This window comes from Scyliorhinus canicula, chromosome 19 (genome assembly GCF_902713615.1).
Source record: "Scyliorhinus canicula chromosome 19, sScyCan1.1, whole genome shotgun sequence".
Lineage (NCBI taxonomy): Eukaryota > Metazoa > Chordata > Chondrichthyes > Carcharhiniformes > Scyliorhinidae > Scyliorhinus > Scyliorhinus canicula.
The window spans coordinates 21,052,525-21,121,315 of NC_052164.1; the positions used below are offsets into that span (position 1 = coordinate 21,052,525).

At 47.5% G+C, this 68,791-nt stretch overlaps 1 protein-coding gene across 1 annotated transcript; it reads right to left on the minus strand.

Annotated features, from left to right (window-relative positions):
- Window positions 1-12,504: 12,504 nt before the first annotated feature.
- Window positions 12,505-60,477, minus strand: dusp3a (dual specificity phosphatase 3a). Its single transcript, XM_038779675.1, has 3 exons — window positions 59,992-60,477; window positions 39,362-39,588; window positions 12,505-13,815 (listed from the first exon to the last, which is right to left on the minus strand). Exons 1-3 carry the CDS (start codon window positions 60,111-60,113, stop codon window positions 13,610-13,612), a joined length of 555 nt encoding a protein of 184 aa, XP_038635603.1. The 5' UTR covers window positions 60,114-60,477; the 3' UTR covers window positions 12,505-13,609.
- Between the last annotated feature and the right edge of the window lie 8,314 nt (window positions 60,478-68,791).

Here is a 68,791-nt window from a genome sequence, read left to right on the forward strand (position 1 = left end):
ATATTAAAACTTCTCCCCACCCACTCTGGCCCTAAATTACTCTGATTCAGAAGCTGGATTTATTTCAGCCAGGCCTTACTTGAAACCTTTTAGTTTTGTCATTAAGTAACGTGAGCCTGCACTCACCAAGAACCTTGCTACTTCACCAAACTTCCTACTGAACCATTTGTTTGGCTCTGCAAATTCAGTGGTTTGCACCCAGACTCAAACTTAATGGTCCATGATTAGATTGTAAATGTCGATCAAGATTCATCATACCTCATGCATTCAACAAAATACAAGTAAAGCCAGCCATGTACACTCCCCTTGTCACAATTGATTCTTATATCAGACAGGAAAGATTCCAGTTTGAAAGAGTGTCTCCTCCAGAATAGAAGATCTGGATATGGATATAACAATACATAATTGTGCATTCCTTTTCCAATATCTTGTCAAGAGTGATATTTTGTTTGCAGAATGCATACACTTCAGACTTATCCAATATAACATGGGGCGGCACAGTGGTTAGCACTGCTGCTTCACGGCGCCAAGGACCCGGGTTCGATCTCGGCCCCGGGTCACTGTCTGTGTGGAGTTTGCACAGTCTCCCGTGTCTGCATGGGTCTCACCCTCGCAACCTAATGATGTGCAGGATAAGTGGATTGGCCACATTAAATCGCTCCTTCATGGGAATTTTAAAGAACAGCAATATAACATGCTGGGATTACACTGAGTATTGTTATAAACTATTTGGGAAGCAGAGGAGTCTTTTTGTCTTCAAATTTCAAAGAAAAATCACAATTGAGGGCCAATGTACCATGGCAAATCCATCTACCCTGCACATCTTTGGGTTGCGGAGGTGAGACCCACGCAGACACGGTGAGAATGTGCAAACTCCACACGGACAGTGACTAGAGACCGGGGTCGAACCCAGGTCTTCAGCACCATGAGGCAGCAGTGGGCACCACTGCGCCACCGTGCTGCCCCAATTTGCTTATATCCTAACCTTTTGCCCGACCTGCAAAGTAAAACAAGCCCTGTTTTCTGGAAGTTCACATGGATTTTATTCACACATATCTAGAAGATAATAATTCAGCAAACAATCTTTGAAAGTGGCCTCCAAAGGGGTCTGCAGCCAAACTGAAGCCAAGTGGAAATCTGTGAGGCGGTAGTTGTGGTTGTCACCTGAAAAATAAGACTGAAAGAGGTGAAGATTAAGATCAATTCCCTTCCACAAAATCCTGAAAGAGTGCTGGACAGACTTCAATCCTGCACAGCCCCAAGAACTAAATGGCAGAGAAAATGATTTTCTGTCTGTCGAGTGTGACTGTGTGGAAAATTTAGATCCGAATCAGCAGGCTGGTTCTGGGAATTGCACTCAAGGTTTGGTTCAACAAGACATCTGGCCAATTCTTGGATTTTCTCCCAGTTACAACTCAGAAGGTTATTCGGTGAAAGACAGGATTTGTTCTTCAATCATATCAATGTAAAGTGAGGTGTTATGGAAGACAGCTGAAAAGGACATACATTCCTTGTATGTCTGAAGAATAATGGCAGCAAAACTACACATGGACAAAATAACATGCACTCGGTCCAAAACAATTGTAACACCTTTATTAAAACAATGTTTCGAGTCTGAGGGAGAGGAGAAAGAGTATGAGGGATACAGCCAAATGGGAGGTGGGGCTTGCTCCTCGATTTTATCACTCAAGTGTCAAAAGAACAAGGGCAGTACGGTGGCGCAGTGGTTACCATTGCTGCCTCATGGCGCTGAGGTCCCAGGTTTGATCCCGGCTCTGAGTCACTGTCCGTGTGAAGTTTGCACATTCTCCCTGTGTCTGCGTGGGTTTCACCCCCATAACCCAAGATGTGCAGGGTAGGTGGATTGGCCACGCTAAATTGCCCCTTAATTGGAGAAAATGAATTGGATAATCTAAATTTATGTTTTAAAAAAGTGTCAAAAGAAGTGCCTCATATTTGACCTCAGAATTCAAACCATTGATTCACTCCGTAATGGGCAGCTTCCCAAAGTAAGGATCAAACGCAAAGTGCTTCAGTGTTTTCAAAAGGGGAGTTACGTCTATTCTGGAAATATGCCCGGGATGCTGCAGAGATAGATTGGTTCTGCAGCAGTTTATTTTCTGTTGACCAAATACATTGACATTTTATTGCTCTTTTCAAATAAAAATGAAACATTGCCACAAGTGCATTTGGTGCCATCACTGCACAGTTGGAGCAGCACGGTGGCGCAGTGGTTAGCATTGCTGCCTACTGCGCTGAGGACCCGGGTTCGAATCCCGGCCCTGGGTCACTGTCTGCGTGGGTTTCACCCCCACAACCCAAAGGTGTGCAGGATAGGTAGGTTGGCCACTCTAAATTGCCCCTTAATTGGAAAAAATAATTGGGTACTCTAAATTTTTTTTTTTAAATCACTGCACAGTTGATGATGCTGACAGAGTTAAGGGTCTTCAGAGATATTTGAAAGTCAGCATTACCCCCCAAAGGAGTTCAATTTGCAAACTGATAAGCTGAAGTTACCTCAAGGCTGTCGGGCAGCACCTTGGAAGGAAATGCTCCCCCCCTCGCTCTTGCAGAATTCAACTCATATCGGCACTGTCATCTTCATCGCCATCATCTCATCCAGCTCTGACCGAAGCCATTGTTGAGGAATTTCTCTGCTTTACAAGATGTATTCATAACTCTCTGAAAGCATCGACTTCAAAACTGCCAGTGGTAACACTGATGCCAGTACATCTTATCTATGGCCATGTGCTGAATGTAAATAAGTCTAATTTCTTCAGGGGTTCTCATGACTATATTGATCCATTAACAGATCATTGGCACACGGGATAAGGATAATAAAAACTCAATGTTGGAGTTTTATTTAAATGCTTTTGCTAACATAATGAAGAATAGGATAATGAAACATTGATGAATTCTGAAATTTAGTTAATCTCATTTCTGATTTCCAAGCGATATCTCATTTTAAAAAAAATTGCCATGAACACAAATGAAATTTTGTGGGTGGTGACTCTTGTGCGTTCATTAGTCTTTGTAATGAACCCACCCAAACACGTAAACGCGTTTCTAATGAAAGGTCAATAACCTGAATCGAAAGCAAAGTGCTGCAGATGCTGGAAATCTGAAATACAAGCAGAGAATGCTGGAGATATTCAGTGTGCCTGACATCGACTGTGACCTTTCTGATCCCAGCTTTGATGAGAGGTCACAGACCTGAAAAATTGGTCGGGAATTTCCTGTTCCTACTGCGGCAGGAATTGTTGCGGGCGGGATGGAAAATTTAACGGACCAGCCAAAGGTCCGGTGAATGCAGGTGGAATTTCCAGCCCCGCATTGGCCAACAACACTGTTTTTCTCTTCCCAAATGTTGCCAGACCTGCTGAATATTTCCAGCATTCAATGACCTGAAACATTAACTCTTTTTTTCCCATGCTCAAAGCATTCAGTTTTAATTGCAGATTTTAACCAATTAACAGAATTAACCAAAGCATTTAATGATCCAGTCGGAAATTCCTTCATGTAAGCCATTTTAATGTCGGAGGGTAGGACAGACTGAGCTGCCGGACCTGAAATCCAACATAACATCCACAATAGCAATCACCTCAGCAGTTTCAAAGATATCGGGCGAGATTCTGCGCACTCCCGACGGTGCGGAGAATAGCGTGGCTCGTAAAATTTTACGGCCACGCTGTTCCTACGCCCTCCCGCTATTCTCCCCCCCCCCCCCCCCACGCCCAACTCCCGACACGAATCGCTACCGCCGTTTTTTACGGCCGGCAGCGATTCACAGCTGATAAATGGGCCGAGTTCCCAGCCCTTTACGGCTGTTTTTACGAACGGCAAACACACCTGGTCTGGCCGTTCGTAAAAACGGCCGTAAACACTCGCATTTTATAACCATGGCACCGATTGGCACGGCAGTACCACGGCTGTGCCAAGGGTGCCATGGGCCCGATGCTCGCGCACTATTTGTCCTTCCGCCGCCCCGCAGTATCCATTCGCGGGGCGGCTGAGGGGCATCCCGGCCCGCGCATGCGCGGGTTTCGCGCAAATACGCGATGACATCATCCGCGCATGTGCGGGTTGGAGTCTTCCAATCCGCGCATGCGCGGCTGACGTCATATGACGCGTCAGCCGGCGCTAACTTGGGCAAGCGGGCTTAACGAAATTCGTTAAGCCCGTGATGCCGGAGCTTACGGCGTCGGGCTGCTAGCCCCGACCGGGGACCAGAATCGGTTCCCGGTCGGGAAGGGGGGGGGCTGGCGTCAAACCCACCCGGATTTGACGGCAGCCTTACGATTTCTCCCCATATGGGAGAATCTCGCCCATCAATTTTAATGTAAAACATTCTGCCTTGCAAATTGACCATCATCACTGGCAATATAGCCTGTATCAGAATATTATTTAGGCAAGAACTGATCATTTAGCTTGCGGCCTTTCATTTTTATTACTTGTTTATCAATAATGGCCATCAATTGTCTTGTATGGGGTGGAGGGAAGAGGAGCGGTGGTATACCCTGTACCCTGCTGTGAACCTTTGGAATTCTCTGCTCCAGGAAGGTCTGGAGGCTGAGCCATTGAATACATCCAAGGCTGAGTTGCACAGATTCTTGAACTATAGGGAAGTCAAGGGTTGTAGGGAACAGGAAGGAAAGTGGAGTGCAGGCCAAGATCAGATCGGCCATGATCTTACCGAATGGTGGAGCAGGCTCAAAGGACTGTACCTACTTCTGCTTGTCAAGTTCTAGTCTTCCACCTCCGTATATTTATTCTGACATCTGTTTAAAGATGGCCTCACTCCACTGTAAACTAAACACTGGTGTAAACAGGAAACTAACCTGACTCCCATTAGGTGGAGCTGTCAATCGTCGACAATATTCGAGCAGGATTCCGGACAGAAAATTAAAACGGATAAATGGAATGTTAATCCTAGAGTTAACATTTCACTTCCCAAAATATGCATTCCCATTAAATCAAGATATGGGATTAGCAAATAGAATTGAGCAAAGTGAAACGTACGTTCGTCTAAATTCAGAGAAGGCTGAATGGATCTATTTACTGGGACACCTCATTTTCTTCAGGAATACTAAAGTAGTGATCCAGAGACCCAGGGTAATGCTCTGGGGACACGGGTTCAAATCTCACCATGGCAGATATTGGAATTTGAATTCAATACAAATCTTGAATTAAAAGTCTTGGGCGGGATTCTCTGAGCACGGGGCCGGGCTGGAGAAGCCCCGCGAGTGGCGCGATTCGTGCCATGTCGCCCCGACACGCGATTCTCCACAGAGTGGAGAATCGTCGCCATTGGCATGGCGTGGATGGCGCGGCACCAGTCGCGGGCTGCTCCACGCGGCCGGCCCGCCAATTCTCAGGCCGGGATGGACCGAGCGGCCGTTGTGGAAACGCTGAATCCCGCTGCCGCCGTCCACACCTGCTCCCAGCCGGCAAGAACTCAGTGTTGAAGGGTTGGGTGGCGGCCTGTTGGGGGGGGGGTGGGGGGGTGGGGGGGGTTCTGACCCCAGGAGGGGTCCGACGCCGGAGGGGGGGGGCCCTCTGATGTGGCCTGGCACGCGATCGGGGCCCACCAATCGGCGGGCCAGCCTCTCTGTCTCCTGACCTCCTTTCTTCCGTGCTGGCCCCTGTACTCCTACGCCATGTTGCGTCGGAGCCGGCGCGGACAAGGGAGACACCGCGCATGCGTAAACATCGCGCCGGTGGGACTGCGCATGCACGGGTTCGTGCCGAACCCACTGCGCATGCGCGCATCCTCCGGTGCCCATTCCACGGCCGGATCAGCATCTGGTGCGGTGTGAACCACTCCAGCACCGTCCAGAATTGCTGATCCTGGGGCCGTGTTGGCGCCGTCGAGAAACACAACGGCGTTTCCGACGGTGTCAACACTTAGCCTCAGGATCAGAGAATACTGCCCCGATGCTGCTCATGCAACCATTGTCAATTGGTGTAAAAACCCATCTGGGTCACTAATGTACTTTCGGGAACGAAATCTGTTGTCCTTAACTGGTCTGGCCTACATGTGACTCCAGACCCTCAGCAATGTGGTTGATTCTGAAATGCCCTCTGAATTGGCCTAGCGAGCCACTCTGTTTAGGGCAACTAGGGATGGGAATTCATGTCGGCCCAGCCAGCGATGCCCACATCCCGTGAACAAATAATTTTTTTAAAATGCAAGCACAACAAATCCGCCATTAAGGATATATCTACTAGGAAACCTCCTTTTCTTCAGGAATGGCATATATATTCTCGACTCTGTTTATTACGGGAAAGTGCAAATAAATCTAAAAGGCTAATGTAATTGCAGTTAGTCAAAGAATATATTCATTTTTTCTGTAGCTGTGACACATCATTCATATAACATACAGAATCATTGTCTTTGGTTGTCAAAGTAGGGAACAGCCTCTTTCTGCTGATAAGACTACAATGACAGCAAATTCCTGAAAATCCTTTACACTTGTTTTGCTTAATCTTTCTAGCACAAGACAGAATCTGACCATAATTAGACCATCCCCACCAGCGTCCTATGAGTGATTTCAGTCAATGGTTGGATTCCCCTTCAGCTGCAAAATGGTCTCATTGTGTCCGTAATTACAGTATATTGGAAGGATGTTATTTCTATTACAAAGTTCACACGGTTAATATTTTCAAGGCTACCAGAAAACTAGGCAGAGTCGAGAGTAACCAAGGCTTGAATTGTAAACTGACAGATATTAACATGAATCTGAATGGTCTAATTTCAACACACATCAGAAGTGAGTGGGCGAGCATATTAATGCCTCCAGTGTGCGTCCTTGAGTCAGACCAGCAATTTTCATTATTAAAACCATCTACTGTTTCTTTTAATTTCATAAGCGTTTTAACAGAAAAAATTGTACTTATAACCAATTATTGCATCATCCCTTTACTTCAGGGGTCTGCGTTGACATATGATTGCGGCTCCCTAACACTGCTGAGCTCGTAGTGTTTTAAGAATTAAGAGCCATTTACAAATGGTCAATGGTGGCAGATAACAATTGAAAAGTGCGATGGTTAAGTTCTTATTCTTTTCAATCCAAAATGTCCCAATTATCTCATAGTTGTTGTCTGCACTTATAGTTTTACGGATCTCAAAGTGATTTTGCTTTGTTTGACCCATTCATTTATAATTTAAAAAGAGTTGTTTTCCTTTTTGTTAGATGAAGGAATGTGGTTTTAATATATGTGTCAGTTTACAGTTACGGTATTAACAAACGTCAACAAGGGAAGACAAACTGGTCCTCTCTCTTCACTAACAGTCAACAAAAATGTAAAACACGTTCACATACATTTTCAGATACATCATATAGTATTACATATCTGGATAATCTGTGTGTCATGTTGTAGGACTGCAACAATCAAGGGCGATATAAATAAACTTCCATCGCTGCCCTTTTTTACTATGAAAACTGATTGGTTAAGAAATCATTTTAATCAGTAGCCATCAGCAATTTCCCAAGTTAGCTTTTCGTTATAACCAGCTCTTACAGCCATTCAACTGATTTTCTTCACTTTCATGTGGGTTAGGGCTGCTGACATCTCCATGGTTCCCCAATCGTAGGAGTACGGGTTGTTTGTACACTGGAACACTAATCTACCGGTGTGCGGCATGAGTTAAAGACGACTGTGAGATTATCAAAGCAAGTTAATCAAACACTGAATTGGGTTGAACTGCTTAATTAATTGAGATGTAAGTCACTAAGCTAAGGCACAGCCTGTCTAATATGCATTACTCTTTTGCATCATAAACAGCTCGTACCAACATGTTTCTTGTGCAGGAAACTCTGCTCCGCTCAACAGTTTTTCTCACCTCTTGGAAATGCTGACTCATCCTGGGCTACTGTTTTATGGATAGACACTTGTACCTTAACCAATTGTCAAAAATGAGTGTTGGGTCACAACCGGCCCCACTTCAGCCGATGGCCACACATATCTGCTCTTATACAACTGCCACTGGATATAGATCAAGAGAAGATTTTGTTGGCCCCACCTTGGACCAAAGGATCTGAGATCAGCTGTAGAAGCTCATTGACTCCTTGGCTGAGATGCATTAACTCAGCACAGAAGCTGGGACCCTCCGGGTCTATTAGGCTCAGTAGCACAATGGGTACTGCAGTTAACCAAACAATGAAGTGCTATTATAGCAACAATTCCAGCTATTGCCTATTGTACAAGGTTTTGTAGATTGAGTGTTCACACACACAGAAAGAGACCAACCAAGCTAACTCAATCGTGAGATGAGTCGAACCATGACTACATTTTTAAAAAATCAACAATTGGATCCAAAGCCTCAAAGTGCATCATGCTCTTGCCATATGGCACCCTTCCTAACCACTGGACCTACCAAAGCACTTTGCAGCCAATGAAGAACTTTTGAAGGGTAATGACTGTGGCAATGTAAGAAAAAAGGGTGCCAATTAATGCATAGCAAGCTCCCATAAACAGCAATGTGGTGGATCTAGTTTGCAAATGTGGCAAAAGCTCTCGGGCGCAATTCTCCGCTCCCCACGCCGGGTGGGAGAATCGCGGGAGGGCCGGGCGACTCACGACACGCCGCCCTGGCACCCCCGCGATTCTCCCACCCCCTGCCCGGAGAATCGCCGCTCGCCGTTTTTCGCGGCGACCGGCGATTCTCCGGCCCGAATGGGCCGAGCAACCTGACGTTCCCGACCTGTTCACGCCGGTGGCAAACACACCTGGTCACTGCCGTCGTGAACATGGCGCCAAAGCTTTGTTTGTGGCTTGTGGGGGCGGTGAGGGGAATGAGCACCACGGCCGTGCTCGGGAGGGTACTGGCCCACGATCGGTGTCCACCAATCGTCGGGCCGGCGTCTCCAAGGGACGCACTCTTTTCCCTCCGCCGCCCCGCAAGATCAAGCCGCCACATCTTGCGGGGCAGCGGAGGGGAAGACGGCAACCGCGCATGCGCGGGTTGGAGCCGGCTAACCTGCGCATGCGCGGCTGACGTCACTTAGATGCCGCTGTTGCGTCATTCTCGGCGCGCCGCCTTGACACAAGCGTCAAGGCCCGGTGGCCAAGATTTACGGAACGCTGCTCCTAGCCCCCTGGGGGGGGGGGGGGTGAATAGGGTGCGAGGAGCGGCCTCCGAGGCCGTTGTGAAACTCGGCCGAGTTCACGACGACCTTCCCGATGCCGCGCGGGAGCGGAGAATTCCATCCCTCATTTCTATTCCACGATAGTTAGAAAAAGTTCTATGACATAACGCTGCATTAATCTAGCGTAGAAATATTTGCACAGATTTTTCTGTCTTATATCTTAAAGAGTTGTGAGCCAATTTAAAATAACCAGACTAGCACCTCCATTAAAATAAAGGAACCAGTCATTTTAAGCATTCACACACTAATGTTTTCAGACCTTGAGTTCAAGGCCTGCATTACTACATCAAAAATCACTTTATATAGTATGTGTTACATAAATAGTTGAAAAAATAAGGAAAATATTACATGGATCACATGTAGTGGGCAAAAATAGATGAGCATGTATATTGACATAAAGTTGAAATAAAACCAAACATTTTTAACTTTAAATGATATCAACAAAATTAAGTACTCTCTGTAGACTGTAACTGAAAGTATTTATTTCAAATGCACTTGTCAAGCCTATTTATAACATGTCAATTATACTACCGGTAATCATATATACTGGGCCGGCCATTGAATTGTTATCTGCTTAATGCCGTAATGCTGGTGAAATACATGGCTTCTATGCTGAATTGATTTACAGGTTTATAAATATGAGTCACAGTAGGCTTTTGCAACCTAAATTGTAACATTAGAAGTTGCAGCAGCCACTAACACATAATGTGGCATTCTAGTATGGCGTGGGTGCAAAGCCTTGCTCTTCTTACGTCACCTGGGCAACTTGGCTAACTCCAGTCTTGGGTGAATAATTCTTCATAACTGCAACAGTGTGTCAACACTATTCCAAATCACCATGTCTGAGCTATGAAGCCAGATCAAAATGCTTCACTGTTCAAGGAAAGCTTCTGAGGCTGCAGGTCTGAGGGACAAGGAGCACTGGAATTTGGTCGCACAATTTGGCAAAGCATCTTAAGATTCCTCTAACCATATCTGTTTCTATTTAATAACAGTTCTCAAAAGGGAAATTGGAACGTCACCCCAACATTGAAAATATAGAGGCAAATGTATGTCAGGGGCAGGATTCTCCAATCACCCAGCCAGGCTGGTGAATCACCGGGGGGCGGCGTGAATCCTGCCCCGCCACCCCGACGCAGGCGCTGGTTTTTCGGCGGGGCGGGAATCACACTGCGCCGGTCGGTGGCCGTTGGCAGTGGCCGCCCGGTGATTCTCCGGACCCTGATGGGCTGAGTGGCCGCCCATTTTCGGTGGGTCCTGCCGGCGTATATTACACCAGGTCTGTACCGACAGGACCTGGTTCTGCGGGCAGCCTGCAGGGTCCTCAGGGGGGCGCGGGGGGATCTGGCCCCGGGGGGGGGGGGGGGGGGGGGGGGGGGGGGGGGGGGGGGGCACGGTGGCCTGGCCCACAATCGGGGCCCACCGATCCACGGGCGGGCCTGTGCCGTTGGGGCACTCTTTCCCTCTGCACCAGCAGGTGTAACGGTCCGCCATGGCTGGCATGGAGAAGAACCCCCTGCGCATGCGCTGGGATAACGCCAGCACATGCTGGCGCTCCCGCGCATGCGCCAACTCGCGCTGGACCGGCGGAGGCCCTTCGCCGCCGGTTGGCACGGCGCCAACCCGGCCGGTGCCAGCCTAGCCCCTGAAGGTGCGGTAGATTCTGCACCTTCCGGGCGGCCCAACGCCGGAGTGGTTCACGGCACTCCTCGGCGCCGGTACAGCCCGCCCCGCCGGGTAGGGGATAATCCCGCCCGATTCTTACCCTGTCTCAATTTCACACCATTAAAATAAAAATCCTACTTGAAATAAGTTATTTTTAAAAAACAATCGAATACACACATCAGTTACCTCATTCCAAAGTATTGCCCCAGAAGAACAAATCACCATTTAATGTCAAATATGAAAATACAACAAAGGGAGTGGCAGATGTCGGTGGTAATTTTCCATCCCGCCCGATCTTCTTGCCAATGAAGTTCACAGAATGACAGTTGAAAGTCTTTAGGGAGACTTGTTTTCCAGTCCCCTTGTTGCTTGGTTTGAAATGCAAAATGCTCACAAACTGGCAAAAATAAATCAGCTGCCGATTCACTCTTTTCCGCACCAGTTTTACCATTTCTAAAATATCTCACTAGTTATAGTGCTAGTCGGCACGGTGACGCAGTGGTCGGCACTGCTGCCTCACAGAGTCGAAGACCCGGCCCCGGGTCACTGTCTGTGTGGAGTTTGCACATTCTCCCCGTGTCTGCATGGATCTCACCCCCACAACCCATAAATGTGCACGGTAGTTGGATTGGCCATGCTAAATTGCCCCATAATTGGAAAAGAAAAGAATTGGGTACTCTACATTTTTTTAAAAACTAGTTATAGTGAAAACTCCATTATTCATTTTTCAATTATCTGCCAGTTTTCGTAAGAAAAAGGACTTGGCAAGACATCACCTCATTGCACTTCATTCAACTTTCCTTTGTTTATATTTCCTTTTCTTTATGAATAATATAATTTTCCTTTTTTAGAGTTAAGAGTTCGGTAACTATGCTGTATAAAAATCAAAGTCTGACAGCCATATAAATTTTAAAAAGCAAAATAAAATGGCATCTTAACTCTTTCTGGCCTATGAGACTGAGCACTACACCAGGTGGAACACGTTCACCTGTCAAGCGATCAAAAACTTTAACACATGAAGAATGAAGGAAAGCTCTTGGCTGACCGAGTGATCAAAATTACTGAATGTTTCAGCCCAAGATTCGGCCAAACCTGTTTCCATTGCACCAGCAATACTTGGAAATAACAAACAACTTTAAGTTATGCAACGCTCAGATGATTTCCCTCCAGCTCACATATGGCTAAAAACACAGCTAACGTCATAATATATTTGAAGGATTGGGAACATGAAAAGCATCCTCTTGCTACAGTCCTGATGACACACACCTTCCAGAAATAAGAACAATTACAGTATCTTACAAATTCAAAATTAGTTAAATAGGGCAAGGACCAAAGCTACTTTTCAACTTTCCTCAGGAGGCACTTCAAAAGACCCAACTCCCTCCCCCCAACTCCCTCATTTTACAATTTATTTCTACTGAAAGCAAAGCTTTTTTAAACAGACAAAGATGTCATCATGAGCTTTGCTATACTTAAAGGGGCCAGATTTACCAGTAGATTTGAGACTTGTAAACTACACAGTGGTTAGCACTGTTGTTTCACACCGCCAGGGACCCGGGTTCGATTCCCAGCTTGGGTCGCTGTCTGCGTGGAGTCTGCACATTCTCCCCGTGTTTGTGTGGGTTTCCTCCGGGCGTTCCGGTTTCCTCCCACAAGTCTCGAAAGACATGCTTGTTAAGTGAATTGGACATTCTGAATTCTCCCTCAGTGTACCCGAACAGGCGCCAGAGTGAGGCGACTCGGGGATTTTCACTGTAACTTCATTAGCGTTAATGTAAGCCTACTTGTGACACTAATAAAAATTATTATCATGACCACACCTCACAACATGTCAAAATGGGGACTGAGTCGCAGACTGAACACTAACGAGAAATGTCACGAGAGCTGGGCTGGAGCTCACTGGTTAGCAAGGTCATTACGCTGGTGTGGTAGTCAATCATTTTCAGCCCAAGGAGTTCAAACCCACCAGAGAAGGTAAAAAGACCAAAAGGACAGACCGTCTGAACAATCTGTCTGTGCTTTTGTGATTATTAGGAAACATTTTTTTCATTCCACTACAGGACAGCGACTTTGACACATTTTAAGATTTGTGTAGGTTGGGAGAAAATATCCTGCAGACATGGGCAAAATGTTGCTCACGCCGTGCTCTTATTCCCTTAGGTGAGCTAATGGGCATGGGTAACCATCTATTGGTTGCCTGCTATGGAAACTCATTACACACCAGCCATTCATACAAGGAGGAAAACTAGCCCGGAATCAGAGAAACCTGCAGCTATGATGGCAACTGAATGCAGGGGTTGATAATTTATTTCCAAAATGGGCTAACTTGCCAAGAGACTCAGCTCAGTCTGCAGATTTAATTTTTGCAGGTTTACTGTACCCATTTAACCCCTTGGCTGTGACTGTCATTGGAAGTAAACATGCTCCGTGCTGAAGTTGTGCACTCAACCATTTACACTATTTCACTGCTCCGATCTCTCTATTTGGATTAATAATATCCATTCGCCAGAGTCCAAGACAGTAAAGTTCTAAATCACAATCTGCATCAATTAGATTTAAACGGTCCAATTAATTTGGAAACAATTTTTAAAATGTGATTTTAAAATCACTTTGATGGTGCCTTTTTTATATCTATAAAAAAAGTGTACTTTAAATAAAGGCAATCCCACTGAAGAAAGGTTTGAAATAGTGAAACTTTGTCCTCACCCTGAACGTCAACACGCAACATTTGGTACAATAAAATTTCAGGCAGCTGTAAATTCACACCAGGCGCTGGCTACTTCCAAAACGGTTATTTAAGATTTGATTTTACCCTCCTTAACCAGTTTCTCATTTAATTGACAGAGTTGTCGCAGAAATCCATCATTCGGCCCAATCTCTCTTTTCTGACGGACAGCTAAGAGAGCTGTTTTGACATCCATCTTGTGTCGGAGCATGAGGTAAGCGATGACCAATGTGGGTGATCGGCTGTATCCTTCTCGGCAATGCACAAAGACCCGTCCTGGGAAAAGAGAACAGCGTAGAATTAGCCTCAGGTGCCCAGCGAATGAAACACGATTAAACAACTTCCTGCCTCAATTATTCTCCTGGACAGCCAAGTAGATTGAACGATTGAATGATATAGAATTTACAGTGTAGAAGGAGGCCATTCAGCCCATTGAGTCTGCACTGGCTCTTGGAAAGAGCACCCCACTTAAGCCCATGCTTTCACCCGTAACCCAGTAATCCCACCTGACCTTTTTGGTCACTAAGGGCAATTTAGTGCAGTCAATCCACCTAACCTGCATATCTCTGGGCTGTGGGAGGAAACCGGAGCACCCGGAGGAAACCCTGGCAGACACGGGGAGAACGTGCAGACTCTGCGCAGACAGTGACTCAAGACGGGAATCGAACCTGGGATCCTGGAGCTGTGAAGCAACTGTGCTAACCACTGTTCTACCGTGTCAATGCTTCCAATGTTTCAATATTCCTGCATTATTCTTCATCTACGACTGCATTAAAGAAAGTTCATCCAGTTTTTGTGTAGTATTTTATTGCTATTTGTGATATGGGACAGGTTTTGACATTTTAACAATAACAAATTATATTTATATAGTGCCTCTGACATAACGAAATGCCTCAAGGCCCTTCAGGAGCAATATAGAGCAAGATTTGACACTGAGCCATAAAATTTGACATTAGAGCAGCTGGCATCAACTTTGGTCAAAGAGGTAGACTTAAAGCAGGAAAGGGAAGAGCCGGAGAAGGTTAAGGAGAGAATTCCTGAGCTGAGGGCCTGAGCAACTGAAGGCTCAGCCAACAATGGTGTAGATTAAAATCGGGAATGGCCAAGCGGCCAGAATAAGATAAGCAGATAGATCCTGGAAGGTTCACAGAATCACAGAAAAATATAGCACAGAAGATACCATTCATCCCATTGGGACTGCACCTCACCTGCCTATCTAATCCCATTTGCCAGAACTTGGCCCATAGCTTTGAATGTTATGATGTGCCAAGTTCTCATCCAGATACTTTAAAAAAAAATTCCAATGAAGGGGCAATTTAGCGTGGCCAATCCACCTACCCTGCACATCTGTGAGTTGTGGGAGTGAGACCCAGACAGACACGGGGAGAATGTGCAAACTCCACATGACAGTGACCCGGGGGCCAGGATTGAACCTGGGTCCTCAGCACCGTGAGGCAGCAGTGCTAACCATTGCGCCGCCATGCCGCCCTTTCCAGGTACTTTTTAAAGGATGCGAGGCAACACACGTCTACCACCCTCCCAGGCAGTGCATTCCAGACCATCACCACCCTCTGATTAAAAAGGTTTTCCTCAAATTCCCCCGAAACCTCCTGTCCCTGAAGGTTGTGGGGCTGAAGGATATTACAGAGAAAGGCAAGGTGTTTTATATGGACTTGAAAAACAAGGATGAGAATTTTGAAATGGAGGCTTTAATTTACTGGGAGCCAAAGTAGGTCAGGAAGCACAGGGGTGATTGGCGAATGGGAACTGGCGCGAGTAAGGACAAGGCAGAAGAGCTTTGGATGACCTCAAATTTACAGAGGATAGTGAGAGGCAGACCAGGAGTGCCCTAGAATATTCTGGAAGTAACAAAGGAGCGAGGGTGGCATAGTGCTATTATCACTAGACTAATAATCCAGAAACCCTGGTTAATTCTCTGGTGGCGCGAGTTTGAATCCCACCATGGTAATTTGAAGAATTTAAATTCAATAAATAAATCTGGGATTTAAGTCTCAGTAATGGTGAACATGAAATCATCATCGATTGTTGTAAAAATCCATCTGGTTCGCTAATGCACATTAGAAAAGGAAATCCGCCATCAATACTCAGTCTGACCTACATTTGACTCCAGGTGCACGGCACTGTGGTTGAATCTTAACTGCCTCTGCAAAATGGCTGCGCAAGCCACTCCGTTCAAGGGCAATTAGGGATGGGCATTGACACTGGCCTTGCCAGCAATGTCCGCATCCCATGAAAGGATAAAGGAAAAATGAGGGGCGGCATTCTTCTCACCACTTGTCAATATGATTTCCCGTTGAGGCCACCCCACTCCATGCTGCAGGGGTGCGCTGCTAGCGGGAAATGAGAATCCCGACGGCCAGAGAATTTCGGCTGATGAGTATTTCAGCAGTGGCTGAACTAAGGAAGGGCCAGAGTCGGGAAATATGACAGATATTTCACAAAATAAATACAATGGGGCGCATATAGATACTTGGATATATGTCAAAGGTATCAACGATTTTCGGGTGGGATTGGAGCATAGCTTGAAATATTAGAATATTTCAGACATCAATGATATTTATTAGAACATGAAAATGCTCCATTGGATATGTAAGCAAACTCTGAATCAAAGAGCTGTGCGTTGAAGTGCAGCTGACACAAGCTGGCACAATAACATGCACTGAACCAAACTTCCCTGAAGGAACAGGAAGGAATTTAATGAAATCAGCAGGAAATCTGTCCGAAATAGCTGTGACTGGGTCAAGACCCTCAGGAGAGGACATTTCTCACAGGAAATGTATTACGAGTGACTCGCTACATTGGTTATGAATGGCATTGCCTGTCGGCAAGATGACCCGTCCACATTTCCCCCATTCTCAAAAGTCTGTGAGGGCCGTGAGTGTGAGAATCACAAATATCATTAATTTGGAGGTAATCAAAATGAGTCTCTCAGCAAGAAATCTTTCTTGATCTTAATTTTAAAATAGTTTTCCTCGCTGCCTTATAAAGGCCAGACAATTATTGGAAAAACATTAATGGGACCAAGAAAGAAGTCTGAGAAACATTGTGAGAATAACTTGCTCATTATGAAGGTATACTTAGCAGACAGCTTGGAAATAACTGAATAGGCTTTACTTTGTCTTGTCCACAGCCATTCAATTGTGACACAAGCCTATTAATCCTGACACAAACCTTGCGGCTCAAGCCCAAATCCACTCATTCTCAACCAAAACAATCAATAAAAAAAAACTTCATATTGATCCACGTTACCTGCCAAGTGAGTCTAGCCTGACCCACGGTAGGGGAAGAATGCGGCGGGAGCTAAATAATTGGTTTGCTGCCGGCATAACATGGTGGTGGGGCCTTCTGCTCCTGCACGTCATGGCGGGTGTCACCATGCCTGACAGTGGCTGGCCTGAAACCGATTTCCATCTCGAAAATGGGATGCAAATGAAGGCCCGACTGGAATCGCACTGCCACGCCCAATCGTCTGCAATGCCATCAGGAAATCACACTGGTCCAGAACAACATGGCTTGTAAAAGACTTCATTTACCTTAAGAAGGCCTGGGGCAGCTTGAGGAGGTGAGGATATTCAATTGGGGGGTGGAGGGTGGCAAAGGACAGGGAGGAGTGAAATGAAGCTGTGGGATGATGTGAAGGCCAAGAAGGGGCGGGGGAGTTGGGGCTGCTCGGGGAAAGAGAAACATTTAGTGGGGCTTTTGAAATGGATGAGGTGGTGCGGAGTGGGATGATGGGAAGGGTCATGTTGGGTAGCGGGCGGAAGAGGGCCTGTGCAAAGGTGTGGAGGTGCTTGGAGCTTGTTACTGAGAGGAAAGGGGTTCACAGGGAAGGTTCAGTGGAGTCAATGGAGGAATCCTGTCGGGCAAACTGAGGCTACCGGTGGTAGAAGGAGATGGTGAGCATCAAAGAGGACAGTGTGTTCCGGGAGTGTGGAAGGTTCAGGATGCGATGATGTTGGGTGCAGGGGGCAGAACGTTCTTGGTAGGGATTACGGAAAGTGACTTGGTTTTGTGGAGGGAAGGGGGAGTTCAGAAGGATGAGGGGGTGGGATGTCTATCGTTCTGGGGTGGGACTTTTGGGAATGAAGGGGAACTCTATATTTACCTGGAAAGTGATGGGGGAGGATTGAAGAGTGACAGTGGGGGATCAAAAGGCATTCCTGCGGGGTCAGTGGTTATGGGCAGTAGGTGTGGGAGGCAGAGGCGTTGGGGGAACAGGTGTTAGACTGCACCTTAAGTATTACTACTGCCATTGCCAGCTGCAACTATGCAGAGCCTCATGGGAAATCTCGAGATGCTGCATGGAAGTTGGGTTGTCAAGGGTGGGCGGAGATGCAGATCATCGCAACTGGACAACTGGACAATGCCGGGACCTTGAATCAGATGACAGTGTGAAGGGCAAAGGCTCAGCTTGCACAGAAGAGTGCTTGCATATGGTTTGCCTCTCTGCATGTGCCTGATTCCAAGGGACATGGGGTTTCCCAATGAAGATGAGGGGCGGGGGACGCAAAGGCTTAAGAACAATCGCAAAAACACCGCATGAGACATGATTAAAATGCAAGTGCATTTATTTACAAAGTTCAATATGTGTGACAATCATACTACACTCGTGCAACCACTTGCAAATTCAGAACTTCTTAACTTTTCTTTCCCTTACATTTCCATGAGCTCCTCGACATCCACAGTGGGGAGGAGTGGGGGGGGGGGGGGGGGGGGGGGGGCGCAGCCTACTGACCCGTTGGCCATGTTGCCTTGGATGACCTTGGCGGTTGTCCTCTTGGGACCCGAGGGCTGGGTGGCTCTGACTTACTTCAGCTGTCCTGCTGTGGGGCAGCTGCTCCCCCTGTGGTGACAGAGGACAAGGTTGAAGGGTTATGGCAAAGGGGATTTGGAAGGGCCAGGGACATTCAAAGAGTCCTGAATGGAGCCCCAGGAGTGTCCAACTGTTGCTAATCTTCCCTTTGGGTGCCTAAGGACTCCTGCGTGACTCATTGAGGGGAAGGGGTACCTGGAGGGAGATCCCCCTCCGATCTCGTGTAGCCACTGCTGAAGCTCACTCATGGATACCGTAATGGAGTGAAAGTCTGCACGCATCTCCAGCAAAAGCTGTTGTATCAGGTTCTCCAATCGAACGGACTCCTCCACCTCACGTGCCACCCGGTTGAGGGCCTCCAATATCTCTATCTGATTTTCCCCTGTTGCTTGTATCTCTCATGAGGTGCGAACTTCATTGAGACCTCTTCCCCAGCACTCCTCCAAGCTCGGCTGGCCCTGCCTCCTCCTATTGCGGATGTGAGACCCTTCCTACACTTGAACTAATATCCATCGAGGTATGTGTCTCTGGAATGGTGGAGGATGCAGGTATCTACTGTGATTCTCTCTACAGGCGCACTTTTCTCATCAGTAATGTCCTCGCTCATCTCCGGACCTGGGTTCGAGATGGTTAGGACTTCCTGAGTCTCGGGGCTTGCCTTTCCTGGTGGCACCAGTAGGTGAGAGAGAGAGGAAGGAGTGGTTGACTGCATGAGCTTCCTTCAACATAGTGGAACACTTGACCCTTTGGTGTTTAGTCATGTATGAATGCTTACTGGATGGAGGCTGCAAGCTAACCTCTCTATCTCTGATGGATCTGTCTGGCTCCATCTGGCTCCAGCTGAGGTGTCTGCTCCTTGAGGTCAGTGAGGTCTGGTCTTTGAAGTGTGGCCAGAACCCCTCCTGTCTTCTCCCTCTTTTTTATTATGATGTGGAGATGCCGGCGTTGGACTGGGGTGAGCACAGTAAGACGTCTTACAACACCAGGTTAAAGTCCAACAGGTTTGTTTCAAATCACTAGCTTTTGGAGCACAGCTCCTTCCTCAGGTTAATGATAGAGGTGGGTTCCAGAAACATATATATAGACAAAGTCAAAGATGCAAGACGATACTTTGAATGCGAGTCTTTGCGGGTAATTAAGTCTTTACAGGCCCAGACGGAGCAACTGGAAAGAGGGATAATTGCAGGTTAAAGAGGTGTGAATTGTCTCAAGCTTAATTACCTGCAAAGACTCACAATCAAAGTATCATCTTGCATCTTTAACTTTGTCTATATATATGTCTCTGGAACACACCTCTTCATTCACCTGAGGAAGGAGCTCTGCTCCAAAAGCTAGTGATTCGAAACAACCTGTTGGACTTTAACCTGGTGCTGTAAGACTTCTTACTGTGCTCTTTTATTATGGCTTAACCTCTTCTGTGAAAAGAGAAAAGATGGTGTTGAGAACATTTGGGTTTCAGATATCTTTCTCATGCTTCCATTCTTAAAAATAACCACTGGATTGTGTACCATGTCATTGGCGCATTGCAGGTTGTCCACAAGGATCCTGGACAGCACTTTCCAGAATGTTGTGCCCTTGCAGATATAAGTATAAGGCTCAGAGAGACATGTTATTAGCAGTGCTGGCTGGTGTCCTAAATACCTGAACCCCTTTCCCCTCCCACCTCCGAGACAGCATGTGAGCTCTGTGTGTGTTAGGTTGAGGGACCCCCACCTGCAGAGCAGATGGACTGCAGTGAGCCGATGAGGAATGGCCTTATCACCTTGCAACTGAAGCCCATGTCCCTGTACCATTCTTTGAGGTGCATGTGAGCAATTGAGCGCTCACTTACCATGGTGGTACAGATGAGGCCATTCATTCTTTTCCAACATTGGAGGGCAGCCCTCGGTTGGACACCCTGGGCACTGACAGCCCCAGAGACGTCCTCTCATGCAGGGTTCGTGTTCCTGCTTGTTCTCCTCCTCCCATCTACCGTAAAGAGGACATCCCTCCTGACCTCCACTTGGCCGCGGGGCCACCTGGGGACGTATTGCTGAACTCCATATCCTCCTCTGGCCATCTCAATCGACATGGTGGGTAGGTTGCTGTCTGGCACCTTTCAAATATGGTGCCCGGATATCATGGCAAGGAGCATGTTATCCCTTCCATCCCACTCTGAAAATTGTCAAGGACTGCAAAGTAATGAGGCTGGGGTTCACGCGATACAGCAGAAATTCCCAGCGCCCTTCCCTGGGAAACACTCCCCGTACCCATTCCGCCCAATGTATTGAACAGTGTGATTTGGGTGACCACAATTGCAAGCTGGACTGCCCTTCAAATTCCAATTGTGGAGCAGGTGGAATGTGCCTGCGGTTATGGAGACTGCGGATCCTGTTGAGTGTAGGTCACTGTTTTCGAGGGAGGTTGAACACTGAAACCTCTGCTGCCAGGTAACTCACTGGATCTCTGATACTGGAGTCCATCCAGAGGTTGTGCCATTTGTTCTTTTTGTCAAAACCAACATCGCTCAAAAGCACTCACAGAGCTTCAGAAAGGTTTGCGTGATGTGTTGCAGGTTAGGTTCTGAAGATCTTCAAGGATTGGCAGATTTGGGTTGACTTTAATGCGATCGAAATAATTCAGCATTTTTGCCTTTCAGCACATGTCAGGATGTGGAATATTAGACAGTAGATGGAGCCCTTGTGTTTGTCAGCAATCTTGTTCTGGTGGCGGCCTTACTGGAACTGCAGCAAATAGGCCATTAAAACATTGAAATACATTATTTGCCAGACTATAAGGCATATCAGGATTCTGAAAGGAAATATTGAGGCAAAGTTTGGGTACAACCACGAGGCAGACCTTTCCCAGAAAACAAGTGCATCTTATGGTCCAGTAAATACGATAATCTCTGTTTACTTGCTCCAAAACTATTGTAAAGATTTAACATCTATAATTTGTTATATAATCCATGAACATAAATTACTTTTCTTTCAGACCCATTACACCCGATTAACACCAATGTCATTAATCTAATCATTGGAGGCACATTTATTTGTAAGATTCCTTGCTCAACATTGACAAAGATGCATCAAGATTAAGACAGGTCTAGCGTGCACAAGCATCTGAACTAATTCAGGTTTCTAATCATTAAAAACCAAGATGTTACTTCTGAATTATGAATGCGATCTATCGGCCTTGTTGCGCCTGACCCGGGACGTGACAAGGCCGGTAAATCTCGTGAGGTTTACGTCAAGGTGTCGCGATCTGGATCCCGCCCACTGAGGCATATTCAAGTCAGTATCAGTAGTTAGTAGTTAGTCTCACTTGAATATGTCTACGTCGGATCTACCGGGATCGAACGAAACCCGAGCGTGTGCCTTTTAGCACTGGTTTCCAACAACGTGGAGCAGGTGTATCGGGAGCCTCATGGTGGTCGGGCACTTGGCAAGGTAGTACCCTGGCACCCCGGATGCCTCCTGGGCACTGCCACCGGGTGTCTCCCTGGCAATGCTAGGGTTCCCAGGTGGCATCTTGCCCATGCTGGGGATTGGGGGAGGGGAGGGGGGTAACCCTTCCCTTATGAGGTGAGGTGCCGGGGAGGGGGGGGGGGCTCGATGACCCCCAGACTGGTGAGTTGAGGCGTTTGGGGGCGGGGGTCGAAGGCCACTCTGGTGAATGTAGAGATCGAGGCACCATTTAGAAATGGACTCTGTTTAATCACACCTATATTTCGGGTGCATTACCTTGTTGATCTTATTCAATAGATTGAAATCATATATTTCTTTTGTAGAATATAGAATGCAGCACTATTGGCTATGAATTATTGAATATTATCTGTAGACTCTAATTTGCATTACTGGATATATAGGTGTGCTATTTACCTACCCTATAATCATTCAAATTAGGAGCAGGGGTAGGCCATTTGGCCCCTCGCGCCTGCTCCATCATTTGATAAGATCATGGTTGATCTGATGGTGGCCTCTGCCTTCCTGTCCACCTACCCTTTTAACTTCCTTGTGAACCAAGAATCTACCTAATCCAGCATTAAAGATATTCAATGACCTCTGCTCTCTGGGGCAAGAGAACTTCACAGCCCAACAACCCCTCTGAGAGAAAAACATTTCTCCTAATTGTCATCTTAAATGGGAGATTTTTTACCACGTCCTCTATTTCTAGTATTTCCCATAAGGGGGAGCATCCTTTCAGCATCCGGCCTGTCAAGTTCCCTCAGGATCTTATTTGATTCAATTGGGTCACCTCTCATTCTTCTAAACTCCAACATTCACAGGCCCAACCTGACCAGCCTTTCCTCATAAAACAACCCCTTCATCCATGTACTTTTGTGGTGTGCACTCGATATTTGGTTTTTGTCATAACCCCCATGAGGACCTCGGGGGAACCTTTGTCGATTTCCCCGTGGGACTCGTGGAATACAAGCTTCCCAGGTAAGGGACGAAGGCCACCCTGCTGGAGATCGTTAGACCTACAGAGAGAGCCGGCCCATGCAGGGCTTGGAGCTGTTGGTTGTCCCAACAGAGACTGAACTGGGAGAGAGTTCCTGCCGTGGGCAGAGTATTGTACATAGTTCAACAAAACCCTGGCTTCCTCAAGTTACAAAAGTAATGAATGTAAAGTTGTGAGTTAGCAAACCTGTGTTGCAATACAAGATGAAATAGAACACTAAACCATGTAACTTTCAACCCATTCAATTAGAAGTGCCACGCATGCATTCTGCAGTATATTTTCTATTCTATGCCTACTTGATCTTCCTAAATTCACAGCACCAGCTCTGATGCCAAAGGTGTCTGGAAAATTAAACCTGCTATGCACATTGGGTGACTTGTTGACAAACTGCAGCCTTCTCAGAACATGCCTGGAAGTGTAAGGCGTAAAGTTACACCTCTTTCATTTTAATGAAAATCCTGTCTGGGTCTAAAAGTTAAATATCATTATTCCTAAACATATCACCAAGATAGTGGTACAGCAAGAACTATTCTTTCAACTAGTAAGCTCAAAGCTCAATTCCGGGATCAATGTTGCAGTATTTTATAGGGGCTAGTTTAGCTCACTGAGCTAAATCGCTGGCTTTTAAAGCAGACCAAGCAGGCTAACAGCTCGGTTCAATTCCCGTACCAGCCTCCCTGGACAGGCGCCGGAATGTGGCGACTAGGGGCTTTTCACAGTAACTTAATTGAAGCCTACTCGTGACAATAAGCGATTTTCATTTTGCGTCATTACGTTGGCAGAGTTTCGTGGGGGCCTGCTAAAGACTTGCCACTGGTTTCTTCCTGTTGTTTATTAGTAAGCTGCTGTTTATTTTTATGAGCTTTGCCTTTATTATTTGTGCATGGGCCTTTGATAAGATGAAATGTCCTTGAGAACAAGTAAATCCAGCAGTGACAGAGATGAGGGATGTTGGGTTCTCTCATTACGTGATCAACGTTTCAGAACTCATCGACCTTCCGATTTTTATGTACAGGAAGTGCTTAACTAATGGCACATCAGAATTTCTGGGTCATTACAAGGTGATAGTTCAGAATTGAACAGCTAACATCAATCTCCATTACTTTCTAATAACTTAGTATTTGTTATAAATTGCTGGTGACCTGCAGCTTTCCAATTTCTGATTTCCCTCCCTCTATTATCCAATCATTTCTACTGCACGCTATGTATTACATACAATTTTGTGAGGGCAACGGTGCAGCCACATCCATATGGTGCCAATTCATTACACAAAATATTGGCATTTTAGTGTTTTATTCGTTACCTCATATAATTTTGCTACTTTATGCCAAATATTAATAGATTTTTGTATGGAAGGAACTTGGAAGTTGCATTTTTGCAAGGTAGGAACTAAAATTACTTTTGCTCAAGATTCAGTTACAATAAGCGATGAGAAAATGTAATGTTAGCTCCATCCTTAATGGTTACTAACTCTCCCACTTTCTCCATACATAGCACTTTCCCTTAACGTAGCACTATTCCAAATGACTGCTCAGCTAATGAGAATTTAAAACAAACTCCTCCTCAGGCAGCACAGTAGCACAAGTGGATATCACGGTGGCTTCACAGTGCCAGGGTCCCAGGTTCGATTCCCCGCTGGGTCACTGTCTGTGCGGAGTCTGCACAATCTCCCCGTGTCTGCGTGGGTTTCCTCCGGGTGCTCCGGTTTCCTCCCACAGTCCAAAGACGTGCAGGTTAGGTGGATTGGCCATGCTAAATTGCCCTTAGTCTCCAAAAAGGTTAGGAGGGGTTATTGGGCTACGGGATAGGGTGGAAGTGAGGGCTTAAGCGGGTCGATGCAGACTCGATGGGCCGAATGGCCTCCTTCTGCACTGTATGTTCTCAGTTTAAGAGCATCACAAGATCGGGTTTTATTGTCCATCTCTACTTGTGAAGGTAGTGGTAGGCCTTTGTTTTGGAATTATACTATAAGTTAAGAGTCAAGCACATTGGTGTGGGATGTGGGGCCACAGGTGGCTGGACATCTGGCTCGTGATACAGAGCAAGGCCAACAGCGTGGGTTCAATCCCCGTACCAGCAGAAGTTATTCATGAAGGCCCCGCCTTCTCAACCTTGCCCCTTGCCTGAGGTGTGGTGATCCTCAGGCTAAATCACCACCAGTCTGATCTTCCTCTCAAAGGGGAAAGCAGCCTACGGTCAACTGGGACTATGATGACTATACTTCACTTTAATTACACATAGGCCAGACCAGGTAAGGTTTTCTCTCGCAAACGGTACTAGTGAACCAGTTGAGTTTTTACAAGTTTATGGTTTCATGATCACTTTTACTGATATCAAATTTTTACTCGAGGTCTTGTTTAAACTAAGCTCAAATGGAAATAACTGGAATTGAATTTATGCTTTATATATTATCAGTCAATGTCGCTGAACTAACGGAGCAGTAACATAGCCAAGTGAGCTTGTTGCACACATTGAAATTGGCGGGTACGATGTTGTGGGCATCACTGAGACGTGGCTGCAAGGGGATGAGAGCTGGGATCTAAATATCCATGGATGTTCCTATCGGAAGGACAGGCAGATGGGCAGAAGGGGCAGGGTTCCGTGTTAGTAAGGAATTAAACTAAATTGATAGCAAGAAGCGATATAGAATCAGAAGGTGTAGAATCTGCGTGGATAGAGTTGAGGAATCGCAAAGGACAAAAGACCCTGATGGGAGATATGTACAGGCCCCCGAGCAGTAGTTAGGATTTGAGGCAGAAAATAAATCAGAAGATAAAAAAGGCAAAAAGAAAGTTAATATTACAATAATCATGGTGCACTTCAATATGCAGGTGGACTTGGAAAATCAGGTTGGTAGTATATCCCAAGAAATGGAATTTGTGGAATGTTTGTTTGGACCAGCTTGTGGTAGAGCCCACTAGGGAACAGGCAATTCTGGATTTGGTGATGTGTAATGAGGCAGACTTCATAAGAACATAAGAACATAAGAACTAGGAGCAGGAGTAGGCCATCTGGCCCCTCGAGCCTGCTCCGCCATTCAATTAGATCATGGCTGATCTTTTGTGGACTCAGCTCCACTTTCCGGCCCGAACACCATAACCCTTAATCCCTTTATTCTTCAAAAAACTATCTATCTTTACCTTAAAAACATGTAATGAAGGAGCCTCAACTGCTTCACTGGGCAAGGAATTCAATAGATTCACAACCCTTTGGGTGAAGAAGTTCCTCCTAAACTCAGTCCTAAATCTACTTCCCCTTATTTTGAGGCTATGTCCCCTAGTTCTGCTGTCACCCGCCAGTGGAAACAACCTGCCCGCATCTATCCTATCTATTCCCTTCATAATTTTAAATGTTTCTATAAGATCCCCCCTCATCCTTCTAAATTCCACGAGTACAGTCCCAGTCTACTCAACCTCTCCTCATAATCCAATCCCTTCAGCTCTGGGATTAACCTAGTGAATCTCCTCTGCACACCCTCCAGCGCCAGTACGTCCTTTCTCAAGTAAGGAGACCAAAACTGAACACAATACTCCAGGTGTGGCCGCACTAACACCTTATACAATTGCAACATAACCTCCCTAGTCTTAAACTCCATCCCTCTAGCAATGAAGGACAAAATTCCATTTGCCTTCTTAATCACCTGTTGCATTTGTAAACCAACCTTCTGTGACTCATGCACTAGCACACCCAAGTCTCTCTGAACAGCGGCATGCTTTAATATTTTATCGTTTAAATAATAATCCCGTTTGCTGTTATTCCTACCAAAATGGATAACCTCACATTTGTCAACATTGTATTCCATCTGCCAGACCCGAGCCCATTCACTTAACCTATCCAAATCCCTCTGCAGACTTCCAGTATCCTCTGCACTTTTCGCTTTACCACTCATCTTAGTGTCATCTGCAAACTTGGACACATTGCCCTTGGTCCCCAACTCCAAATCATCTATGTAAATTGTGAACAATTGTGGGCCCAACACGGATCCCTGAGGGACACCACTAGCTACTGATTGCCAACCAGAGAAACACCCATTTATCCCAACTCTTTGCTTTCTATTAATTAACCAATCCTCTATCCATGCTACTACTTTACCCTTAATGCCATGCATCTTTATCTTATGCAGCAACCTTTTGTGTGGCACCTTGTCAAAGGCTTTCTGGAAATCCAGATATACCACATCCATCGGCTCCCCGTTATCTACTGCACTGGTAATGTCCTCAAAAAATTCCACTAAATTAGTTAGGCATGACCTGCCTTTTACGAACCCATGCTGCGTCTGCCCAATGGGACAATTTCTATCCAGATGCCTCGCAATTTTTTCCTTGATGATAGATTCCAGCATCTTCCCTATTACCGAAGTTAAGCTCACTGGCCTATAATTTCCTGCTTTCTGCATTAGGGAACTTAAGGTGAAGGAACCCTTCAGGGGCAGTGACCACAATATAATAGAATATAACCTGCAGTTTGAGTCAGATGTGATGGTTCTACAATTGAGTAAAGGCAACTCCAAAGACACGAGGGAGGAGATGGCCAGAGTTGATTGGAAGGGGAACCTAGCCTGGAAGACAGTTGAACAGCAGTGGCAGGAGTTTTTGGGGGTTATTTGGGAGGCACAACAGAAATTCATCCCAAGGATGAATTCAAGCATACAAGGTGTTGGGAATTAGTGGGAAGCAGAGGATTGGGAAACCTTTAAATGCAAGCAAAGGACAACTTAAAAAACAAAAGGGAGGAAGAAGATGAAATATGAGTGTAAGCTAGCGAGTAATAGAAAAGAAGATTGCACGAGTTTTTTTCTCTATATAAAAGGTAAGAGAGGCAATAATCGGCATTGGACCACTGGAGATGAGGCTGGAGAAGTAGTAATAGCAAACAAAGAAATGGCAGAGGAAGTGAATAGGTACTTTGAATCAGTCTTCACGGTGGAAGACACCAGTGGCAAATCAGAGTTTCAAGAAAATCAGGGGGCAGAGGTGAGTGTAGTGGCCATTACTAAGGAGAAGGTACTGGGAAACTGAAAGATCTGAAGGTGGATAAGTCACCCGGATCAGATGGACTGCACTCCAGGTTTCTGAAGGAGATAGCTGGGGAGACTGTGGGGGAATTGGTTGGTAATCTTTCAGTAATCACTGGAGACAGGGAGGGTCTCAGACGACTGGTAAATGGTTAATGTAACACCCAGGGAGGGAGGCAGAAGACAGGAAATTATAGGCCGGTTAGCCTGACTTTGGTTGTTGGTAAGATTTTAGAGACTTTTATCAAGGATGAGATTGTGCAGTACTTGGAAATGCATGGTAAAATAGGACTGAGTCAGCACGCTTTTGTCAAGTGGAGGTCATGCCTGATAAATCTGTTAGAATTCTTTGAGGAGGTGACAAGGAAGTTCGACAAAGGAGAACCGGAAGGCCTTTAACAAGGCGCTGTACAGGAGGCTGCTAAATATGATAAGAGCCCATGGCGTTAGTGGCAAAGTATTGGCATGGATACAAGATTTGCTGACTGGCAGATAGCAGAGAGTGGGAATAAAGGGATATTTTTCAGGATGGCAGCCTGGTGTTCCGCAGAGGTCAGTGTTGGGACCACTACTCTTCACGATATATATATTAATGATCTGCAAGAAATAATTGAGGGCATTGTTGCTAAGTTTGCAGATGATACAAAGATAAGTAGAGGGACAGGTTGTGTTGAGGAAGAAGAGAGGCTGCAAAAGGACTTGGACAGGCTAGGAGAGTGGGTAAAGGAGTGACCGATGAAATACAATGTGGAAAAGTGTGAGGTTATGCACTTTGTCAGGAACAATAGAGGAATAGACTATTTTCTAAAGGGGAACAGGCTTCGGAAATCAGAAGCACAAAGGGACTTAGGAATCCTAGTTCAGGATTCTCTTCGGGTTAACAGGCAGGTTCAGTTGGCAGTTCGGAATGCAAAATGCAATGTTGCCACTCATTTCGAGAGGGCTAGAATACAAGAGCAGGGATGTACTTCTGAGGCTGTATCAGGCTCTGGTCAGACCCCATTTGGAATACTGCGTGCAGTTCTGGTCGCCACATTACCAGAAGGATGTGGATGCTTTGGAGAGGGTGAAGAGGAGGTTCACCAGGATGTTGCCTGGTATGGAGGGTGCTAGCTGTGAAGAAAGGTTGAGTAGATTAGGATTGTTTTCGTTGGAAAGACGGAGGCTGAGGGGGGACCTGATTGAGGTCTACAAATTATGAGAGGTATGGACAGGGTGGATAGCAACAAGCTTTTCCCAAGAGTGGGGGTGTCAGTTACAAGGGGTCACGATTTCAAGGTGAGAGGGGGAAAGTTTAAGGGAGATGTGCGTGGAAAGTTTTTTACGCAGAGGGTGGTGGGTGCCTGGAACGCTTTACCAGCGGAGGTGGTAGATGCGGGCACGATAGCATCATTTAAGATGCATCTGGACAGGTATATGAACGGGCGGGAACAGAGGGAAGTAGACCTTGGAAAATAGGAGACAGGTTTAGATAAAGGATCTGGATCGGCGCAGGCTGGGAGGGCCGAAGGGCCTGTTCCTGTGCTGTAATTTTCTTTGTTCTTTGATGTTTCCACTAGTAGGAGATACTAGACCCAGGAGCACAGCCTCAGACGAAAGGGATGATCCTTTAAAACAGAGATGAGGAGGAATTTCTTCAGCCAGAAGATGGTGAATCTGTGGAACTCTTTGCCGCAGAAGGCTGTGGAGGCCAAATCATTGAGTGTCTTTAAGACAGAGGTAGATAGGTTCTTGATTAATAAAGGGATCAGGGATATGGGAAAAGGCAGGAGAATGGGGATGGGAAAAATAGCAGCCATGATTGAATGGCGGAGAAGACTCAATGGCCGAATTTTGCTCCGATATCTACTGTTCTTCATGAATTTAAATTAACACACCACTACCATGCCCTCCTGTACGGACAAAGCTCTGTACAATCACCCCATACAACTTGTATGCAAAAGTTTTATGAAGTTGACCTATTAATCGGATCCACACCAGTCGATGAAGTTAAAACTAAGCTATCTTTGTTGGGGAGAGTTTATTGATATTATCCACAGTCAACACAACTCCAGTGCCCTGCCCTGCAATGTCTAGCTATCCCCATTTATATTCTTGTGAAATTCAAATTAACAAGTAAAACAAACTAACAAAAGATCAAATGAACTAATAAAGGGGATAAGCCCTTAAAGGGGCACTGTAGAGCGGCACGGTGACACAATCGTTAGCACTGTTGGCTGACAACACCAGGAACCCAGGTTCGATTCCAACTTTGGGTAACTGTCTGTGCGCTGTTTGCATGTTCTCCTCATGTCTGCTTGTGCTTTCTTCGGGTTCTCCAGTTTCCTCCCACAGATGTGAGGGTTAGGTGGATTGGCAATGGTAAATTGTCCCTTAGTATCCAAAGATGCACAGATTAGGTGGATTGGCCATGGTAAATTGTCCCTTAGTGTCCAAAGATGCACAGATTAGGTGGATTAGCCATGGTAAATTGCCCCTTAGTGTCCGAAGATGCGCAAATTAGATGGATTGGCCATGGTAAATTGCCCCTTAGTGTCCAAAGATGTGCATATTAGGTGGATTGGCCATGGTAAATTGCCCCTTAGTGTCCAAAAATGCGCAGATTAGGTGGATTGGCTATGGTAAATTGCCCCTTAGTGTCCAAAGATGTGCATATTAGGTGGATTGGCCATGGTAAATTGCCCCTTAGTGTCCAAAGATGCGCATATTAGGTGGATTGGCCATGGTAAATTGCCCCTTAGTGTCCAAAGATGCGCAGATTAGGTGGATTGGCCATGGTAAATTGCCCCTTAGTGTCCAAAGATGCGCAGATTAGGTGGATTGGCCATGGTAAATTGCCCCTTAGTGTCCGAAGATGCGCAGATTAGGTGGATTAGCCATGGTAAATTGCCCCTTAGTGTTCAAAAATGCGCAGATTAGGTGGATTGGCTATGAATAGGGTTATGGGGATAGGGCGGGAGAGTGGGGCTAGTTGGAGAGCTCTTTTGGAGGGTTAGTGCAGACTCGATGGTCTGAGTGGCCTAACACACACAATTTACAGTGCAGAAGGAGGCCATTCGGCCCATCGAGTCTGCACCGGCTCTTGGAAAGAGCACCCTACCCAAGGTCAATACCTCCACTCTATCCCCATAACCCAGTAACCACACCCAACACTGACGGCAATTTTGGACACTAAGGGCAATTTAACATGGCCAGTCCACCTAACCTGCACATCTTTGGACTGTGGGAGGAAACCGGAGCACCCGGAGGAAACCCACGCATACACGGGGAGGATGTGCAGACTCCGCACAGACAGTGACCCAGCCGGGAATCGAACCTGGGACCCTGGAACTGTGAAGCATTTGTGCTATCCACAATGCTACCGTGCTGCCCATATGCTACCGTGCTGCCTCCTTCTGCACTGTAGTAATTCTATAACTAAAGAGCAAAACTACAAAAGAAAACTTACAAGACTCGACTTCCGGTGGCGGCTATGAAGGAGTAGGTCGCACGTTTGGTGGCTCCCGCTTGGGTTGGAACTTTGGACCTTTTCCCCCAATTTCTTGTTGGATCTGAAGTGGAAAATTGATGTTGGATACAACTTTGACGAGGAATCCTACATCAGTGCATGGAGAAGTGGACCAGGAGTGCTCGCAAAGGAAGAAATAGGCTAACGGAGAAGGCTTGGGCTGAGGCTGCAGCGGGAGAAAGCATGGCGGAGGACCGGAGTTCTGGCTCGATGACGCAGCAGTTGACGGAGTAGCTGATACAGTTTATACAGGAGGGCTTTGCCAAGCAGAAACAGGAATCCTTGGACCCGATTAAGGAGTCGATTGCGCGACTGGAACTCAGACTGGATGCTCAAGATCGGGCGATCCAGAAAGTGGAGAAGGCACTGACTGAGCAGGTGGAGCACCAAGCTGCAGTTGAGTTGGAGGTGGGAACGTTGACAGACCAACAGAAAAGACTCCAAGAGAAGGTGGAGGATCTAGAGAACAGGTCCCGCCGGCATAACCTGAGAATCGTGGGTCACCCGGAGGGATCCGAAGGATCTGACGCAGGGGCATACATAGCAGCTATGTTTGAGAAGCTACTGGGGGAGGGGACGTTCACCCGACCCTTGGAGGTGGACAGGGTGCGCAGGGCGCTAGCGAGGAAGCTGCGTGTAGGTGATCCCCCCCCCCCCCCCCCCCCCCGCCCCCCGAGAGCAATGGTGGTGAGATTCCACAGGTACTGTGACAAGGAGGGCATTCTACGGTGGGCCAGGCCGACACAGAGCGGTAAATGAGAGAACAGCGTGCTGCGTATATATCAGGATCTGAGCGCGGATGAGGCCAGGAGAAGAGAAGGGTTCAACCAGATAAAATCATCCCTTTTTAAGAAGAAGGTAATCTTTGGGTTACGCATGAAGAGCAACATTTCTACTTCGAGTCGCCCGAGGAAACGATGGACTTCGCGAGAAGGAAATGGCTGGTAGGGGGCTGAGGTGTTTGGACTGAACTGTGCTGTTTCTTTCCTCTTCTTTTTAGTTATTTTTTTTAAAAAAAGCTTTTGTCTTTGGATGTTACTTGTCATACCTTTTGTATTGAATTGGGATCTGTGGGCGAGCTGCTTGAGGTAAAATTTGCATTTGCACTGATGGGGGATGGAGGCGTGAATATTAGGTGTTGGATCTTCTTTTTGATTTTCTTTGTGTTTTTCTTTTGGGCAATTGGGTTGGGATTGTTTGCGTGTACATATGTGTGTCCGGGGGGGGGGGAACAATAGGTGGGGAAATGTCTGGCGTCATGGGCGGGGGCCACCGAGCTAGCTGGGCGGGCTAGCACACGGAAGCGCAGCGGGGGGGTGAGCAGATGGTATGCTTGTTGGAGGGGACCGTGTGTATAGTGCTGTTACTAGGGGGGAGGGGGAAAATGTTCTGCTGACAGGGGAGGGTCGTTTGCTGTGGGGTAATAGGGAGGTCGGGGACGGAGGCTGCCGGGGGACAGGCCTGCGAATGCGTGGGGCGCGGCTGGAGACTGGCCCAAGAAAGGTGATGGCTGATCGGCAGAGGTGGGGTGAAAAGCCCCCTAACCAGGCTGATCACATGGAATGTAAGAGGGCTAAATGGGCCGGTTAGGAGGGCACGCGTATTCGCCCATTTGAGTGGACTGAAAGCGGATGTGGCAATGTTCAGGAGACGCACCTTAGAGTAACGGACCAGGTCAGACAAAGGAAGGGATGGGCCCGACAGGTTTTCCATTCGGGGCTGGACTCTAAGTCTAGAGGGGTCATCATCCTGATTAATAAGCGAGTGTCATTCGAAGCGGGAAGAATAGTTGCGGACGTGGGGGGTCGGTACATTATGGTCAGTGGAAAGTTGGAGGGGCTGCCGGTGGTACTCGTGAATGTGTACATGCTGAATTGGGATGATGTGGAGTTCATAAGGAGGATGCCGGGGAAGATCCCGGACCTGGATTCGCATAAGCTGGTTATGGGGGGGGGGGGGGGGGGGGGGGGGGGGGGGGAGCGACTTCAACACATTCATTAACCCAGGGCTTGACCGATCTAGCTCAAGGACATGCAGGGTGCCGGCAATAGCAAAGGAGCTAAAGGGATTTATGGAGCAGATGGGGGGGTGGACACATGGGCGGCCGAGAGTGAAGGAGTTTTCCTTCTACTCGCATGTGCATAAAGTGTACTCCCGGATCGACTTTTTCATCCTGAACAGAGCTTTACTGACGGGAGTAGTGGACACTGAGTACTCAGTGATCACGGTCTCAGATCATGCCCCGCACTGGATGGACTTACAGGTCAGCAAGGAGGGTAGCCAGCGCCCGCACTGGAGGCTGGACGTGGGACTTTTAGCTGACAAAGAGGTGTGTGGGCGGCTGACGAAATGTATTCAGAACTATCTGGAAGCCAACGACACGGGGGAAGTTTCGGCTGCGGTGGTCTGGGAGGCGCTGAAGGCGGTGGTTAGTGGGGAGCTGATCTCGATACGGGCCCACAGGGAGAAGGCAGACAGAGCACAGACGGACTGACTGGTAGAGGAGATACTACAGGTTGACAGGAGATATGCGGAGTCACCAGAGGCAGGGCTTCTAAGGGAACGGCAGAGGCTACTGGCGGTGTTTGGCTTGTTAACCACAGGGAGGGCAGTGGAGCAGCTGAGGAAGGTGGGGGGGGGGGCGATCTATAAATATGGGGGAGAAGGCCAGCAGAATGCTTGCGCAGCAGCTTAGAAAGCAGGAGGCAGCCAGGGAGATTGGGAAAGTAAAGGACAGGGATGGGAACCTGGTCAGAGATTCAGCTGGGGTCAATAAGGCGTTCGAGGAATTCTACAGCAGGCTGGATGAGTCGGAACCCCCAGATGGGCCAGAGGGAATGAGGCAATTCTTAGGGGGGGCTGAAGTTCCTGAAGGTTGATGAAGATTTGGTAGAAAGGCTGGGGGCCTCGATCGGGTTGGAATGGATAGCAGATGGGCTGAAGGCCATGCAGTCGGGTAAAGCCCCGGGATCGGACGAGTACCCAGTGGAGCTTTCCAAAATGTTCTCTGGGATGCTGGGGTCACTGCTGATGAGGATACTTAATGAGGCAAGGGAGAGAGGGGGGCCTCCCCCAATGATGTCACAGGCCACAATCTCATTGATCCTGAAACGGGATAATGGCCCAGAGTTATGCGGGTCCGACAGACCGATCTCCCTACTAAATGTAGACGCCAAATTGTTGGCTAAGATCTTGTCCTCAAGGATTGAAGACTGCGTTCCAGACGTGATTGGGGAGGACCAGACGGGATTTGTTAAGGGGAGGCAGTTGGCGGCCAACGTAAGAAGGCTGTTGAATGTTATCATGGTGCCCCCAGAGGGTAGGGACGAAGAGGTAGTGGTCGCAATGGTCGCAGAGAAAGCATTTGGGGCAGCACGGTAGCACATGTGGCTAGCACTGTGGCTTCACAGTGCCAGGGTCCCAGGTTCGATTCCCTGCTGGGTCACTGTCTTTGTGGAGTCTGCATGTTCTCTCCGTGTCTGCGTGAGTTTCTTCCGGGTGCTCCGGTTTCCCCCCACAGTCCAAAGACGTGCAGGTTAGGTGGATTGCCCTTAGTGTCCAAAAAGGTTAGGAGGGGTTATTGGGTTATGGGGGTAGGGTGGAAGTGTGGGCTTGGGTGAGTCGGTGCAGACTTGATGGGCTGAATGGCCTCCTTCTGCAATGTATGTTCTCTGATCGGGTGGAATGGGATTATCTGTGGGAGGTACAGGGACGGTTTGGATTTGGGCGGGGCTTCATTGACTGGGTCAGGCTGCTGTATCAGGCGCCGGTGGCAGGTGTTCGGACGAACAGACTGACATTGGGCTATTTTACGCTGCACCGGGGGACGAGTCAGGGATGCCCCCTCACCCCCCTGTTGTTCGCATTGGCCATAAAACCGCTGGCAATTGCGTTGAGAGCCTCAAAGGGCTAGAAGGGACTGGTCCGGGGGGTGGTGGAACACAGAGTCTCGCTATACGTGGACAATCTGCTCTTATATGTCTCGGACCCATTGGAAGGGATGGAAGAAATTAGGTGGATTCTGGGATTCTGGCATTTTGGCCAGTTTTCAGACTACAAATTGAACATGGGGAAAAGCGAGATGTTCGCGATCCAGGCAAGTGGGCAGGAGAGGCGAGTGGGGGACCTGCGGTTTAGAGTGGTAGGGGGAAGCTTTCGGTACCTAGGCATCCAGGTGGTGCGGGAATGGGAACGGCTGCACAAGCTTAATCTTGCCTGACTAGTAGACCAAACGAAGGAGGATTTTCAGAGATGGGACGTGCTCCCGCTGTCACTAGCTGGGAGGGTACAGACAGTGAAAATGACGATTCTCCTGAGATTCCTGTTTGTGTTTCAGTGTCTCCCAATCTTTATTCCTCGGTCCTTTTTTAAACAGGTCAACAAGGTGATCTCGGGCTTTGTATGGGCGGGTAAGACCCCACGAGTTAAAAAGGGGATGTTGGAGCACAGCCGGGGGGAGGGCGGGCTGGCACTCCCGAAATTTAGTAATTATTACTGGGCGGCGAATATAGCCATGATTAAGAAGTGGATGGGGAGGGGGGGTGGGGAGCGAGTAGAGGCGGCATCTTGTAAGGCACTAGTTTGGGGGCGTTGGTAACGGCGCCTCTGCCGTTCCCGCCGGCACGGTACTCCACCAGCCCTGTGGTGGTTGCGGTCCTGAGAGTCTGGGGGCAATGGAGGAGACATGTGGGAGCAGAGGGAGCATCGGTCTAGTCCCCAATTTGCAATAATCACCGGTTTGCCCCAGGGAGGTTAGATGGAAGATTCCGGAGGTGGCAGAGAGCAGGGATCGAGAGGATGGGCGATATGTTTATAGAAGGGAGATTTCCCAACTTGAGGGAACTGGAGGTGAAGTTTGAACTAACGGGAGGGAATGAGTTTAGGTACCTGCAGGCGCGGGACTTCCTACGCAGGCAGGTCTCAACCTTCCCACTCATACCACCAAGGGGGATACAGGATAGGCTAGTTCCCAGAGTATGGGTGGGAGAAGGGAGGGATTTGGACATTTATAAGGAGCTTATGGAGTCAGAGGAAATATAGACCGAGGAGCTGAAACACAAATGGGAAGAGGAGTTAGGAGGAGAGTTAGAGGTCAGTCTTTGGGCGGGTGCGTTGAGCAGAGTGAACGCGTCCACAACATGTGCCAGGCTCAGCCTGATACAATTTAAGGTTGTTCACTGGGCTCAAATGACAGTGGCCCAGATGAGCAGGTTCTTTGGGGTGGAAGGCAGGTGTGCAAGGTGTGCAGGATGACCAGCGAACCACGTTCATAGGTTCTGGACATGAAATGAAATGAAATGAAAATCGCTTATTGTCACGAGTAGGCTTCATATGAAGTTACTGTGAAAAGCCCCTAGTCGCCACATTCCGGCGCCTGTTCGGGGAGGCTGTTACGGGAATCGAACCGTGCTGCTGGCCTGCTTGGTCTGCTTTCAAAGCCAGCGATTTAGCCCTGTGCTAAACATGCCCAAAGCTTAGGGAATTCTGGCAGGGGTTTGTGGGTGTCATGTCCAAAGTGTTGAAAACAAGGGTGGCGCCGAGTCCAGAGGTGACGATTTTCGGGGTGTCGGAAGATCCGGGATTCCAGGAGGAGAAAGAGGCAGACGTTCTCGCCTTTGCCTCTCTGGTAGCCCGGAGACGGATACTATTAGCTTGGAGGGACTCAAAGCCCCCGAAGTCAGAGACCTGGCTATCGGACATGGCTAGCTTTCTCTGTCTGAGGAAAATCAAGTTCGCCTTGAGAGGGTCAATGTTAGGGTTCGCCCAGAGGTGGCAGCCGTTCGTCGACTTCTTTAGAGAAATTAACCGTCAGCAGAAGGTGGGGGGGGGGGCGTTGCGGGGTTAGTTTAGTGTAGAGTTAGAAAAGGTGGGACCTGTGAGAGAGGAAGACGGCTTTTGCACTATGTTTATAATTGTATGTACACTGTTTCTTCTGTTACTGTTATAAAACCATAAATACCTCAATAAAGTGTTTATATAAAAAAAGAAAACTTGCAAAACTTTAATTCAAAATGTGATTCTGGGGGTCAACAATGCACCCCAATCCCACAGTGCCTCGAGTATGCTGAATTCACCAAATGATCAAGAGATAGTGGGCGTGATTCTCCGCTCCCCACGCCGGGTGGGAGAATTGCAGGAGGGCCCCCTGACTAATTTCATGACCCCTGGTGCCCCCCGCGACTCTCCCACCCCCGCTCGGAAGAATCGCCGCTCGCCATTTTTCACGGCGACCAGCGATTCTCCGACCCAGATGGGCCGAGCGGCCTGTCCTTCGCGACCGTTTCACGACGGCGGCAACCACACCTGGTCGCTGCCGTCGTGAAATCGCCGTGAGATGCCCCTTTGGGGCTTGTAGGGGTCCTGGTGGGGAATGAGCACCACGACTGTGCTCGGGAGGGGACAGGCCCGCGATCGGTGCCCACCGATCGTCGGGCCGGCGTCTTAATCGGACGCAATATTTCCCCTCCGCCGCCCCGCAAGATCAAGCCGCCACGCGGGTTCGAGTTGCCAGCCGTCGTGACGTCAGCCGCGCATGTGCAGGTTGGAGCCGGCCAACCTGCACATGCGCGGCTGACGTCACATAGGCGCCGCCGTTGCATCACTCTCGGCCACCGAGCGGCGGCCAAGAGTTACGGAGCGCCACTCCTAGCACCGCCGGGAGGGGAGAATAGGGGGCGAGGAGCGACCTCCAAGGCCGTCGTGAAACTCGGCCGAGTTCACGACGGCCCTCCCGATTTTTCCCGGGAGCGGAGAATTCCGCCCAGTCTTTTGATAGCAGAGAGAACAGCAGTACACCTGCTTGGTCTGGCTTCAGCTCCAACATTGAAAACAAAACTAAAACACACCCTGCAGAAAACAGCCTAAAACGAAAGTAAAAATAAGATAGACAGCCCAGCTCCACCCACTCTCTGACATCGCTGATAATACCCATTTCTTAAAGTACATTTCTTAAGCACCCATTTCTTAAAGGTACTCTAACATGACCATAAGACATTGACACGGCCCACTCGCCCCTCCTGAATTCAGAACATCCTGACATTATTCTTGCAAACAGAAGTTTTTTATGCCCCCACATTCAGTCTTTGGGTCGTTGAATGTTGGCTGTAAATATCTACAGTTGGGTTCAGATCGCCAATTCTTCTCATGGGATCACACAAACAAAATTAAAAGTATGATTGATTAGTGCCAACTCTGCCAAAATAGTAACAATTCCAGTTTAAAACAAAATTATTTAAGCATATAACCAAATCTAAATCCATATTTATTGTGCTGCATCTTATTTAGGTCACTCTGGCTTGGTGGGTAACCAGCTCGTGCCTGCTGGCATTGGAAATTGGCTGCATGTAAGGCCAACATGCATTGTACCATTGCATGGCAGAGTGAGTCAAATAATGTGCCCATAGGGTTTTGAGTGAGAACAAAGAACAAAGAAAAGTACAGCACAGGACAGGCCCTTCAGCCCTCCAAGCCTGTGCCGACCATGCTGCCCGTCTATATTAAAATCTTCTACACTTCCGGTGTCCGTATCCCTCTATTCCCATCCTATTCATGTAATTGTCAAGATGCCCCTTAAACATCACGATCATCCTGGCTTCCGTCACCTCCTCCGGCAGCGAGTTCCAGGCACCCGCTACCCTCTGTGTAAAAAACTTGCCTCGTACATCTCCTCTAAACCTTGCCCCTCGCACCTTAAACCTATGCCCCCTAGTAACTGACCCATCTACCCTGGGAAAAAGCCTCTGACTATCCACCCTGTCTATGCCCCTGATAATTTTGTAGACCTCTATCAGGTCACCCCTCAACCTCCGTCGTTCCAGTGAGATAAAACCGAGTTTATTCAACCTCTCCTCATAGCAAATGCCCTCCATACCAGGCAACATCCTGGTAAATCTCTTCTGCACTCTCTCTAAAGCCTCCACATCCTTCTGGTAGTGTGGCGACCAGAATTGAACACTATAAACTGCAAAATAAATTGCTCAATTGTCTATAAATTAAATTAGCAAGAAGTAACATTTCTGCTTACCATCTTTTTGTGCTAATGACTTGTCGATGAAATCTGCAGCTTCTTCAAAATAGGCACTGAGATTGAATGCTTCTGTGTCGTTTGCCTTAATTCCATGGTAGACGATTCCTGACCCTGCGTAGAACTCGGCATTGGTGTTAACATGCATAAACGAGTTTCCTTCTGCACTGTTTAATACATGTGATATCCCCAAACGCTCTAGTCTCATAAGGTTTTGAGCGACAAATCTGCAAAATAAAAGAAAGTTATTCACTTCTGTGAAATGTTCCACATAGCCTAATAGGCTTGCTTTGTAGGTGGAGGGCTGGGCCTGGGATACCGGGAATTGAAGATTAATCTCCAGCAAGCATCCCTGGAAAAGGATAAGTTCATTAAAAAGCATGCGTATTATTTTTTTCCCCATTTACTTTTACCATTTCTGTTTTTCCGAGCGTCTGTGTCTGAAATGTACTGCCTGAAGTGGTGCAAAATCAGTAACAACTCTCAAATGGGAGTTGGACAACGAGACAAGACCAGAATAAATGCAGGGTTATGGAGAATGAGCTGGGACTGGGTCTGACTCATAGATTCATACAATTTACAGTGCAGTAGGAGACCATTCGGCCCATTGAGTCTGAGCCAGCTCTTGGAAAGAGCATCCTACTTAATTGAATCAGTCTGTGTGGGTTTCCGCCGGGTGCTCCGGTTTCCTCCCACAGTCCAAAGACGTGCAGGTTAGGCGGATTGGCCATGATAAATTGCCCTTTGTGACCAAAAAGATTTGGAGGGGCTATTGGGTTACGGGGATAGGGTGGAAGTGAGGGCTTAAGTGAGTCGGTGCTGACTCAGTGGGCCGAATGGCCTCCTTCTGCACTGTACATTCTATGTTCTATGTTCAAAGAGCTGGTGGTGGATGACCTCCTCTGTGGCGTATGTGTTTTCTACACTAGCAAAATGACTGTAAAGGACTTTGGGACATCCTCAGGTGATGAAAGGCACTGTATAAAGGTTTTTGTTATGATGATTTGGTTCTGTTAGGGATGGAGAAAAAATGGTTGTTTGACAGACAGTTAAGAATCAGGTAACAGGATAATGCAGGGCTTTCTTGTTTTCCTATTGGCTTGTGGAGGCGGAGCACCATGAGGATGGACATGCTGAATGGCCAATGGCAGGAGGATGGGGGCAGGGCATGGTGGGCAATGAAACCTCCAGGAATACATTGGCCTCTATTGCTTCAGTGTACAATAATTTGAGGTAGGATTGCAAATTGACGTGCTGCAATGTAAACCTCCATTTCTACTTCAAAATGGCTAACGCAATCTTAGAGGATGTCTAATCACAGAATCACAGAATCGTTACAGTACCGAAGGAGGCCATTCGACCTACCAGTCTGCCCCAGCTCTCTGAATGAGCATTTCACCAAGAGCCATTCTCTGACCTTCTCCTTGTCACATTGCACATTTCTTCTTTTCAAGTAAATATCTAATTCCCTCTTGAATGCATCCATTGAACCTGCCTCCATCACACTCTCAGCTGGTGCATTCCAAGCTTTAATCAAAGGTGTGTGAAGAGGTTTTTTTCTCATATCGCTTTTGATTCTTTAGTCAACGACTTTAAATCTGTGTCCCCTCATTTTCGATCGTTTCACAAGTGAGAACAGTTCCTCCCCCCTCCCTAGTCTACTCTATCCAGACCCTTCATGATTCTGAATACTTACAGCAGCTTTGCTGACAGAGGAGGTATCAATTTCAGGGTACCAATTGAGGGTCGGGGGCAGTGGCTCCCTGTGGGGCGCTCGACCAAGCGAAGGGCGCGGGCTCGAGGTTTGCTAAAAAAGGGCAATGGCTAGTCAGTGGGGGGAGGGGGGGGTTAGCCCCCCATCCAGTCTGATCACGTGGAATGTGAGGGGTTTGAATGGGTGGTCAAAAGAGCGCGTGTGTTCGCACATCTAAAGGGGTTAAAGGCAGACGTAGCAATGCTTCAGGAGACAGATTTAAAGCTCGCAGATCACACGAGATTGAGAAAGGGATGGGTAAGCCAGGTGTTCCATTCAGGGCTGGATTCAAAGACCAAGGGGGTAGCAATTCTGATCAGTAAGGGTGTGGCATTCGAGGCTGGGAGAATTGTGCCAGATATGGGGGGCAGGTATATCAGGGTGAGTGGAAAGTGGGAGGGGGTCTGGGTGATGTTTGTGAATGTCTACGCTCCGAATTGGGATGATGTGGAATTTATGAGACGGATGCTAGGCAAAATCCTGGACTTAAGAGTCACACAACCTGATCATGGGGGGGACACGACTTTAACACGGTCATTGACTCCGAGCTGGACCAGTCGAAGTCCAGGACAGGGAAGCGACTGGCAGTTTTATGGAGCAGATGGGAGGGTGGATCCCGGAATTTCACGCGGCCGAGAGTGAAGGAGTTCTCTTTTCTCTCCCACGTTCATAAGGTTGATTCCCGCATAGACTTCTTTGTCTTGAGTAGGGCGTTAATCCCAAAGGTGGCGGGGCCAGAATACTCAGCAATCACAGTCTCGGACCATGCCCCGCACTGGATGGACATGCGGCTTAGTGAGGAGAGAGGGCAGCGCCCACTCTGGAGACTAGATCTGGGGCTGCTGGCGGACAAAGAGGTTTGCGGGCGGATTAGCAGGAACATCCAGGATTACCTGGAAACAAACGATATGGGTGAGGTACCAGCGGCAATGGTCTGGGAGGCTCTGAAGGCAGTTATCAGAGGGGAACTCATCTCAATTCGATCCCATAGCGAAAAGAGAGAAAGAGCGGAGAGGGAGAGACTGGTGGAGGAGATACTCCGAGTGGACAGGAGAGACGCGGAAGCCCCCGAGGCGGGGCTACTGAGGGAGCGGCGGAGTCTGCAGGTGGAGTTTGAACTGATGATCACAGGGAAAGTGGTAGCACAGCTGAGGAAGGCAAGGGGGGCAGTCTATGAGTTTGAGGAGAAAGCGAGTAGAATGCTGGCACACCAACTGCGAAAGAGGGAGGTGGCCAGGGAAATCAGGGTAGTAAAGAATAAGGAGGGTAACACGGTCTTGGATCCGGGGGGGGGGGGGGGGAGATGGAGTCATTAAGGAGTTCTATAGTAAACTATACGAGTTGGAGCCCCCAACGGGAGCGGAAGGGATAAAGCAATTTTTGGACCACTTGAGGTTTCCAAAGGTGGAAGAGGACCTGGTGGAGGGGATGGGAGCCCCAATTGAATCGGAGGAGATTGTCAAAGGTATAGAGGGCATGCAATCGGGTAAAGCCCCTGGGCCGGACGGTTACCAGGTAGAATTCTATAAGACATTTTCGTAAATATTGAGCCCACTCCTGATGAGGACCTTCAATGAGGCTAGAGAGAAAGGAACCCTCCCCCCAACAATGTCACAGGCCTTGATCTCACTCATTCTTAAACAGGGGAAGGACCCAGAACATTGAGGGTCATACAGGCCGATTTCGCTTTTAAACGTGGATTCAAATTGCTAGCTAAGATTCTGGCCACAAGAATTGAGGATTGCGTCCCAGGGGTGATAGTGGAAGACCAGACTTGGTTTGTTAAAGGCAGCCAACTCAATACCAATGTCCGGAGACTTTGAATATTATTATGATGCTCTCAGAGGGAGGGGAGGCGGAGGTGGTAACAGCGATGGACGCAGAGAAAGCCTTTGACCGGGTGGAGTGGGAGTACCTGAGGGAAACACTGGGGAGGTTCGGGTTTGGTGAGGGCTTTATCGGCTGGGTGAAATTGCTGTACAAGGCACCTGTAGCAAGTGTATGTACAAACCGGCTGAGGTTGGGGTTCTTCGAGCTTCACCGGGGAACAAGGCAGGGGTATCCACTCTCTCCATTACTATTTGCCCTAGCTATAGAACCACTAGCTATGGCGCTGAGAGCCTTGGGGAACTAGCGGGGACTGGTACGGTGGGGGGGGGGGGGGGGGGGGGGGGGGGGGGGGAGACAAAATGGAAGGGGACTTTAAAAGGTGGGACATGCTCCCGCTGTCACTGGCAGGGAGGGTGCAGACCATGAAAATGACTATCCTCCCCAGATTTTTGTTTGTCTTTCAGTGCCTCCCCATCTTCATCTCTAAGCCCTTTTTTAAACGGGTGAATAGGATCATTACCGGCTTTGTGTGGGCGAATAAGACCCCGCGAGTAAGGAGATTGCTGTTGGAGCGCAGTCGGGGGAGGGGTTAGTGGGTTGGCGATGCTGAACATTTGCAGTTACTACTGGGCGGCCAATATAGCTATGATTAGGAAATGGGGGTAGGGGCGGCGTGGGAGCAGCTGGAGGCAGCGCCATGTAAAGGTACTAGTCTGGGAGCTTTGATAACGGCTCTTTTGCCATTCTCTCCGACCCGTTACTCCACAAGTCCGGTGGTGGTGGTGACACTGCGGATCTGGGGACAGTGGAGGATGTACAAGAAGGTGGAGGGAGCATCGGTCTGGACCCCGATATGTAACAACCACAGGTTTGTCCCGGGTAGGATGGATGGTGGGTTCCAGAGCTGGCAGAGCGAAGGCATCAGAAGGATGGGAGATCTGTTCATAGACGGAAGCTTTCCCAGTTTGAAGGCGCTAGAGGACAAATTTAATCTGCCGCCAGGAAATGCCTTTAAATATCTGCAAGTACAAACCTTCCTGAAAAAACAGGTAGTGGTCTTTCCGACGCTGCCGCCACTGAGGATACAGGACAGGGCGGTCTCCGGCACTTGGGTGGGGGAGGGGAAGGTGTTGGATATCTACCAGGAACTCCAGGAGGCAGAGGAAACCCCGGTGGAGGAGCTCAAGGGCAAGTGGGAGGAGGAGCTAGGTGAGGAGTTGAAAGCGGGTCTGTGGGCAGAGGTCCTGGGCAGGGTTAATTCCTCCTCATCATGTGCCAGGCTCAGTCTAATTCAATTTAAGGTGGTCCACCGGGCACACATGACGGCAGCGAGAATGAGCAAGTATTTTGGGGTAGAAGACAGTTGTATGAGGTGCAAGGGCAGCCCTGCAAACCATGTCCACATGTTTTGGGCATGCCCGGAGCTTAGAGAGTTCTGGCAAGGGTTCGCGAGGACAATGTCCAAGGTGCTTAACACATGGGTGGTGCCGAGTCCAGAGATAGCGATCTTTGGAGTGTCAGAAGACCCGGGAGCTCAGGGAGGCCGACGTCTTGGCCTTTGCCTCCCGAGTAGACGGAGACGGATTTTATTAATGTGGAGGGACTCAAAGCCCCCGAGTGTAGAGACTTGGGTTAACCCATGGCTGGGTTTCTCAGCCTCGAGAAAATAAAGTTTGCCTTAAGGCGGCCTACGCTAGGGTTCTCTCTGAGGTGGCAGCCGGTCGCGACTTTCTCGGGGAAAATTAAAATGTCAGGAGCAGCAATCCGTGGGGGGGGGGGGGGGGGGGGTGGGGTTGGGGGATGGGTGAGTGCTTCATTGGGATGGTGTGGGAAGACTGGGTCGCGTGGGGTAATGTCTATTTAATTGTTATTGTATATTCTCTTTTTACACTATGTTAATGTTCACTTTAGTTTGCTTTGATAGTATTGTTACAACTGTTTTACTCTGAAAGATTCTGCAAAACCTTAATAAAAATACTTTTTTTTTAAATTAAAGACTAGTTGCAAAGTATTCATTTAATACTTCAGCCATAAGCCCAATGCCTCCATGTGTTATTCCCCTTTTAGGTCCCCAGTTGACAATATTTCTCCATTTACTATTTATATACTGAGAGAAGACTTTGGGATTCCCTTTCTGTTAGCTGCCAGTTTCTTTTCATACTCCCTCTTCACTTTTGTTTTAATACATTTCGAGACCCAATCCATTTTTTCCAATTAACAGGCAATTTAGCATGGCCAATTTGGATTTGGATTTGTTTATTGTCACGTGTACCGAGGTACAGTGAAAAGTATTTTTCTGTGAGCAGCTCAACAGATCATTAAGTACATGGGAAGAAAAGTGAATTAAAGAAAATACATAATAGGGAAAAGAGAGAGGTTAGTAATAATGTTAGTCTTAGAATTAAATTTTAAAAGGTTAGAACAAGTATAAGTTAAGTAAAAAGTGGATCTGTTGGGGTTCTGCACCGGCGCCATCTTCGAGTTGTGGGGGCGAAACCCACACAAACACAGGGAGAATGTGCAAACTTCATACAAACAGTGACCCAGAACCGGGATCGAACCTGCGACCTCGACGCTGTGAGACAGCAATGCTAACCAGTGCACCACCCTGCTGCCCTCCCCTCTTCAATTTTATTTGCTTTTTTCATTCCCCTCTGTACCTTCTGTATTCAGCTGGGTTTAGACCATAAGACATAGGAGCAGAATTAGGCCATTCGGCCCAACGGGTCTGCTCCGCCATTCAATCATGGCTGATATTGTTCTCATCCCCATTCTCCTGCCTTTTCCCCAATACCCCTGATCCCCTTATTAATCAAGAACCTATCTATCGCTGTCTTAAAGATACTCAGTGATTTGGCCTCCACAGCCTTCTGTGGTAAAGAGTTCCACAGATTCATCACCCTTTGGCTGAAGAAATTCCTCCTCATCTCTGTTTTAAAGGATTTTCTCTTTAGTCTGAGATTGTGCCCTCTGATTCTATTTTTTCCTACTAGTGGAAACATCCTCTCCATGTCCACTCTATCCAGACCTCACAGTATCCTGTAAGTTAGAATAAGATGCCCCATCATCCTTCTGAACGCCAACGATTACAAACCCAGAGTCCTCAACCATTCCTCATACGACAAGCTCATCATGCCAGGGATCATTCTTGTGAACCTCCTCTGGATCCTTTCCATGATTATCATATCTTTCCTCAGATACAGGGCCCAAAACTGCTCACAATACTCCAAATAGGGTCTGACAGAGCCTTATACAGCCTCAGAAGCACATCCCTGCTCTTGTACTCCAGCCCTCACGATAGGAATGCTAACATTGCATTTGCCTTCCTAACTGCCGACTGACCTGCAAGCTACTTTAGGAGAATCTTGAACAAGGACTCCCAAGTCCCTTTGTGCTTCTGATTTCCTCAGTATTTCCCCATTTAGAAAATAGTCTATATCTCCATTCCTCCTTCCAAAGTGCATTACCTCACACTTTTCCCCATTGTATTCCATCTGCCACTTCTTTGCACACTCCCCGAACCTGTCCAGGTCCTTCTGCAGCTTCCTGTTTCCACAATATACCTGTCCCTCTATATATCTTTGTATCATCTGCAAACTTAGCAACAGTGCCTTTAGTTCCTTGTTCTAAACGGTTAATGTATTTGTGAAAAGTTGTGGTCCTAGCACCTATCCCTGAGGCACACCACTAGTCACCGCTGCCATCCTTAAAAACATTCCTTTATCCCCCCCCTCTCTGCCTTCTGTCAGTCAGCCAATCCTCTATCCATGCCAAGATTATACCCTTAACATGATGGGCTCTTAACTTTTTTACCAGTCTCTATTGTGGCACCTTGTCAACAGCCTTTTGGAAATCTAAATAAATTACGTCCACTGGTTCTCCTTTGTCCAACTTTCTTGTTACCTCTTCAAAGAGGTATAACACATTTGTCAGACATGACCTCCCCTTGATAAAGCCGTGCTGACTCAGTCCTATGTTATCATGCACTTACAAGTACTCCGCGATCTCATCTTTAATAATGGACTCTAAAATCTTGCCAATGACCGAAGTAAGGCTAACCGGCCTATAACTTCCCGTCTTCTGTCTCTCTCTCTTCTTAAATAGCGGTGTTATATTAGCCACCTTCCAGTCCTCTCTACCTGACACCTGCCAAAAACACTTCTTTATCTTACTTTATTCCTCCTTTGTCATCCAAGGCACTCTGAATTTGTTTATCCTAACTTTCCCTTTTGAGGGAATATATTTTGACTTTGCCCAAACCCTCACTTCTATAGTGATCTCTATATGTGCATATACACAAGGGGTTAATGTGTAATCAGTAGCACCACATGATCACCAGAGGGCCGGACCAACAGGGGTATAAAAGAGCCAGATGGGGTCCCTGGCTCTCTCGGGGGTGCGCTGTAACCAGGGCAAAAGTAGACTAGTTCAGATGGCTAGTGGAGTTACGTATAGTTACTGTAGTTAGATCTTGTTAACCTAATCACTAGTATCAAAGTTAAAGTAAAGAATTCATGCAATTATTGTTATAGTTACTCAATAAACCTTTTGTTATTACTGGATGAGTTTGAGTCTTCTTCATCATCGAGATTCAGAAGACCTCTTCATTAGCCAAGGATTGAGTAGCTCATGTTACCTACCACACAGGTAACAAAACATGGTACCAGGTGTGTTGGCTTCAACAGAACTAGTTAGATTAGGTTCGACAAAATGAGAAGAAAATTCAGACCGGATATTCGACTGTGGAAGACTTCGCAGCAAATGGATCCTCGGCGACTAACTATGGGACTCATTGGACCTCGAGGGCAGCTGGAAACAACCGGTAATTTAAGTTATAACTGGAAAAGATTTGAACAGATACTCCAATTATTTATCGCAGCTAATGATTTAAGCATGGTCTCTGACGCAACGAAAATAGCATGACTACTCTCAATAGGAGGGCATGAAGCTAGAGAAAACTATAATTACTTTAATTACTTAGAAGGTGAAGACAATACTAAAATAGAAGTAATGCTCAAAAATTTGATGAACACTGTAAGAGTCAGTCTGGAGAGATGCTGGAAAGATTTAACTTTTGTCATAAATGCTAGAGAAACGGAGGGCCCATCACTGATTTTATCACACATCTCAAGTTAATACCACAAGGCTGTGATTATGCTGATTTCAGAGACACTATGATAATGGATCAATTAATTTCTGGACTATCTGACAAAAAATTTGAAGAACGTTCAAACGATAAATATCTAACTCTAGAAACTGCTATACAAAAATGCCTTGCTTATGAACAAAAGCAAAATCAATACTGTGAGTCTTTACAAACACAGAGTCAGTATCTAGAAAACAAAATCGGTAAAAATGGCGCGAACACTCACCACAAGGCAGCAACAGCGCTTTTTGATTGGCAGCCATCTTGAGCGACAGCGTTCCGGCCAGTATGCACATGCGCACTTATCAAAAAAGAAGGAAAATGGCAAAATACACTCGAGAAGCCGCGCATGCCCAGTTGCGAAAAGAGCGCACAGTAAAGGAAATTCGAATTGCGCATTCGCAATTGATTCCTACACATGACATCACAAGTGTCATGACATCAGAGGACCCGGAGCACGCCACTTAAAAGGGAAATGCACGGAAATGAACAAAAAAAACATTTAAAGCTGCAAAACCAAATTTCTTTACATCAAAAGACAGAACAATGCCTGAACTTACACCAGCAGTTAAAAATAACCTCCGCAGCACCCTGGCACAAGCAGTTTGCACCACCCAAAGAGGAGAGCACAGTGATTTGTTCATTGAAGAATACGACTCAGCAGATGATTTTTTCATTGGACATAGAAAGAACAATGACAAATCCGAAACATGATTTGTTCATTGAAGACTACTGCTCAGACATGGATGAGTTATTCGGAATTGATGATTATTGCACCAGCAACACGGTTGAAACGCTCAAAGCTACTTTTCTCATGGTAGATGAATTCAATACCATGATGCCATGGCAGATCGTTGATACATTGGATGACAGCAATACCCAAGAAGAAGACGTCACACAGAGGGCACAGATCGACTGCAGCGAGAACACTGCATGACTCCACAGAGAGAGCAATGACAGACTCCACAGAGAGAGCGATGAAAGACTCCACAGAGAGAGCGAGGAAGGATTCCACAGAGAGAGCGATGAAAGACTCCACAGGGAGAGCGACACAAGCCTCCACAAAGAGAGCGGCGCAAACCTCCACAGACACCTCGGTGACAGACTCAAAAATGGGAGCAAGTCAACACTCCATAGCGAACGCCATGCATGAACAAGACTATGAAGGTCTATCCACCTTATCTGCGCAATCAGCTGCAGACTATGAAAGTCTACCAAGCTCACGTGAACAACAAAAAGACTATGACAGTCTACCCAGCTTATTTGAGCCACCAGAACCCAGTTCATTTAACCAACTAGAAGACAATCTACCCAGCTTATTTGAGCCACCAGAAGAAGACTATGAAAGTCTACCCAGCTCATTTAACCAACAAGAAGACACTGAATGTCTAACCACTGTATGTGAGATCAGTGACGAAGAAATCACAATTCCCATACAGGATTTGCAGGATCACAGCGAGACTGACAGATCTCAGCTCATCTGCACAGAAGCAATCAACAATCAAAGGAGGGCTACTCGTCAGTCCAGGGAGACCACGTCAATTGAAATCTTGAAGATTTTGTCTCCAGAAGAGGAGCACCAAATTCCACAAGAGAATGAAATCTTGAAGATTTTGACTCCAGAAGAGGAGCACCAAGACCAACAAGAAAATTAAATTGTGAAGCTTGTGATTCCAGAAGAGGAACACCAAGAAACCAGAGGTGAATCAAATGAACCAGAAATAACTCCTGAAGAGGAGCACAAATGATAATTCAAGTGAACCAGAATGACTCTAGAAGAGGAGTACAAAGGAAGCAAAGACGAGGAATCAAATCCACCACAAATGACTGATGTCACCAACATCAATGCAACATCAGATCATTCTCACAATTCTCAAGAAGAAACGTTCAATGCAACAGATACCACAAGAACACTGACACCAATGACTGTGACAATTACTCAAATCATCGACACGTAACACTTATTTAGCGCAACAAGAATGACAACACCGCAAGACGCACAGCAGAAACAAGAACAACAAAAACAACATGCAGCGCAACAAGAACAAAGACAACAAGAAGCATAACAGAAACAACAAGCATGACAAGAAAACAACAAGTACAGCAATGAAAACAACAAAAACAGAAACAATAAGCACGACTAGAAAAACACCAAGAACAACAGCGAAAACAACAAAAACAGAAACAACAAGCATGACAAAAACAACAAGAACAACAATGACAACAAAAACAACTAACACAGAAATGACAGAAACAACAATGAAACAACGACCTGTACAACATGGTACAACTCTGCACATGAAGGAAAATGCCACAGCACACTGCAAAACAAGACTACAAACATGCCAAGGCATGACAAAGAATCTCACAAATTCACATCTGCTCCAGAACAAGCAAGCACGCCAGCTTTCAAGGCAGATGACACACTAGATCAACACCGCAAGCACAGGAAAAAGTCCAGGTAAGATGACATACATAATCAATACCGCAAGCACAGAAAATAGTGTAACACAGAATCGCCACGACTAGTATAGAAGAAAAAAAAAGAAAGTCTAAATCAGACAACAAAGTGATTCAACCATTCGAACCCCTCATGATGACTTGATGTTCACTTAAACATAAGAACACTGACGACATTCACAAAGAAATAACGACATCAGCATCACCACTTCATCAACAGAAGACGAAAGCAACTCAACCGAACAAATTCATAAAGTTTGGACTCACAAATTTTTTAATTAAGATTGGACTCATAAATATTAATTGGCTTTGTATAACCATCAAGATTATCACAACTTGTACATAATATCATTTGTCTACCTATTTCATGCAAGCAAAAAAAAACTTAGAGACTAAATGTATTCACATTTGACGGACTAACTCATTGATTTTATGTAATGCATTTGCAAACTGCATCCATTATGTTTGTTCAATTTCCTTTACTACATAAAGAAAATATGTAACACGAAAAAAAGGGGGATGTAGTGATCTCTATATGTGCATGTACACAAGGGGTTAATGTGTAATCATAGCACCACATGATCACTAGAGGGCCGGACCCACATGGATATAAAAGGCAACCAGATTGGGTCTCTGGCTCTCTCGGGGGTGCACTGTGACCAGGGCAATATCAGAGTAGTTCAGATGGCTAGTGAAGTGACAAATAGTTATTGTAGTTAGATTTTGTTAACATTATCACTAGTATCAAAGTTAAAGTAAAGAACTCATGCCATTATTGTTGTAGTTACTCAATAAACCTTTTGTTACTACTGGATGAGTTTGAGTCTTCTTCATCGAGATTCAGAAGACCTCTTCATTAGCCAAGGATTACCTACGCACATGTTACCTACCAGACAGGTAACAAAACAACTTCTTTGATGGTATCCATTGTTCAGCTGTCACCTTTCCTGCCAACTTCTGGCTCCAATTTATTCCGCCAAGACCCACTGAAGTTGGCTTTCCCCCAATTAACTATACTTACTCGATATTGTTCTTTGTCCTTCTCCAGAGTCATCCTAGACCTAACGATACATTGATCACTGTCCCCTAAAGGTTGTCCCATTGACATTTGATCTACTTGGCCCATCTCAATTCCAAGAACCATCGGTTGGATTCTCTGCAGCCCCGTGCCGAAATTTCGTTTCGCACGGGGACGGAGAATCGACTTTTATGCGAGAATCGGCCCCGGCGCTGCTGCCGCGATTCTCCAGTCCCCGGAGAATCATTCGCCCGCAAATCATGGCTGGGGGGGGCCATTGCCAGAGGCCCTCCAAGCGATACTCTGATCACAATAGGCCGATTTCCCAACGGCGTGGTTCTAACCACGTCTGGCCGGTCGGGACTCACACGCCGCGGCTGTAGACTTAGTCTGTGGCCACCCTAGTGGGGTGCGGGGTGATCCATCCCTAGAGAGGACTTTTTGGGCAGCCGGGGCAGCGATCGGGCGGGTCAGATGAAGCAGCGTGGGGCCAATTGGGAGGACCTACTTTCTTGCTGTTGGTCCGCAGTCCGAGCCCACCATGGCGCTCGGCGGGGCCACTGGAGGCCACCACCATGTGCATGCGCGGACTCAGAACCGGAAGTGCGGGGACCCGTATCCACAGCCAAAGCTGGGTGAAGCTCCCAGGGTCCCTGCTCGCCCCCTGCAGGGAAGTGAATTGCTCTCTATTTTGTTCAGGAAAGTCTGGAGTAAAACGCCAGCGTTTTTACGCTGACGTGCGAACATAGCCCCATTTTTGGAGAATCCAGCCCCAGATCTAATTAACCAGGTTAATACAAGTCCACAGATCATTTTTTATGTGTAGCAATAATTTTAAACAAATGGAGAAACAAATGAGGTGAAGCAATAAGGTGAGTTTAGGAAAATAGTCTCCCCCCACCTCAGTGTTTAAATCAAAATCTTGACACACATTCAATTTTGATACCCTTCATTATGAGAGTTTCGGTAATAGTTGGTGTGGATTCCCTGTCACAAAGGAAGGGGAAGGAAAACTTGTCAAACCAGTCCTGCACTCCCAGCACAAGAATGTACACCTTTTGTTGCTTAAATGCAACACGAGGTTCAGGTTAGGGAGGAGAAGAGGCAATTCTGAATTTGCACGGAATGAGAATATATATCAAACAAGGAGTCCACCCGTTGAACCTGTGTACGAGAAGAAAAAGACACAGGAATAACGCACTTAATTACTCCAATAATGTAACAATGTTCATCACTTTTAAGGACTTGTCGTAGTCATAGAGACATAGTGTTTCACAGCACAAAAAGAGGTTATCGAGCACCTATCTATTCTAATCCTATTTTGGTCCATAGTCTTGTGAACCAATAATAATCATTATTGTCACAAGTAGGCTTACATTAACACTGCAATGAAGTAGGCTTACATTAACACTGCAATGAAGTAGGCTTACATTAACACTGCAATGAAGTTACTGTGAAAAGCCCCAAGTCACCACATTCCGGCACCTGTTCGGGTACACAGAGGGAGAATTCAGAATGTCCAAATTACCTTCTTTTGGGACTTGTGGGCTGAAACCGGAGCACCCGGAGGAAACCCACGCATGCACGATGAGAACGTGCAGACTCCATGCAGACAGTAACCCATGCCGGGAATCGAACCTGGGACCCTGGCGCTGTGAAGCAACAGTGCTAACCACTATGCTACCATGCCACATTTGCATTGCAATGGGGGAAAAAGAATCCCCATCTGTAAAAGGGAATTGGGAGGTACACGTACATTCACCATAGCAACAGAATGCTACTCCTTCACAGCCTTTCCAATTAAGGCTTTGATCTTGAAGTTACATGAGGCTTAAACGAGGCATTACTTCTTTTTTTAAAAGAATGATTACGCTCAGTTATTTCACAGATCCATTTTATTTTTAAATTTAATCATTTTCTCTTCTTCGGGCAGTGACTCATGCTGGGGTGCAGGCCCAAAGGGCCCTTCTTCATCTGGAAGCGTATGTGTAGGCAGGCTATGCGACTGGCGTGGGAGTTAAAACTGTCAGCCAGCAGCAACTTCAAGATGCTGGCTGGTGTCAGTGGCTCTGCTGGCCGGTTTGAATCAATTCCCCAACAGATAATATTCCGACTGAGACGCCAGGAGAGATTGTAATCGCTTTTCTTCTTCATTCATAACTGAGTTACCAAAAATAAAAAATGGAAGCTAAAAGATTTTGAAGTTTAGTGAAAGCATTTCTTTTAATATACAGAGGTAGTGCCTGGCCTCAGTCATTGAGCAAAATGCCTCACCTCCCTTGGAATATTTTGTAACTTTACAATGCTGAGCAATTAAGCAACAGGATTTTAGGCAGAGTTTTTCAAAGGTTTAATTTGTAAACTGTAGAAAACTTAAGGATTCCTTTAGGCAAATAAAAACAAGCATCTGTAACAGTCTCTCCAGGGGTGATCTGACTGCTCGCCCAAGTGGCCTGGACATTCTCAAATAGCTCAGCAAGTCAGCAGCTGTCTGCCACTGTGAACTGACGTGATTGCTATAATTAGCTCTGTGCGATCCTGGCAGATGTAACATTTTCCTTGGGCCATATCATTGTTAAGAATACATACATGAGTCCCACCATTCCCCCAACTCCTGTACTTCATACAACTGCATTTGGTTACTTAATTCAAGGTATGCTGCAGTAATAAAGTATAGATATACGTGTACGGCCGGCAATCTTTCACCAACTCGGGCTAAAATTACTATAATTAATCTCGCAATGAGCCAACCAACGTCACATCTTCTTGAATAATCTTACAAATGCTGCTGGGTTGGTCCACATATAAAATGAGTCAACTAGCCTCAGGCACAATCTTTCTCTTAGAACTATAAAATAGGGTAGAACCATCGATCCTTACAGTGAAGAAGGAGGCCATTCGGCCCATTAAGTCTACACCGACCCTCTGAAAGAGCACCCTACTTAGGCCCACTCCCCCAGCCCTATCCCCGTAATCCAATCTAACCAGCACATCTTTGGACATTAAGGGGCAATTTAGTATGGCCAATCCACCCAACCTGCACATCTTTGATCTGTGGGAGGAAACGGAGCACCCGGAGGAACCCTACATAGACACGGGGAGAACGTGGAAACTCCACACAGCCAGTCACCCAAGGCCGGAAATGAACCTGGGCCCCTGGCGCTTTGAGGCAGCAGTGCTAACCACTGTGCCACTGTCGCCCAGTTTCATCTCAGCAAACCATGGCAGAATGATTTCTAGGTACAAGATATCAGTTTTTCGTAGATTTTACCAGCCTGGAGTTAGGGAGCTGTGTTTCTGTCCTTTTGAACATTTTTTTCTCCACTTGCCGAATTAACTAGCTTCAGCCTTACATTGGTCCCTGAGTATTTTTTGGCCTATTTTTACCTCCAGCAGACAACCCAATATAGTAAATCACTGCTTACAGCTAAGATAAAAATGCAATGTGTCCAGAGTTTGGGTGGCCTTCAGCATTCAGCTCTTTTACATTCACAACATCCAAAACTAAATAAAGGTACCATGAGCTCTCTGCAACAATTATTAGCAACACTCATTTTCTCATGTCTTAATAAATTATTAATTTATATTAGTCATTGTTGTCCCTTCTACAGTAATAATTATCTGGGATTGGGATGGCAGGCACACACAATATAGAAACGTGAAATTGGCTCTTTATTGCTTTAAATGTTAAAATGTCAAATGTTAAAAAGGCGGCGCGGTGGAAGAGTGGTTAGCACTGCTGCCTCACAGAGCGAGGGACCCGGGTTCAATTCCGGCCTTGGGTGACTGTGTGGAGTTTTCACTTCTCCTTGTGTATGTGTGGATTTCCTCTGGGTGCTCCGGTTTCCTCCCACAGTTGTGCAGGTCAGGTGGATTGACCGTAATTAATTGCCTCTTAGTGTCCAAAGATGTGCAGGTTAGGTGGGGTTATGGGGATAGGGCAAGGGAGTGCGCCTAGGTAGGGTTCTCTTTCAGACACGACGAGCCCAATGGTATCCTTATGCACTGCAGGAATTCTGTGGCTCTACGGTTGGACAATTCAATCGGTGGCACATCTTCGACTAGCTAATGAGGATGTTAAAAGTGTGCAAGAAGCCTTAGTAGGCTTCACTCAAAAATGTCACGGCACTATAGGGTATCAAGCAACAAGTCTACAAAATGTTAAACTTTGCAGCAAAGCAGTAGAAATCAAATTGTTGATCAAATTTTATCACAATCAGGTCAGCCCACACTTTGAATACTGTGTGTAGTTCTGGCCACACCAGGTTTAAGGTCCTGTCACCAAACAGTGTGGCGGTTTTTCAGCCTGGTCCTGCCTTTCGGCCCATTTTCTGAAGAGCCTCGCTGGCGGGAACTGCTCCCCAGTCACAGGTGGTGGGAATCTTCCAGTCAGAAGTTGGGTTCTCTGCTGAGGCTGAATTCCAGTTGCTGAATGCAGATGGCAGACCAGGGAGCCAGCAATCGATACTCGGGAGTAGGGCCGGTGCAGACTTTATAGGCTGAATCCCTCCTTCTGCACTGTAGGGATTCATAGAATCATATCATAGAATTTACAGTGCACAAGGAGGCCATTTGGCCCATTGAGTCTGCACCGGCCTGTGACATTATCAGAAATGTAAAAAATTGCCAGGGTTTAGCTCACTCGGCTAAATCGCTGGCTTTTAAAGCAGACCAAGCAGGCCAGCAGCACAGTTCGATTCCCGTACCAGCCTCCCCGGACAGGCGCTGCAAAGTGGCGACTAGGGGCTTCTTACAGTAACTTCATTGAAGCCTACTCGTGACAATAAGCGATTTTCATTTCATTTAATTTCATTCCATTTTTCATTTCATTTCATTTCAATGTCTAAATCAACCACAAGAGGGGCTAGGTGCACAACTATTTAAGACATTGATGCTAAGCCTTGTGGAGAGAGGTTGAGGAGAAAGCTAGAGAACAGACTGAAGGAAAGATAGTGTGAATGAGAGCAGATCATAGTTAATGTAATAGTGTGGAGATTAGTAGCAGATGAGTGTAGATTATACAGGAGTAAGCGTTGAATCCAATTAAGTAGTGTTAATGAATTTATAGCTTTGTTCAATTTAAAGCTATTTTGTGGTCTTTGCAAACACTACGCCAACCATCCTAAAATTAGCAACACAAAGAGCACCACACAGCCCTTGGAAAGAGCACCCCACTTAAAGCCATGCAACCCAATAACCGGACCCAACCTTTTGGACACTAAGGGGCAATTTATCATGGCTAATCCACCTAACCTGCACATCTTTGGACAGTGGGAGGAATCCGGAGCACCCGGAGGAAACCCACGCAGGCACAGGGAGAAAGTGCAAACCCACACATAGTCACCCGAGGCTGGAATTGAACCCAAGACCCTGGAGCTGAGGCAGCAGTGCTAACCATTGTGCCACCGTGCCACTCCATGGAGTGCCTTGGAGTTTAGACGAGAGAGAGGGGATCTCGCAGAATCTAACAAAATTAAATAGGTAGATTCAGAATGAATGGAAATGTCTGCAGCTCATCTGCATACTACACCATTTTGGCATTTTCAAAGCATTAATCTGTGAAATACGGGTAAACCAGGAGCTACTATAGTAAATGGGCAGATGCAGATCCCTTTACAGTAGTTGGGAATAGTGTCAGTTGAAATGACCATAAATCTCCTTTGTGTATACAGTGCGGTCTAAACTCCAAAGGATCAAGAAATGGGTTTGCAGGAATGAAGGAAGGCAAGAATGTCCACACCCCCATTGTTTCACTATTCAATTAAATCATGACTCAACTCCATTCACCCGCTTTTGTTCCATACTTCACAATATCCTTACCTAATAAAGATCTATCAGTCTCCATCTTGGAATTTTTATTTTTTTCTTTATTGCTGGTTAGGCCAGCATTTATTGTCCATCTGTAGTTGCTCTTGAGAAGGTGGTGGTGTGATGCCTTCTGGAACTACTGCAGTCCCTGAGGTGTAGGTCCACCTAGAGTGCTGTTAGGGAGGGAATTCCAGGGCTTTGACCCAGCACCCGTAGCCTTTTGAAGGGGAATGTTTTTTCTGTATCCTCTGCATGAAAACATGCTTTCTGATTTCACCCCATAAACTCTAGCTAACTAGCTCTAATATTATGAAGCCCTCTTGTTCTAGATTACCCTACCCAGAGGAAACATTTCTACCCTCTCAATTAAATGCCTTTATCATTCTAAAGATTTCTGTTCGCTGTCTCTAAACCTTTTACTTTCAGCATGAAACAAGTTTATGCAACCAATCCTCCTCATGTAACCCTTCAGGACCTTGTACCTTAGGGTTTTAATTTGGGATTCCACGTGGACCTAACTGGAATTGTATTGCTCCATATCTTTAAAAATATTACATCATCAAAACTCCCAGAACCTCTGGCCATAGCAATTTAAACATAAAATGTTTAATTTAAATTTAACTTAAATTAAAAGTGACCAATTCAAAATTATTTAAGGGTAGAAAACAAATTATCCAGATTCCTAACGTAGGCTTTTCCACTCTTTCAGAAAACTGCAGAACCTCTATTTACCACCTCTAACCTGTCACTGGGAGACACTACACTTACTTTATCAGACCTTACTTTGAGAACAGACAAACAACTACTTAAAATGTCTAGAAATGTCTGAGTTCTTTTTCAGAAATGGTTTAAAATAAAGGTAACAAAACAATACTTTGGACTGTACAATCCAGAGCCATGTTGCCGGGGTTGTACATGAGGTTTTCGTTTGACACACCATTATCAGGCAAACATTGGACACCATACTGCCAGGTCCTCACCCAAGGTCAACCAAGGATGGTTCTTTCTCTAGCTGTCTAGCCTCAGTGTGGCACTGTATATTGTGATTCAGTGAGTATTAGTAGTGTAGCTGAGATTAGGAGCTCAGCACATGGAAAGGCTGTGAGTGCAACAAATGATGCCAGTCCTGTGGTGCTTTGATATTAGGGCACAATTTCACAAGTCAATATAACCCCTTCATTGCACATCCAAAAGTTGCATGAAGGATCAACCACTGGTAGGTGCACGGTAAAATTAATTATCATTTAACTTAAAAGTTCTGTACCAGTTTTCTTAACACTTCATCTGAAGATGGTATATACACTCTTATCCCACCAATGTGGGCACTCTTCAAAAGGAAGATATCAATTTTAATGGGTAGGCTATTTGACTGTGATGGGTATACCTGCCGAGTTAAATCCTTTTTAAAAATTTTCCAATTAAGGGGCAATTTTGTATGGCCAATCTACCTATCCTGCACATAGAACATACAGTGCAGAAGTAGGCCATTCGGCCCATCGAGTCTACACCGGCCCACTTAAGCCCTCACTTCCATCCTATCCCCATAACCCAATAACCCCTCCTATCTTCTTTTTGGTCACTAAGGGCAATTTATCATGGCTAATCCACCTAACCTACACATCTTTGGACTGTGGGAAGAAACCGGAGCACCTGGAGGAAACCCACACAGACACAAGGAGAACGTGCAGACTCCACACTGACAGTGACCCAGCGGGGAATCGAACCTGGGATCTTGGCGCTGTGAAGCCACAGTGCTAGCCACGTGTGCTACCATGCTGCCCTTAATCTTTGGGTCGTGGGGGTGAAACCCACACACACGGGGAGAATGTGCAAATTCCACACGGACCGGGATCGAACCCGGGCCCTCGGCGCCGCGAGGCAGCGGTGCTAACCACTGTGCCACCGTGCTGCCCATTGCTCAATCCTACCTTCACCTCAGATTCACACTTGTACATTTTTCAGGAGGGTCACTGCCCAGTGATCAGCAGTGGGCGTCCCCTCTCCTTCAACCCGAGACCTCAGCTTAAGTTTTTGTCACTCACTTGAATAAGGGCCTGACAGCTTTCTAAGCAGACATATCTGTGCTTTATTGCACACATATATTTTTTATTGCGAATATATTTCAATGTGGCAATCGGATCTTTGCATTAGGCCCCAGGTGGGCTGTTAAATCATCCTTACACCTGCTGCAGGAAAAGCTCCACAGAAAACTCCAGTCCCTGACTACAGTTTCTGGGTAGCAACAGGGGCAGGACGCAAACTAAAATATTCTGGACAATTTGCCTCCAGTAAACTCCAGTGAACATGCCTCTGTATAGCAGGGATAAACAGAAACTTGATTGTCCAGTCAAAAAGGTCACTTGTACCTTTTTAGTCAATACTATTTTAAAAGAATGGCAACATCTATATATGAATTAATTGTTGGGGGATCAGGAACCAAAATCTGACCGGTTAAAAACATTGTTTGGAACACATTAGTAAATACACTCAAGCATGATTAAAGGTATAGTCGCTCACTGCCAAGATCAGATAAACCTACAATCGATTTGCTCAGAAGAGATTTCACAACAGGCGTCTGGCTTTTGTATGGAGCAAACTGTAATCGCTACACTTACGCATTGCCTACATAGATCCTGGAGTAAACTTCATTGCAGTGCTGGGATGGGAGGCTGTAGAAGCCGCTGTCGTTCGCCAAGAGCTCGTTGAGTTCCTCCACCATCAAGCGGTGCTCTGACATGTTCCGTGTCTGCGGCGGGTCTGAGAGGTAGAGAGGAGGCAGCGCTGCTCCAGACTCTGTGGGTGTGTGTCGGGGTGTTTGGAAATGTTGCTTCTGCTCGCTGCCGGCGTTAAAGTTCCTGCATCTCCCGTTGACAGGAAGGGCAGATTGTCGGGAAGAAGGGAGGGAGGGAAGTGGGAAGAAAATCTCCAGAGGCAGATAAGCTGTTGGCAGGCACACGGCAACAACGCCCTTCTCCGCCAGTCGGCAGTCACCCTGGCACTCACACAGACACGGGCCTCACATACCAATCGTCGGGAATGTATCCATTCCAGAGTTGGCGGGGGGGGGGGATCTGCAACACTCATCACCGGACATTCTCCTCCCCACTCAATCAGTCCCTCAACAGTTGATGCTAACTCTCCACCCCTGCTCAAACTCTGGGAGTGTGGGACGCCAAGTGAAATGCTGGGGCAGACGGGGTGAGGACATTATGATATTGAAGAGGATTTATGTTATAGGTGATATGTGTTCCAGGACAGCAGGTGTGTTTTGCAGCTTTTTTTCCCTCCAATACATTTAGAGCACCCAATTCTTTTTTCCCCCCAATTAAGGGGCAATTTAACGTGGCCATTTCACCTACGCTGCACATCTTTTTGGATTGTGGGGGGTGAGACCCACGCAGCCATGAGGAGAATGTGCAAACTCCACATGGACAATGACCTGGGGCCAGGATCGAACCCGGGTCCTTGGCGCCGTGAGGCAGCAGTGCTAACCACCGTGCCACCCTCATTTTTAAGCTTCCACTGGTCATTCTTTGCGCTTTTTGACTTGCTGATGTGCCCGCTGTATCATTAAACCTGCCTACTTCCACCTCTGAAAGTTCGTCCACCTACCTTCTGTATCAGCTCATCAACTGCTGAAACCCTCACCCATGCCTTTGTTTTTTTTAACAAATATTTTTATTCTTTTTCACATTTTCTCCCAAATTTGCACCTACCAACAATAAACAATAATCAGTAACGAATATAGGGCGGAATTCTCCGACCCCACGCAGGGACGGAGAATCGGCCGGCAGCGGCGTTAATCCCGCTCCCGTAGGGATTTTAATTCTCTGACCTGCCAAAAACCGGCGCTGTGCAAATTCCGCCGGCAGCCTCTGAAAACAGCTGGCGCCGGCGGGATGTCATTATATTTTTGTTTCCACAAATCTCCTGCCCGGATGGGCGAAGTCCCGCCGACGTGGCACGGGTCACGTCGGCGAAAATCACAGTACCTTTAAAACGGCGTCAACCATTGATGATGGTTGATGCCGTTCAGTGTCCGGGGGGGGGGGGGGGGGGTTGTGGCATCGGGGGGGGGTTGCGGCATCGGGGGGGGTTGCGGCATCGGGGGGGGGTTGCGGCATCGGGAGGGGGTTGCGGCATCGGAGGGGGTTGCGGCATCGGGGGGGTTGCGGCATCGGGGGGGGTTGCGGCATGGGGGGGGTTTGGGGGCAGCGGCGTGCAGAGAGGGGGGGCGACGGATGCCCGGGGCCAACGCACCGTCGCCCCCCCTCTGTTCGCCGCTGCCCCCCCTCTGTACGCCGCTGCCCTCCTACCCCAACCACCCCCCTCACCACCCCTACCCCCTTCACCACCCCTACCCCCCTCCAACACCGCACCCCCCCACCCCACACTAACGCCGCACCCCCCCCCCACTAACGGAGGAAGGAAGGGGGGAGGAGGAAGGAGGGGGGAGGAGGAAGGAGGGGGGGAGGAAGGAAGGGGAGGAGGAAGGAAGGGGGGAGGAGGAAGGAAGGGGGGAGGAAGGAGGGGGGAGGAAGGAAGGGGGGGAGGAGGAGGGGGGGTGTGGGTACCGGCCTTCAGAGGGAGGGGGGGTGTGGGTACCGGCCTTCAGAGGGAGGGGGACGGGGTGTGGGTACCGGTGTTGAGGGGGGGGGGACCGGCGTTGAGAGGGGGGGACCCGGCGTTGAGAGGGGGGGGGGGGTTGCGGCGTTGCGAGAGATGGGGGGGCGGCGTTGGAGGGGGGTAGGGGTGGTGGGGAGGGGGGTAGGGGGTGGTGGGGAGGGGGTAGGGGCGTTGGAGGGAGGTAGGGGTGGTGAGGGGGGTGGTTGGGGTAGGGGGCAGCGGCGTACAGAGGGGGGGGCGACGGTGCGTTGGCCCCGGGCATCCGTCACCCGCCCTCTCTGCACGCCGCTGCCCCCAAACCCCCCCCCCCATGCCGCAACCCCCCCCGATGCCGCAACCCCCCCCGATGCCGCAACCCCCCCGATGCCGCAACCCCCCCCCCTCCCGATGCTTGCATACCCCCCCCCGATGCCGCAACACTCCCCCCCCCCCCCCCCCCCCCCCCCCCCCCCCCCCAACCCCCCCCCCCCAAATGCCGGAACCCCCCCCCCCCAAATGCCGGGTCTGTCTCTTCCTCCCTCCCCCCAAATGCCGGGTCTGTCTCTCTCCTCCTCCCCCCCCCCCCCAAAATGCCGGTCTGTCTCTCTCCTCCCCCCCCCCCCCCCCAAAATGCCGGTCTGTCTCTCTTCCCCTCCTTTCCCCCCCCCCCCCCCCCCCCCCCCCCCAATGCCGGTCTGTCTCTCTCTCTCTCTCTCTCTCTCTCTCCCCCCCCCCCAAACGCCGGGTTAGTCTCTCTCCTCCTCCTCCTCCCCCCCCCCCCCCCCAAACGCCGGGTCTCACCACTTCCGCAGCTGGTGAAACTGACGCGTATCGCGTCAGTCCGCTGCTGGCCCCTCCGGGAACGGAGAAAAGCCGCCTAAAAGAAGGCCCCCACGCCGGAGTCATCTACACCAATTGTGCTCGCCGGAAATCGGCGTTACGACGGTCTGCAGAGAATTTCGCCCATAATGTCAATCCCCATATCAATAACAACGATCCCATCCTCCCACAAAACCCCAGACATCAGCCGCATGTTCACATAAACAAATGACAAAAAGGAATCAGGAATCACCCATAGTCACCATTAACACATATAGTCCCCCTCCCCCAACACTTCCAACCACCCCCCCCAACTAATGTTCGATGTTATCCAGCTCTCGAAAGTGCATAATGAATAATGCCCATGAATTGTAGAACCCCTCCATCCTTCCCCTCAGCTCAAACTTAACCTTCTCAAGAGTCAAGAATTCCAGCAGGTCCCCCCGCCACACCAGGGCACAGGGTGGAGAGGTTGCTCTCCAACCCATCAGGATCCGCCTTTGGGCGATCAACGAGGTGAAGGCTACAACATCTGCCTCCGCACCCGTTTCCAACCCTGGCTGGTCCGACACCCCGAATATGGCCTCCTGGGGGCCCAGGTCCAGTTTTACATGCACCACTTTAGAGATTACCCTAAAAACCTCCTTCCAGTAATCCTCCTGCTTTGGACAGGACCAAAACATATGAACGTGATTTGCGGGGCCTCCCCTCCGCAACATTCACATACATCTTCTACCCCTTCAAAGAATCGGCTCATCTTCGCCCTCGTGAGGTGTGCTCTGTACACCACCTTCAGCTGTATCAGCCCCAACCTCGCGCACGAGGTGGAGGCATTCACTCTCCGGAGGACCTCACACCAGAACCCCTCCTCCATACCCTCTCCCAACTCTTCCTCCCACTTTGCTTTGATCCCTTCCAGTGGTGCCTTCTCTTCCAAAATAGCTCCATAAACCGCCGACACTAACCCCTTCTCCAGTCCCACAATGTGGAGTCCGACTCCGCCCATGCCTTTGTTAACCCTAACTCTCTGCTGGCCGGCCCCTGTTCTTAATACTAATCTCCTGTCTGCTTCACCCGATACCAGTGTCTGTATTTTTTCATTGTGTACCTTGTGGTGCCCTACTATGTATTTTCTTTTTATTTTATTTTATTTGCATGTACTAAATTATTCTGTTTGAGCTGCTCGCAGAAAAATACTTTTCACTGTACCTCGGTACACGTGACAATAAACAAATCCAGTCCAACCTGATCCCGCCACCAACCTCCAACCTTGAGTTCATCCACAAGTCTGCTGCCCATAGCCTAACTTGTATAAAACCCAGTTCATCCATCACTCCTGTACATTGGCTTCCGGTCTGGCAACACCTCCATATTAAACTTCTCATCCTTGTTCTCAAATTCTTTCATGGCCTTTCCCCTCCCTATCTTCATCACCCGACAATCATCCCGTGCTCCTTCAATTCTGGTCTCGCGCTCATCTCCGATATTCATCACTCCACCATTGTGGTCATGTTATTTATTTGAAAATACTTTTATTATATATTTTAGCAATTTATATGCAAAACAAACAATAACATAGGATAGTAATTAAACAGTAAGTACCTCCTCTCCCACCCTCTTCCCCTGCAACAGTATAATTTAGTTACTAAGTCCCCCCCTACCTCACAACAGCTAAAAGTGACCAGCTCTTTAAACTCCCATCTACAGTAAAATCCTTCCACTGCCCCTCTCACAGTTAACTTAACATTATGGCCATGTTTAGACACTAATCACTGAGCTTCCCTTCTTAAACCCCACCCCCCCCAAGTGCATCTCCTTTGAGATGCTCCTTAAAACTTAGCCTTTTATCAAGCTTTTGATCATCTGGCCTAATATCTCCTTATGTGACAGTGTCTAATTTGTTTGAATTTGCTCCTGTGAAATGCCTCACTATGACGGAGATGCTATATAAATGCATGCTGTTATTGACAGAACTATGGACAAGTTTACAGCACAGCAGGAGGTAATTAGGGCCTACTCTGCTTGCGCTCGTTACTACTACACCTCAAAATTAATCCTCCCTGCCCCATTATCCATCTAAACCTACATCTTCCACTGCTTTAAAATCCATATTAGGTAAAAATCAAAATCCATATTAGGTAAAAATCTGAAACGAATGAAGCTTAAGGTGGGACTGATGAGGCCGCATGGAATAATAAATCGTAAAATGAATCAAAAATCTGATGCTGTTTGGGTCCAAAGACTGAATAACTAAATGGCTAACGCTCACCACAGTGCAGCTTCCAGCCAGTTGACTAATTCTTCCTCTACACATGGGTTGATGGGTTCATTATTAGCATAAGATTGCAGAAGAGGAACACAAAGACTAATTTGCAAGACATTTGGCAGAATCCATGACATGATTCTAATATACATGATAGGATGTTCAATTGTTGGCTGATCTTTTGGAGGCCAAGCCAGTTGGCTAAGCAGTTTCACGGCTGTCCTTATCGAGGCAATATGCTCCAAAATGGCAGATTTATTGAAATCGCCCACAGCACAGGGGTAAAGACATGGTGGACCACTGACAACCCATTAACAAAGCTTTCAACAGGATAATTGAATATCTTTTTAAAAAGAAATTTATATTTAGCTCGGAAAGTTTCAATCAAGGAATCAACACCAGCATTGTGAATAATATTGCTCATAGAATCGTGGAATCTCTACAATGCCGAAGGAGACCTTTCAGCCAATTCAGTCTGCACTGACCCTACCAAGGCCCATTCCCTCACCCCATCACCGTAACTCTGACCCACCCCAAACCCTGTCCACCATCTACAAGGCACAACTCAGGAGTGTAATGGAATACTCTCCACTTGCTTGGATGAGTGTAGCTCCAAGAACACTCAAGAAGCTCAACACCATCCAGGACAAAGCAACCCGCTTGATTGCTACCCCTTTTACAAATATTCAATCCCTCCACCACCAGTGCGTCTTCAACAGGATGCACTGCAGGAACTCGCCAAGGCTCCTTAGGGAGCACCTTCCAAACACATGGCCATTATCATCTAGAAGGACAAGCGCAGCAGATATCTGGGAACCCCACCACCTGGAGACTCCCCTCCAAGTCACTCACCACCCTGACTTGGAAATATATCACCGTTCCTTCACTGTCGCTGGGTCAAAATCCTGGAACTCTCTCCCTAATAGCACTGTGGGTGTACTTACACCTCAGCGACTACAGCAGTTCAAGAAGGCAACTCACCACCACATTCTGAAGGGCAACTATGGATGGGCAATAAATGTTGGTGTAACCAGTGACGCGCACATTCTGCAAAAGATTTTGTTTTAAAAACCTACCTAACCTGCACATCTTTGGACCCTAAGGGTCAATTTAGCATGGCCAATCCACCTAGCCTGCACATCTTTGGACTGTGGGAAGAAACCAGAGCACTGCAAAGGAAATCCATGCGGCACGGGGAGAACGTGCAAACTCCATACAGACAGTGACCGAAGACCGGAATCGAACCAGGCTCCCTGGCGCCGTGACAAAATGCTAAAATCCTCACTTCTGCTTTGCTGAGGAGAAGGTGCAATTCAAATATGCATCAGCAAATATGTCCTTGAAAATTTACGCAAAACTTCATTCTTAGAATGGATTATATGTAGTTAGGTGGCTTTCAGAAATGTTTTCTCAGCCACTTCAACATGATTTCTTTTTGGATTCGGATGCATTTGGTCACATTCCCACAGAAACAAGACAACCATCTTCAGCTAATTGCATATTTTCACTTCAAATTTGGGGTTTCCTCTATGATTTTGGATGTGTTCTTGCATCACAGTTCTGGCGGAGAGAGCTTTGAGGTGTTATTTTTAATTTGTAGGCAATAGGCCAATTGAGATAGAGTATATCGAAACATTGGCCAATCTAAACTACTCATTCACAAAGAAATCTCCATTTTTTGTATTCACCCATTTTCTTGCTCTTTAACAGCTTCCAGCCAAAGGATTCATTATTTTAATCGTTTGGCTGTATAGAACTTGAATACTGGCGAAAAAATTAACATTGTTTGGCAAAATTTTCTATCTTGAACTCATCAAGGCATTCGCAAGAATATAAGGTAAGAGAAATCAACAAATTTATACTGTATGAGAGAGGGGCTGATTGGTTGGCAAGTGGTCTATGATTGGTAGATGATGTTGTGTTATGTACTCTGGGATAACGCAGGCTGCAACTGGATGCAGCTTTAACCAAAAGATACTCTAGACCTTGAAGTTAGTTCAATCTGATTTATTGAACCAGTAGCACAGTTAGCAAAGTTCTCTATGAGTTTGACTCTCTGCTAACCTATGTGTGGTTACTCTGTCTGACTGAACCAGACTAGCTCTTAGCCACGTGCTGGGGGTGTGATACTGTACATAGACCCTGCCTCACTCTGTAGATGTTCATCAGTGGAAAGAGGTGGAGTGTGAGTGCCTATTGCCTTTTATAGTGACATACCACCCCTGAGTGTCCTGCCTGCTCATTGGTCATGCCCTGTTCTCTGTGTTCATTAGCTGCCTGTCTGTGCCTGTCTGTATATCACTATCTGCAAGTCTGTATATCATGACAGATGGTTGCTATGTAGAATGTACCAGTTGCAAGTGACTGACAGTTAGCTGCCAAACATTGGTTTAAATTTAAATCAGGCTGCTTGACTCTGATTGGTCAAGGAAATTTTTCTGGGGAATTAAACATCGAATAACTGTCACTTATTTTGTATACATGCTACTTCTGTCTGCAAAGAACAGGGCCCTGGGGCAGCACTGTGGCGTGGTAGCACTGCAGTCTCACAGCACCGAGGTCCCAGGTTCGATCCCGGCTCTGGGTCACTGTCCGTGTGGAGTTTGGTCATTGTCCCCGTGTTTGCGTGAGTTTAGTCCCCACAACACAAAGATGTGCAAGGTAGGTGGATTGAACCATCTGGGCGGCAGCTGGTTGCTGGGGCTGGGCTGCCCTCCGACCGTCCGGCCCCTCGGCTGCTCCTACCTCCACCTGCTGTACCAGTACGGCTGTGTGGTGCGCACCAGTCTGTGTCCCAGAAGCCTCATCACTAAATTGCCCAACCGAGGTGCGAGTCTCTGCGATGGTGGGGGGTGTGGGTCAGTCCAGTGACGCCAAGTCTGGGTCGTCATTGGACCCAAAGTCTGGAGGCTCCTGCGTCAAGCCCGGGGCCGGTGTTCTTTCTCTCCGGTCTGTCCTGGCTTGGCATCCTCTGTCCGTCACTGTCCTGACTGTCATGCGTATCAGTGTCCATCATCCCCAATTCGGGGCTGTCGCTGTCCTGGATGTCCGTCCTCTGTTCACCACTGTCCTGGGTCTCAGTCCTCTGTGCATCCGATTCCTGTGTCCCAGTGACGGAGGAAGGCCTTCCTTGCTGTCGGCCCTTCCCGCCGTGGCGTGCATCCCTGGGATCATGTGGACCTGGCACTGGTTGGGAGCGAGCAACCAACCTGGACGATCGGCGGCAAGTCCTGCAACACACAATGCAGCATGTATCGCTACACACGCGGACTGGGTGAAGAGGTGTAATGGGGGGGATGGGGAGTGTGAGGGAGTGTCACCATGCAGGGGAATGGGGTGAGGGTGTGTACTGGCGGGGTGGGGGGAAATGGGGTGTTGGCAGACAGCGCCCGGTCCCCCCCCCCCCCGAACATGGAGGCCCCGGCCTCCCCCCCCCCCGCCGAACATGGAGACCCCCACCCTCGCCCGTAGTCCTTTCCGTGTCTGTCCCGAGAGTGTCACAAGCGCAATACGCCGGCCGCTCACCTCGTCTCCCGCACCGTCAGCCAGCACAACCGGCTGACGACTTTTATTTGCAGGTGTAAACGCCGCCGGCGTGACGCGGGTCATGCCGTCGGGGCTGCGGCCCGGATTCACGGGACCCCGGAGAATCGTGGGACTTGCCCCCTTGACCGATTCTCGGGCGGCGCGGCGCCGCTCACAATGAGGCTGTTCACGCCGGGTGAGAG

What these genes read in the sequence shown, in the direction of transcription:
- dusp3a (XM_038779675.1), bottom strand. Translation starts at nt 60,113, where the DNA reads ATGTCAGAGCACCGCTTGATGGTGGAGGAACTCAACGAGCTCTTGGCG. An exon ending in AGGATCTATGTAGGCAATGC is followed by an intron (nt 39,589 to 59,991) that starts GTAAGTGTAGCG and finishes TTTATTTTGCAG; the next exon opens with ATTTGTCGCTCAAAACCTTA. An exon ending in GTCATTAGCACAAAAAGATG is followed by an intron (nt 13,816 to 39,361) that starts GTAAGCAGAAAT and finishes CTCTTTTCCCAG; the next exon opens with GACGGGTCTTTGTGCATTGC.